The sequence below is a fragment of the Danio aesculapii genome, chromosome 17 (assembly GCF_903798145.1).
Source record: "Danio aesculapii chromosome 17, fDanAes4.1, whole genome shotgun sequence".
Lineage (NCBI taxonomy): Eukaryota > Metazoa > Chordata > Actinopteri > Cypriniformes > Danionidae > Danio > Danio aesculapii.
In genome coordinates, this window is record NC_079451.1 from 51,116,520 (window position 1) to 51,167,515 (window position 50,996).

Here is a 50,996-nt window from a genome sequence, read left to right on the forward strand (position 1 = left end):
ATATTAAAAATACATGCAAAGCTTTTAGTCAAAGCACACATCAGCTCATCTGTACTGTCAATTTATGACCACACACTGTGAACTGTGTGTGTGTGTGTGTGTGTGTGTTTCTGCGCAATCTTTCAGACCAACATAACCATGACTTACGAAATGCCATTAGGCTTTATTTTTTTTATTATTTAGTTTTCTCTGCCCTTTATATATTGTTTTTTATTCATTTTATTTTATCCATCATTACAAGAGTTCACATTTAGCTGACGATTGATTATAAAGCTTGTTTGGCATGCTGTCCCAGAAGAGAGTTTGCAGGGCGAGAGGGGAGTTTGAGCTCAGGTAGATCTCGATGAACTCCCCTGACTCATTTGTGCCTCATGATGAATTACTTGATGAGGGAGAAATACCATTGGCTGAGAACTTTACTATGGTGCCAATTTAGTTTAGTCAATTCCCCTATAGTGGATGTCTTTGGTCAGTCGGAGGAAACCATAGACTGTAGAAGATATGGACGTAGTATCTGGGATGTCACCCATAGGTTTCTGAATAATGCAAAAGAAGCTACAAGTAGGCGTGGCCAACCGCCACCATTTTGTTCGTGTGTCATTACACTGACTGGGGATACCAAACAAGGGCAAATAGGTGGAGCATGAGTGGAGCTACAGATGCCTGCTGGCATTTCGCTTAGACAGGCTTTTCTTTGGGAGAAACGCTTGATACTTCATTACCTGCAACTCGTTTGTGTTCTGACCACATGTGCTTGGTTGTTCACTATATAATTAGTGTTTAGTCTTTTATAAACACTGTTGTAACACACTGAGCCACTAAACATTGCTCTTATGATGCTTTTCTACAGGAGGAAAACGCTACTACCATTTCAGATATAGTGTGTGTTAGTAAATGCAAGGCTATTGATGAAACCCAGGCGTAACACTGTATGAGAACGCTTCAGATGACTGTTCTAGAGCCTACAGCTAATCAATCTGTCAGATTCTTGAGTGCTTTACAGCTCTAAAGACAAGTATAAATGATCCTAAATAAAACAAACACATTTATAGAGATGGTATATGAGTAAATAATTTCACTGACCTGGGAAATGGAGGCCACGTGAATGGTTTGTGAGCACAATAAAGTGCACACAGCATGCCATATCATCTGATAATTGTAAGAAATAAGTCCAAAAGGCAGCTGACTGTGTAAAGCCACATAAAACAACACAAAAATATGATGAATATGCCGAGATCAGTGGCTAATCAGCCGGATTCAGCTGAGGTGAAGTGACGGCGACCAGCGAGACCTAGCTGTCACTCAAGTGGCCACGCCCTTAAGTATGCAGGCCTCATATAACTTAATATAAACAAAATGGATGAGTTATAAAAAAAATTCAAATATTAATAGTGTTAATATTAACTAATATTAAAAATAATATTAATTAATATTAAAAAATATTAGCTATATACACCAATGTCATTCTTTGTACCAGACTGTAAACACCTTTTTTTCTGCTGTAAAGTCGGACATTTTAACAGTGGGCTCACTAGAAATCTGCTCTATAATGGAGCCAGGACTAGCGCAATTTCCATGAATTGCAGTTTTAGTTACTTCCGTATTTGCTTCACGAGGGAGATCGGGAGGTTGCCAACATGGGTAGAACATGTAAGCTCCGCACAGAAACGTCGACTGGCCTAGTAAGGATTAGAACTAGTGACATTCTTGCTGTGAGGCAACAGTGCTAACCACTGGGCCACCGTGCTGCCAATCTAGGAAGAAAGGGGAAGAGTAGGGGTGGAAGGGGGGGATTCTTCAAGACGAAGATGAGTGCTTGGAAGACTATGGTTATTTATAGTGAGTTAGGAATCATCTGATTGGAGAATCATGTGATCTTATTGTACTTATGATTTATTTCATTTCATTTGAATTAGTTTCATAAAAAATGTTTATTTGTAATCCTGTTTATTATTATAAAATGAACATAATGCATAATATATTGTAATTACCTAATATAGAATTATACACATACAATTATTAATCAAATTTTCTATTCGTTTTGTAATATTTTATTTTGATTGTTTTTTATGTTTACTTGTCGCGTTGATTATTTCATCTAAATTTCATTTTATTTCATTAGAATTGAAGTTTATTTTTCATTTTTAATGCATTGTTGTTCTATTTATTTGGATTTTATCTGTGTTCATTGTGCTTTATTTTGTTAAATGTGCTGTTCTCTGCTTTTTAATGCCTTTTATTCACACCTTCAGCAAAACAGCAGCAGAGTAAAACACTTCGTTAGTTAATGACTAAACCTGCTAAAGCAACATAAAAGTTAACCTTCAACATCCTCTTTACTTTTATGAGCGTTTCATGAGATTTAATCTGCTTTATATTTCACAGCTTCATGTGCTGGACTTTGTTTTATTGCCAGGTCACACCTCTGACCTACAAAAACTCTTAGGATTTTTTTTACTTATTTACATTTTACGTGTAATTTTCTTTTAAATTTTTTTATTTGCCAATTTTAAATATATTAAATATCTATTGTATTTTAATTGTGTATATTATATTTAAACTTCTTTAATATTCTGCAATATCAGCACTCATACAGCCTCTTCATCCTTGTGTATTTACTCCGCCCACATGAGTGGCAAACTGAGGTCTACAGTTTGACCAATATTGCAGTTGGACAACATAATGTATTTTTGAGGCTTTTTTTAAGGCGAGAATGTAGTTGTTTAGATTGTAACTATGCAGTTGATTTATAAGGATAGTGTCTATTTTAAATATTTGTAAGCTTGGAGATTTTAACAATTGAGACCATCAGCCTGCCATATTGAGCAGAGCAAAGATGCTTGACATTCCACCACAAGATGGCGACAGAGACTGCATAATAAGTCCTTATAGGAGAAATCTACAGCTGGATAAATCATTACAGAAAAGGTTAGTGACGTTCTGAGCTGATCTCTTTTATATATTGTACAATAAATATATTGTATTTATACCATAGTAATCTGCTAGTGTTTTGCTTTGCTTTTAGATCTCCCAATTGCAACAGAGAAATACTGGGAAATCTTTGATTGAAATCGCGTTGGATTTTCTTTTTTATATACACTATTATGCCGTCGAACTGTTGTATAAACACAATATCACACTCGGAGCAGTGCAGTATGGCTTTATATTGGCTCTTCTGGGACACCAAGGCACTCAGCCTGTGGCCTCGAGCCAATGCACTCCTCCCACCAGAGCTGATATACAGCCACATCACACTGCTACTCATGTGATGTTGCTCATATATAATGTGTATTATTTCATTTTTTAAATTTATTTAGCTTGTATTATCACAAGCATCTGTTCTAACGTTAATTATTATTTTTTATTTGTTTTATCATTTTTGCATTATTTATATAATGCAAGCAAAATAATAATAAACTCATTATCAGAGGATATTTTCCTGCTATAACATGTTTATTGTTGTATTCTGTTTATTAGAAAGTTATTTTTATATTTTTATTATTTTTAGAAATTAAATTTTATAGGTCAGTTTATTAAACAAACGCACAAGGATAAGTGTAATAATAGGTGTAATTTATTTTAATGTATTTTTTATTAAAATGTTTTTATTTGAACGTGTTTTTTTATGTTATGCTATTTAAATATTTTTTATTCTATTTATTATTAGAATATTATTTTTATTATTTTATTTATTATAAACCAGAAAATGTAAACAAATGCACGAGGATAGGAATATTTTTTTTACATGTAATGTTTTTTTATTTTATTTTATTATGAATTATTTAATTTGATCATTATATATGCTTGCATTACCACATTTTTAATGTGATTTTATTTGAATTATTTTGCTTTTTAAATATTTTTTATTCACTCTATTTATTGTTCAAACATATTTCTTATTTAAAAAAAATAAAATAAAATAAATAATGCATGAGGACAGGAATATTGTTAAAGATAATGTTTCTCCAATTTAATCGTTATTAAATATTTATTTGTTTTTTATATATTTTAAATTTAAATTTTTATTTATTTTTGCATTATTTAATTTGATCTTATTATATATGCAGTTCTGTGGGCTCAAATGCCTTGTTGATAACAGAGTTCCAGCTGATAGAAAGACAACAGTAACTCAAATAAGCACTCGTTACAACCGAGGTCTGCAGAAGAGCATCTCTGAACACACAACACGTCCAACCTTGAGGCGGATGGGCTACAGCAGCAGAAGACCACACCGGGTGCCGCTCCTGTCAGCTAAGAACAGGAAACTGAGGCTACAATTCACACAGGCTCACCAAAACTGGACAATAGAAGATTGGAGAAACGTTGCCTGGTCTGATGAGTCTCCATTTCTGCTGACACATTCAGATGCTCGGGTCAGAATTTGGCCTCAACTACATGAAAGCATGGATCCATCCTGCCTTGTATCAGCGGTTTAGGCTGGTTGCTGGTGGTGTAATGGTGTGGGGGACATTTTCTTTCATTGGACCCAATTGAGCATCGTGTCAACGCCACAGCCTACCTGAGTATTGTTGCTGACCATGTCCATCCTTTATGACCACAGTGTCTCCATCTTCTGATGGCTACTTCCAGCAGGATAACGCACCATGTCATAAACCCTGAATCATCTCAGACTGGTTTCTTGAACATGACAATGAGTTCACTGTACTCAAATGGCCTCCACAGTCACCAGAATTTAATCCAATAGAGCACCTTTGGGATGTGGTGGAACGGGAGATTGGCATCATGGATGTGCAGCCGACAAATCTGCAGTAACTGTGTGATGCTATCATGTCAATATGGAGCAAAATCTCAGAGGAATATTTCCAGTAGCTTGTTGAATCTATGCCATGGAGGATTAGGGCAGTTCTGAAGGCAAAAGAGGGTCCAACCCGGTACTAGTAAGGTGTACCTAATAAAGTAACCGGTGAGTGCATAATTTTGTGATTTTAATTTCAATTATTTAGTTTAACACTATTTCTTATTAGACATTATATTAATTGATTTTATGAAAGGTTTATTTAGGATGCAAATACATCTCATTAATATTAATGATTGTGCATTAAATATCTACAACCAGACAACATCCGAATGTAAGAAAGATCTCCTGAATTCGTCATTTATTATCTCCTGCTGAATCTCTGAAAGAAACTACCACATACAACACTTGTCAGAACAAAATATATATATATATATATATATATACGTGTGTGTGTGTGCGTGTGCGTGTGTGTGTGTGTGTGTGTGTGTGTGTATAAATACGGAACAAAATGTACATTTCACAAAAAAAGTCATAGTAGGCGATGGAGATTTTGTGCTGTGAGATTATTAGTGTGTGTTTAGGGAATGAAAGTCAATGCAGGACCAGTGGGTGTGGTCCGGGGCGGGGCTTAGAGTTGAGGGGTGGGAGTCATGGGCGGAGCCATATTGATATATCTCCAGATTTTGACCTATTTCTTCAGAGATCCAGACATCTTTCGCAGGCCCTTCATCCGATAAAGCAGCCCATTGATGAAATCCTGCGTAAACACAGAGATACATTTGTGCTTTAGTGTGATTATAGAGCTGAAAATGATTTTTTAAAAATAATATTATGAAAATATAACACCGTCATCATCAAATGTTGGTGTTTATTTACAGTCACATGTGTTTTCAGTGCAGATTTGACTCATCATTAATATAAGGTTGTAGAAAAGCTGTCAGTAAATGCAGTTTTGTGTGTAATAATGCAACTTGCGCTTTATTAATACACAGTAACTTTTATTTTAGCTTTTATTCTAATAAAATAACATTATTATTATTATCCATGTAATGATTAATGTTATTAATAATAATAATTTTATTATTGCATTTATTTTATTGGCATAATTATTTTACTACTTTTTATTTATGAGCTGAAAATGCTTTTCTTAATTCAATATTATAATATGACCGTGAATTATATTCTTTTCACCATGATATGTTGGTGTTTTCAGTGCAATTTTTCTGAAAAACTGGAGGTAAATGTATTTTTGTGAATATTAATAATAATATTTATTAATAAACAGGATTTACAACAGCTTTTTTCTAATAGAATTGTTAATATTGTTAGCTGTAATGTTATAATTAATGTTACTAATATTAATAATATGTTATATTTATTACATTTATTGTGCTGTAATTATTCTATTATTTTTAATACATTTTATTTATGAGTGATAAATTCTTTTTTTAATTTATTATGAAAATATGACAGTAAAATATATTATTTTCAAATGGTGTTTATTTCCATAATTGCATGAGTTTCATGCAGATTTTACTCCTAATTAACTCAATGATGTAGAAAACAAACTGTCTGTAAAGGTAAATAATTAAATACACTTTATTAATAAACAGTAGCTTTTATTCTAATAAAATTATTAATATTATATTATTAATATCTGATGTGTCTTTACCAGCCAACAGAGAACATCTACGCAACGTTTATAAAACATCCTTAAAATCTGACTGAATTTTTAGCATCATTTACCAAGGTCTCTTTACCGACCAACAGAGAACGTTCATGCATTATTAATATTATTATAAGCTGTATAGTTATAATTAATTAATTAATTATTAGGTTTTAGTAATGCTAATAATTGCTTTTATTTTATTATAAGTATAATTGTTATTATTAATAATTATTAATTATACTTGTATTATTTGTAATTTTATTTATAAGCTGAAAATGCTTTATGAATGCTTTTATTATGAAAACCTTGAGCAACAAATGTTGGTGTTTTCAGTGTATTTTTTTCTTCATAATCATTAATAATCATAATCATAATCATTAATAATCATAATCATAATGTTTTTTGTGTGTGTTGATATATTAATAAACAGAATTTTACAGTTGTGTTTTTTCTAACAATTATTTTATTACTACTATTAGCTATAATATTTTAATATTAATAAAAATAATTTTGATTACATTTATTTGATTATAATTATTTTATTATTGGAATACATTTTATTTATTAGCTAAAGATGTATTAATAAATAGGATTTTACAGTAGCTTTTTTATAAACATTATTACTATTAACACTATTATAAGCTGTAATGTTATAATTAATGTCATTAATATTAATAGTAATTTTATTTATTGCATTTATTTACATTTATTATAAATAGGGTTTTACAGTAGCATTTTCAAATCAAATTACATTATTATTATTATTATTATTATTATTATTATTATTATTATTATTATTATTATTATTATTATTGTTATTATGATATACAACCCCAAATCAGAAATAAAATTGGGCCAGTATGGAAAACTCAAATAAAGAAGGTAGTGATTTGCAAATTTGCTTTTACTTGTATTTGTTTGCAGACAATATAAACACAAGATATTTGATGTTTTGTCTGCTCAACTTCATTTCATTTGTAAATATAAATCTTTCCTGTCATTCAGACCTGCAACACATTTCAAAAAGAGTTGTGCCAGGAGCAGTTTAGTGCAGTGATCAGGTAAACTGGTGAAATAATGATGTGATGTGAAACAGGTGATGTCAACAGGTGATAGTGATTATGATTTGGTACAAAAGCAGCATCTAAGAAAGGTCTAGTCCTCTAGGAGCAAAGATGAGCCGAGGATCGCCAGTTTGACAACACATACATGAGGAAATGATTGAAATGTTGAAAAGCAATGTTCCTCAAAGAAAGAGAGGAGGACATTTGGATATTTCACCTTCAACAGTGCAGAACATCATTAAAAGAAGTTCCAGTGTGTAAAGGACAAGAGCGCAAGCCTAAGCTGAACAACCGTGATCTCCGATCCCTCAGGTGGCGCTGCATCAAGAATCCTCATTCATCTATGAGCCAGATCACCACATGGGCTCAGGACTACTGCAGCAAACCTTTATCAAGTACCACAATACGGAGTTACATCCACAAATGCCAGTGAAAACTGTACTGTGCCAAAAGAAAGCCCTATGTTAACAGTGTCCAGAAGTGCCATCCACTTCTCTGGGCTCGGAGGCATCTGGGATGAACCATCACACAGTGAACACAGTGCTCCGGAACAAACACAAAAAGGATCATCCAGACTGTTTTCAGCAGCAGTCCAAAAGCCAGGGTCTGTCATGGTATGGGGTTGTGTCAGTGCCCTTGGCAAAGATAACTTGCACCTCAGTGATGCACCATTCATGCTGAAAAGTACAGAGAGCACAGTATGCTGCCTTCTTTTCCAGGGACACCCATCCATATTTCAACAATACAATGCAAAACCACATTCTGCACACATACACCTGGCTATGGAGGAAGGGGATACAGGTACTGGACTGGCCTGCCTGCAGTCCCGAGCTGTCTCTGATAGAGAATGTGTGGTGCATTTTGAAGCACACAATGTGACAACAAAGACCCCGTACTATTGCACACCTTAAGACTTGTTTACAGGAAAAATGGCACAAAATCACACCTGGAACACTTCATCAGTTGCTGTCTTCAGTCCCTAAACGTGTCCCTAAAGTGTTGTGAAAAGGAACGGTAAATGCTTTACTGTTATACTGTTGTACTGTTTTTTTAAATGTGTTGCAAGAACCAAAATTGGAATACGAGTTTAATTAGAAAAAAACCCAATAATAATCATGAGGAGCACATTAAATAATGTTTGTTGTATTGTCTGCAGTGAAATACAAGTCAATTTAGAAATCACTTCTTTTTTTTATTTGCGTTTTCCATACTGTCCCAACTGTCTCTGATTTGGGGTCGTATATATGTGTGTGTGTGCGTGCATGGGTGTGTTTGTGGTACCTCCTTTGGCTTTCCGCATTCCTGTAAAAGCTCCTGTAAAACAGAAGAGCAGGTTGAGGATCAGTGAAGTGTTATATCAGCATTAGTGCTTCGTGTGGGATGTTGTCAGATGTTGATCATACGTGCAGTCTGGATCTCTGCTCTTCGTCTGTCAGCTCCAGAAGCTCATCAATGTCGATCTCCAGCTCTGGAATCTCCTCCTCCTGCACACAAACACTTGCTCACTACATAGTGCACTTACTGTAACACTATAAACGCTACCAGACACTCACTGTTACACACTCAACATCTGCTCACTACATAGTGAACTTACTTTTACACTATAAAACTAACAGACACTGTTACACACTCAACACTAGCTCACTAAGTAGATTTTAGTCATGTTTTATAAATGTTGTGTGAACGTTTTCTGTTTGCTGGTAAAGAAACATTAGATTTTAATAACGTTTTATAAACGTTGCATGATTGTTCTCTGTTAGCCAGTAAAGAAACATTAGATTTTAATAATGTTTTCTAAATGCTTTATAAATGTTGTGTGAACATTCTCTGTTGGTCGGTAAAGAGACCTTGGTAAATAATGCTGAAGTTCAGTCAGATTTTAAGGATGTTTTATAAACGTTGCGTAGATGTTCTCTGTTGGCTGGTAAAGACACATCAGATATTAATAATGTTTTACAAACATTGTGTGAACGTTCTCTGTTGGTCGGTAAAGAGACCTTGGTTAATGATGCTGAAATTCAGTCAGATTTTAAGGATGTTTTATAAACGTTGCATGAATGTTCTCTGTTGGCCAGCAAAGAAATATTAGATTTTAATAATGCTTTCTAAATGTTTAAAAACATTGTGTGAACGTTCTCTGTTGGTCAGTAAAGAGACCTTGGCATATGATGCTGAAATTCAATGAGATTTTAACGATGTTTTATAAACGTTGCGTAGATGTTCTCTGTTGGCCGTTGGACACATCAGATTTTATTGTTTTATGAATGTTGTGTGGACGTTCTCTGTTGGTCAGTTAAGATACCTTTGTAAATGATGCTGAAATTCAATGAGATTTTAAGGATGTTTTAAAAACGTTGCATGAATGTTCTCTGTTGGCCACAAAGAAACATTAGATTTTAATAATGTTTTCTAAATGTTTTATAAACATTGTGTGAACGTTCTCTCTTGGCCAGTAAAGACACATCAGATTTTAATAATGTTTTCTAAATGTTTAAAAACATTGAGTGAACGTTCTCTGTTGGTCAGTAAAGAGACCTTGGCATATGATGCTGAAATTCAGTCAGATTTTAACAATGTTTTATAAACGTTGCGTAGATGTTCTCTGTTGGCCGTTGGACACATCAGATTTTAATGTTTTATGAATGTTGTGTGGACGTTCTCTGTTGGTCGGTAAAGAGACCTTGGTAAACAATGCTGAAATTCAATGAGATTTTAAGGATGATTTAAAAACGTTGCATGAATGTTCTCTGTTGGCCACAAAGAAACATTAGATTTTAATAATGTTTTCTAAATGTTTTATAAACATTGTGTGAACGTTCTCTCTTGGCCAGTAAAGACACATCAGATTTTAATAATGTTTTATAAACGTTGTGTGAACGTTCTCTGTTGGTCGGTAAAGAGACCTTGGTAAATGATGCTGAAATTCAGTCAGATTTTAAGGATGTTTTATAAATGTTGCGTAGATGTTCTCTGTTGGCTGGTAAAGATACATCAGATATTAATAATGTTTTACAAACGTTGTGTGAACGTTCTCTGTTGGTCCGTAAAGAGACCTTGGTAAATAATGCTGAAATTCAGTCAGATTTTAAGGATGTTTTATAAATGTTGCGTAGATGTTCTCTGTTGGCTGGTAAAGATACATCAGATATTAATAATGTTTTACAAACGTTGTGTGAACGTTCTCTGTTGGTCCGTAAAGAGACCTTGGTAAATAATGCTGAAATTCAGTCAGATTTTAAGGATGTTTTATAAATGTTGCGTAGATGTTCTCTGTTGGCTGGTAAAGACACATCAGATATTAATAATGTTTTATAAACGTTGTGTGAACGTTCTCTGTTGGTTGGTAAAGAGACCTTGGTAAATAATGCTGAAATTCAGTCAGATTTTAAGGATGTTTTATAAATGTTGCGTAGATGTTCTCTGTTGGCCGGTAAAGAAACGTCAAATTTTAATATTGTTTAACCGTTGTGTGAACGTTCTGTTTAGGCTGGTAAAGAAATGTCATACTTTAATGTTTTATAAATGTTCTATAAATGTTGTGTGAACGTTCTCTTTAGGCTGGTAAAAAAACTGATAAATGAATTTGAATCCAATTTTAGTAATGTTTTATAAATGTTTTATAACATTATATGAACGTTCTCTGTTGGCTGGTAAATAAACCTTGATGAATGATGCTGAATTGTGGCCAGTGCTGTAACACTATTATAATCCATATGAAAATCTGATTATGATGAGGAGTTCAGGCTTCTGGATGCTCGTAAAGCATTTATGACTCTCATGGGCATCAGATATCATTAACACTTCTGTCTGAATGATGATGATGATGATGATGATGATGATGTGCTTATCAATATTTCACTGCGCTTCATAAAGCACAGTAATATGTGTTTGTGTGCGTGTCTCTGTCTCTGTGTATTTGTATGTGTATGTCTCTCTCTATGTGTGTGTGTGTGTGTGTGTGTGTGTGTGTATATGTGTGTGTGTTTGTCTTTGTGTGTGTGTATGGATGGGCGTGTGACTGTGTGCATGTCTGTGTCTGTGTGTGTGTGTGTGTGTGTGCGTGTGTGTGTGTGTGTGTGTGTGTGTATGTATATGTCTATGTGTGTGTATGTATATGTATCTCTATGTGCGTATATGAGTGTGTGTGTGTGTGTGTGTGTGTGTGTGTTTGTGTGTGTATGTGTGTGTCTGTGTGCATGTGTGTGTGTTTTGTCTGAATGAGGTGTGACAGGATGTGAGGCGCTGCTGTTTCTCTAATGTGGATTCGTTACTAATCGGATTTTCCTTCCAGGTTTCCCTGAGAGCTTCAAAACACAACCAGCGCTAAACACTCCGGTAATGTGGAAATCTCTGAGCACAAACACAACACACACTCACAAAGCAATTACAAAGAAACAGCCTTTAACAATAAATTAAATAACCCAATATTTTTTTAATTCAAAGTCGTGTTCGAATCTGATAAAATGTTTAAAAATATATAAAATATTTAAGTATATAAAATTAAATATAAGATATAGATAAATATGAGAGTCAAAACTGGTCATTTTGATAGTAATGCAAAACATATTTTACCCTCATCATATTTCATGTGATAACCATATTCTGTGCTAATGTTTATTCATTCATTCATTTTCTTTTCGACTTAGTCCCTTTATTAATCTGGGGTCGCCACAGCGGAATGACCTGCCAACTTATCCAGCATATGTTTTACACGGCGAATGCCCTTCCAGTCGCAACCCAGTACTGGGAAACATTCATACACACTCAATCACACACACTACTACAGTCAATATAGTTCATCAATTCCCCTATAGCGCATGTGTTTGGACTGTGGGGTAAACCAGAGCACCCGGAGGAAACCCACGCCAACACGGGGAGAACATGCAAACTCCACATAGAAACACCAACTAGCAAGCCAAGGCTTGAACCAGCAACCTTCTTGCTGTGAAGCCACAGTGCTAACCCCTGAGCCACCGTTTCCCCATCACATTTTTAAATTTAAGATAAATTCATTCATTTTCTTTTCGGCTTAGTCCCTTTATTTATCAGGGGTTGCCACAGTGGAATGAATCGCCAACTTATCCAGCATATGTTTTACACAGCGGATGGTCTTCCAGCCGCAACTCAGTACTGGGAAACATCCATACACAATCATTCACACTCATACACTATGGACAATTTAGTTCATCAATTTCCCTATAGGGCATGTATTTGGACTTGGAAACCGGAGCACCCGGAGGAAACCCACGCCAACACGAGGAGAACATGCAAACTCCACACAGAAATGCCTGGTCCAGCCAAGGCTCGAACCAGTGACCTTCTTGCTGTGAGGCCACAGTGCTAACCACTGAGCCAACGTCATCACATTTTTAAATTTAAGACAAATATTTATTAATAATTAAATGTATTTATATTTAATTTTAATATGATATTTAAAACAAGTTTAAACAAGTAGTATTTAGTAGTAATTAATTATAATATTAAAATATATATATATATATATATTAAAATTAATAAACAAAAGTGACAGTTATGTAGCCTAAATAAAATAAAATAATACATAACTAATGATAAAATAACAACCAAGAAGAAAAAATATGATAATGTTGCCATTGTTCAGTGTTCATAATGTTTTCATTCAGAAAATACTAACACACATACAAAAATAATTATAAACAAACAGAGAAATTATGAAATTTGAAAGTAGAAAGACTAGAAAAGACTTATTTCTTGTAATTTTTTATTTACATTTTTTTTTTGTAATTGTAATAATTCAGCTGTGACAAGGAGGCTCAGTGGTTAGCATTATTGCAACACAGCAAGAAAGTCGCTGGTTCGAGCCTCGGCTGGGTCAGTTGGCGTTTCTGTGTGGAGTTTGCATGTCCTCCCAGTATTCGCGTGGGTTTCCTCTGGGTGCTACAGTTACAAGTCCATGAGCTATAGGAGAATTGATTAACTAAAATGGCCATAGTGTATGAGTGTGTATGGGTGTTTCCCAGTACTGGGTTGCAGCTGGAAGGGCATCTGCTGTGTAAAACATATGCTGGAATAGTTGGCGGTTCATTCTGCTGTGGCGACCCCTGATGAATGAAGGAACTCATCCGAAGGAAAATGAATGAATAATGCAGTCATACATTTGGATCTCTCGGAGGTATTTTAGGTCTAAATATTGGTCATTGCTGTACCTGATATTTGATAAATATGACTTTCAGAAAACTCTGATTTTTACATCTTTCATTCATTTATTTTCTTTTCGGCTTAGTCCCTTTATTAATCAGGGGTCGCCACAGCGGAATGAACCGCCAACTTATCCAGCACATGTTTTACGCAGCGGATGCCCTTCTAGCTGCAACCTATCACTGGGAAACACTCTCATTCACACACACCACAGACAAATTAGCTTACCCAATTCCCCTATAGCGCATGTGTTTGGACTGTGGGGGAAACCAGAGCAAACCCATGCCAACACGGGGAGAACATGCAAACTCCACACAGAAATACCAACTGACCCAGCCAGGGCTCGAACCAGCGACTCAAAACTTTTTGCTGTGAGGTGATTGTGCTACCCACTGCATCACCTTTTTACACAATATAATTTATAAAAATCACATAAATTATTTACAAAAGTTTAAAATAGTCACGTGTAAGACATGTTTTATATTGTGAAAGGGAATAATTTCAGTGCATCGCAATAAATATGTGACTGGATTTAATTTTTGCTTGAATTATCCTTCTAAATTTGCATGTTGTTTTGCACACTTAAAAAAAAACCCCACAGCAACACTCCAGCAACTGCACAAACACACCAACACACACTCATCAATCAGTTCCTTTAACTTTTTGTCAGTTACTCAACAACTATAATGTAATGTTAATACAAGTCAACTGTGTGTGCGTGTGTGTGTGTTTGTGTGTGTGTGTGTGTGTGTGTGTATGTGTGTGTGTGTGTGGCCAGAAAGAATGCAGGATCCAGTGAGGTCACGCATAAATTACAGACGCTCATGAATAATGCAGAGTGGGCGGACTGTTTCAGGCTTCCACACGGAAGAGAACCTGAGTGAAACCCTTCCGTCAGGCCATGAAATATTCACAGCATCACCAAAACCAGGAGGAACACAGCGGCACTCCCAAACACACCACGGTAAACTACAGTAAAGCACAGAAAACCACAGTAAAGTACATTATTCAACCACATTTTATGTGTTTATTCCATTACAATGTCTTAAACCAATTTGTATTGGTTTATTCCTATCTCAATTCTGATGATTTAAAGGGCACCTATTATGCAGGAATCACTTTTATAAGGGGTTTAACCCCAGTTGTGTGTCAGCAGTGTGTGAATATCTCCAGACTCTAATGATCAACTTTAATGAATTGTATTTGTTTATAATCAGACTTGATAAAAACAGCCTGCAGAAACACTTTGATTGACATTTTCCCTTTGTATGTGTCATCAGAGGGGGAAAGCCCCGCCCACTAGTGACCATCTCCTCCTCATTAGCATAGGACATTTGTCTTGTTTTTGAATCTGCCACTAGGCTGACACACAGGCATTTACAGCTCCGCCCTCTTTTAAAAAGAGCACAATCTCATTTGAATTTAAAGCGACAGTCACCAAAACGCCACAGTTAGAATCAAAGTCTAAAGGGGTCAGTTTCAAAGAGTTAAAAAAACATTATCTGTGTGCTATTTTAAGCTGAAACTTCACTCCCACATGCTTAAGAGACATCAGAGATGTATTTTACATCTTGTTAAAATGGGCATAATAGCGCCCCTTTTAAATAAATTGGTTTATCCCTTTCTATACACTGTTAATGATTACCTGTAGAATCTACAGTAACTTACTGGCAGCAGTTCATCAGTAATTTACCGTAAATTAATTACAGCAAAAATACTGTATTTACATTTACAGCACAATTTCTTGCTGTATTTACAGTATTGTATTTTACCTTGCTGTAGAATATACAGTAATTCTCACAATGCAGCTATAAAATACAGTAACATCCTGCATAACTGATGTACAGTAAAATTCTGTTCATAATACAGTTAAATACTGTGCAATTTACAAACATCTAAATTCACTGGCTTATTCCAAGCAACATTATGATGACTTACACCAGGCATATCCAAGCTCGGTCCTGGAGGGCCGGTGTCCTGCAAAGTTTAGTTCCAACCCCAATCAGACACACCTGGGCTAGCTAATCAAGCACTTACTAGGCTTTCTAGAAATATCCCTGCAGGTGTGTTGAGGCAAGTTGGAGCTAAAATCTGCAGGACACCGGCCCTCCAAGACCGAGTTTGGACACCCCTGACTTACACCAACGATTATTGGTTTATTCCAATCTATAATCCAAGCACTTACACCAAACTCTACAGTTTTATTACTATGTATATTCAGCTCACTTATGACAAACATTGTTGATTTATCCTTGTCTTATATTTATCCCTATACTGATTTAGCCTTGCTTATCTCTGCGCAAAAGTAACTCTACACTCTACACAAAATTGAAGTCACAATGTGCTTTACAGCAAAAGAAAAGCAAAGATCAAAACAATCCAAGCAAAGACATTTAAATCATTAAATAATTTAAATCATCAACATTAAAATCCAATCCACGCAAATCTGGCCATCTGTAGGTTATGTCTGAAGACTCAACACTTAACTAATTTAACTAATTTACTACTAATAATAATAATAATAAAAAAAACAGTAAACCAACCTGAACTTTTCATGCTATTTATATATTGCTGCTCTCTGGTGACATTAACCCTGTTTCAGAAAGGAGGTTAAATGAAAACTCAGAGTTTGTTAGCCCTGAAGTGAGAGAAACTCTGGGTTTTCCATTTCAAAATGGCAGGTTTGTTAAACTGGAGAAAGCAGGGTAAGTCAAGCCTGTTTCTGAAAGAGAGGTAACTTTAACTCAGAGTCAGTTACTGTGGTCACTTACTCTGTGAACCTAACCTGGTCAGGTGCCGGTTTTATTCTCTTAACTCTGAGTTTCTGTCGGTCTCCTCCCCTTTTTAAAGATGAAGCTGTATTTCTCACCTTAGCCTTACATTTCCACCCACCTATTATAATGCTCAATTTGGATATGCGCATAAAAAATCGGTTGATGGAAACGCCAAGATGTGCAAAGCTTTTGAAAACACGTAATGACATTTGGTCATGCAAAAACACCTTAACCGTGTCAGTATTAGTGTTATTATATCATTAATTGATCCAGAGCATCTGGAGTGTGTTAAGAGCGTCTGTTCTCCGCGTCTTATGGCTTCAAACACCACCACACATTCATTGTGTGATTGACGCAGCTTCTTCTACCGCAGTAAATTCTGTTTTTACTGATGATATTTGGCTCCAGTTAATCAGGATGCGTCGATTTAGTTTTCTTTGACTTGTTGGATGGAAACGCTGCTTTATTCACACGTCTTTTATGCGATATTCCACATTTGCTCATAAATTTAATGCTCATTTTTGGATGGAAACATGACTATTGCCTACATTTCAGTTACACAAAGAATAAAGTCACGAGAATGGCTTGTCCTTTTTAATAAATAATTATCTTAAATTCACTGACCTTCAACAGGGATATCTACTGTAATCAATGGGATTATTACTCGTTCTAAAAACAATATTTTAGTTCTGCTTACATTCTAAATGTCATATCAACCTCTACCACTCGATCAATAATAAAGGCAGACACACACAAGCGCACTTTTACATCTATTAAAAACTCGATTTTAGACATTTTATCTTAAACTGATCAACATGTGTAAAAGTGGGAACCTTTAATTAAACATTTCCACTGAACATTGAGTGAAGGTTATCTGCATTCTTGTTTTGTCAAGTTTGTATGCTTTTTCAAGTGAAAAGTCAATAAACATCACACATTACATCACTTATTTTATCATACTTAAATACTTAAACACTTTAAATGTAAACTTACACATTGAATTGAGCAGCTGTTTTCCCATGCTAACTGTCTCTGTTTAATAATGCCTTTTTATAGTCGCTGTGTGCGAGCTAAACTCTGAGTTAGTCTACTCAAAGTTGAATGACCCAACTCAGATCCGCTGTTCTGAAACTGAAAACTCTTGAGTTTTTAATCTCTCTGTAAATCAACTCCGAGTTCAAGTTTAAACTCTGAGTTGGTTGAACCTCCTTACTGAAACAGGCCCCTAAAGTGCTTCTATTATCCTCATTTGCTCGTCATTTGGATAAAAGCATCTGCTAGATGATTATATATATAAATTGTGATGATGAATGCCAAACTGTACAGTTTTATTCCCGTCTATATTTCGATATTTCAGGATATATAAAAACACAAACATTCAAATTTAACAATCTCATAAAACAGAATCTTCTCTGAATGTTTTTAATGTTTGCAAAATAAAAACCAGATGTTATGAACATTCAAAGAAATTACATTCACATAACCTTCCTGGCAGGAATATTGTGTAGGTTGGGGATAATGAATAAAAACTGATGTGAAGTGCAGCACTGTTGTATAAGTCTAAAGGGTTTATTCTGTGAAAACAACCGTCCTGGAGGTATTTTATCCCACTTATTACATGATTACTTGCCATAAAACAAGTTCTGAGCCAGAATAGTTTATTAATGCTTAATGAACGCAAAGCTGACAGAAACTAAAACAGCTGATGGAGTATACACTAACCTGCGCATTATTCAGACACTAGATGGCGCCAAACAGTCAAAACGCAAAGCTGACAGAAACTAAAACAGCTGATGGAGTATACACTAACCTGCGCATTATTCAGACACAAGATGGAGACAAACAGTCAAAAACACAAAGCTGACAGAAACTAAAACAGCTGATGGAGTATACACTAACCTGTGCATTATTTAGACACAAGATAGAGACAAACAGTCAAAAACACAAAGCTGACAGAAACTAAAACAGCTGATGGAGTATACACTAACCTGCGCATTATTCAGACACTAGATGGCGCCAAACAGTCAAAAACACAAAGCTGACAGAAACTAAAACAGCTGATGGAGTATACACTAACCTGAGCATTATTCAGACACTAGATGGCGCCAAACAGTCAAAAACACAAAGCTGACAGAAACTAAAACAGCTGATGGAGTATACACTAACCTGCGCATTATTCAGACACTAGATGGAGACAAACAGTCAAAAACGCAAAGCTGACAGAAACTAAAACAGCTGATGGAGTATACACTAACCTGCACATTATTCAGACACTAGATGGAGACAAACAGTCAAAAACGCAAAGCTGACAGAAACTAAAACAGCTGATGGAGTATACACTAACCTGCACATTATTCAGACACTAGATGGAGACAAACAGTCAAAACCACAAAGCTGACAGAAGCTAAAACAGCTGATGGAGTATACACTAACCTGAGCATTATTCAGACACTAGATGGCGCCAAACAGTCAAGCACAAAGCTGACTGATATGAAAATAGCTGAAAAGCATTGTATCAGTAAGATGTAGCCCCAGTGAACATGAAAGCGTCCTCTTTAAGCTGCTTTAGCATGTATTTAGGACACAACAGACGCCTCAAATCTGCTGCACTTTAATCCTCTCATGTTGATAGAAAAGACCAGTGTGTGTGTGTGTGATAAAACACAGATAAAGCAGCATTTCTAAGCAAGTCCATGCAAATGTCAAGCTCGCCATAAAAAAAAAAAAAGATTTCAGCAAAATAGCAAAACTTAATCCCTTATTAATCAGGGGTCACCACAGCAGAATGAACCGCCAACTTATCCAGCATATGTTTTACGCAGTAGATGCCCTTCTGCCACTGTGCAGCCCCTACTGCAATTCTCACATCCATAAAACTGGAATTGCTCCAATGCATTTTTCACAGAAATCACACTCACACACACACTCGCACTCACACACACACACACACACACACACACACGCACATGCACACACACACACACACACACACACACACTAAACATCTGCTAGCTTATTCAGCACATTCTAACACACACATACACACACAGAGATGTTTGTTTTTGTCAATTGTGGGCACATTCCATAGGTTTCCATTGTTTTTATACTGTCCAAACTGCATTTTCTATGCCCCTAACCCCACCCTACCCCTAAAATCAACCCTCAAAGGAGACTGTGTGCACTTTTACTTTCTGAAAAAACTCATTCTGTGTGATTTACAAGCTTTTGGAGAAATAAAATCATCAGCAATGTCCTCATAATGCACCAACTTCTTGTAATACCCATGTCATACAGATTTGTGTCCTGATATGTCACAAAAACAAGTACAGACAGACACACACATGCTGGAAGATCTGAATATTCCTCATGTCCTTGAGTTTACTAGTAAGTGACCGTGTCAGACATTAACCAGCACCGCTCAGTGACCTGGATATTTATTACACAGAGCAAGAAATGATTACCTCTCTCACTGGAATCTGTTAACATTTGGTTTGTTTTCCCATCCCGTCTGGTGGTGAGTTAAGGGAGGTCCCCAATTATATAGGTGAGCTAATGTTAAACTCTATGCTGATAAAAACACAACTCAAAATATTAATGAAACACTAATAATTATCAAACCTATAAATATAATAAACTATATAAAAATATATAAAAATATAAATAAATCCATCAAAATATATTTATTATCTATTTTTTGGTAATACTTAATTATATTGTTTGTTAAAATTGTTAATATTATAAATACAGATATCACTTGTAATTTATTTGTCATATTTTTGGGAAAAAAAAGGTAATATTTAGTTTTTTAAGGCAACTTTCATTTCAAATAACACTTTTTTATGCATTTTTTTTACCCATACACATTCACTCTCACACACTTATACACTATGGACAATTTAGTTCATCAATTCCCCTATATCACATGTGTTTGGACTGTGGGGGAAACTGAAGCACCCGGATGAAACCCACGCCAACATGGGGAGAACTTGCAAACTCCACACAGAAATGCCTGGTCCTGCCAGGACTCAAACCAGCGGCCTTCTTGCTGTGAGGCACCACTGAGCCACCGTGTGGCCCAGTATTATTTGCTTTCACTATTGTGTTAGAGTGAACTCTGCTTTGACCTTTAGTCTAAATCTCCATCTAATCTAAACATTACAACACCGAGAGCAAAACAGAATGACGACAATAAAAATCTATAATAATCATTATGGATGACTAAAACTAGAGTCGAAACCAAAACTAAAACATGTTTTGTAACTTGAAATAGATCTATGTATGACCTAAATGACCTATTTTTAAAAAATAAGTACAAAAACACACATAATGTAATAAAAGTATTATTTGGAGTAGTTTGGTTCCTAATGGCCCATTTCCACTGAGTGGTACGGTAGGGTTCGGTTTGGTACGCTTTTATGGCCATTTCCACTGTCAAAAGGCGTACCGAACCGAACCGTACCGTACCACTTTTTCGGCACCCTTTCGAAAGGGTACCAAACACGAGAAAGGGTACCAAAAGGCACAGCTGAACGCTATTGGTTTACAGAGATACGTCATTGTTTAAAATACACAGCCGAGAGATTACAGCGGATTTATATATACATATAATGACGAGCCATGGTTGATCTGGGCTCAAACAAACCTTGTCGTCGTCTTGATGAACAGCACAAATCCAAGAAGAAGAGCAGATTTACCCTGTGCCGCGTAGTTTTTTACGAGGCAGTCTGAGGCGTGAGCGGTTTCGCTTTCTTGCTTGCGCTCGTCGCAAGTCTATATCTGAAATAACAAACTTGTTGAGCTGATGATAATAACCTGCGCTTGATTATTGACGTGCTTTTGAAACCCGATCCTGTCAGACACTGACAAACACGAGAGTGAAGCGTGAAGAAACAAAGGAGAAGCCGGAAAAAAGGAGCACATTATTATTCAGCAAACATGAACAAAATGCCATGATTAACTCACTTATTATCTTCACCTTTTGGACTAATATGAACTCAGAATGACGGAATTACTCTCTTACAGAGGCTACATGTGCTGCTGAAGATTACAGACACAGATGAGAGGTTTACACTGACTGTAGGCTATATTTTGTGTTGTTTTAAACCTAAATACTGACGAAATGTCTGCTGTGTGTAGTTCTTCTGTAAATGGTAACATATCGGAGACTGTAAGGGGCTGTATGTGTTTATATATGTTCATTTATTTAGTTATTTAATATAATTACAGACGTTACAGTAGGCTGTTTCACACTGTCATTGATCTGCAGTTATAATCAACTCATGTTCATTGAAAAGTTAGTAATAAACATTTATACACAAGTATTTATGTGTGTAAAGCATCTGTTTTGTGAGAAGAGCTTCTCATATGATATGTGAATGACCTGTTCAGCTTTACTGTAGACATTTCCTCCAGCGAGAATGACGTCAACTGAAACTTTCTGTCCAACACCACGCCCACCAAAAGGGTACCCTTGTTAGTGGAAACGCAAGCTTGATAAAGGTGACCCGTACCAAACCGAACCGTACCGTACCAGTTAGTGGAAACGAGCCATAAAATTTTCCATTAACTTGAAAAATACCAAACTCAACACTTGGGTTCATTTTTTTCCAACTAAACTACATTTTTTAAACCCAACTGTTGGGTTTGTCTGTATTTGACCCAACATTTGATTAATACAACCCAGTATTTTTTTTGAGTATATATATATATGTTATAATTGTTGACAAGAATCTCATGTTTATTGTCTACCATTTCTTTTCTCTGCCTTTTCTCAGTGTATAATAATGGAAAAAAAATTACAAGCAAAAACTGCACAGAGTGGCATTATATCAATATCTTATATCTTTATTTCATAAAACATAATCAAAAACAAGGACAGTGCCCATGGTCCAAAGTTAATGTCGATTGTTTTGGAATAACGCAAATGTGTAGTGTGTTTTATGCATATTTCACAAAGATGAATCGTTTACATCAGTGGTTCTCAACTGGTTTGCCCATGGGACCCACATTTTTACATGGTCATTAAGCTGCGACCCAAATTTTTAGGAACTATAACACAATTTTAGGAATTATAATTCATTTGTATTTATTTGTTAACATACACAAGTAGTGACTGATAAATGATAAGTAAATCACCAAGACTTACAAATGAACAATATTTTATTGCTGTCTTTAAGAAAATGTGTGCACTTTTGTGATGCCCTCAGCTATTGGAGTCGTCTTTGAATATAGTCCACAGGTTTGTCCTTGCTACGGGGATGTTTGGTTTCTAAATGTCATGTTAATTTAGAAGGTTTCATGCTCTCACTACATATGACACACTGAGGATTTAAGTCTTTTTTTGTCATAAATATATATAAATTTATACTTTACATATCCGAGGTCGTACTTGCGCTTTGACATATTTGTCGCTATAATTAAATGAAATTTCACATGTCAAACGGTACGGTTGTTGCGCGCGCATTTCAAAATAGAAGTCTGGTATAAGCAGTTAAAAATTAAACTTTTGTTGTTGTTTTTTACCACACACTCCACGACCCACTGAAAATGTTCCCGCGACCCACCAGTTGAGAAACACTGGTTTACATTATATTAATTAGTCAATGTCTTTTCCCCAGCACTCTTTAGAATATGTTGTTTTGTGTTCACCACAAGGAAATTGATAAAAGTTTACAACCACTTGAGTCTGAGTAAATGATGAGGTCATTTTTAATTTGGGGTGTACTGTCTTTTTAAACATTAGCTTCCGTTATCAGTTAGACCGCAGCAGTGTTGCTAGAAGGGATAGAGCTGTGGCGGGAGTTAACGATAATTATTATTTATTAAATTATCCATTAATTTTATTTTATTAACATCTACCTCAACCTCAAGCCTCACATTAATGTAAAGACCGTAATTATATAGAATATTATTCATATTATTCAATAAATTACTAATTAAATTGTGTTTTATTAACTTCTACCTCAACCATAAACCCAACCCTCACAGCAATGCAAAAACAATAATTATACGGCATATTATTCATATTATTTATTAAATTACCCATTAAATTGTATTTTATTAATGTCTTCCCTTACCCCAACCCTCACAGTGATGCAAAAACAGTAATTATACTGAATAATATTCTTATTATTTATTGAATTACCCATTTAATTGTGATTTATTAACGTCTACCCCAACCCTCACAGCAATGCAAAAACAATAATTATACAGCAAATGATTCATATTATTTATTAAATTACCAACTAAATTGTGTTTTATTTACGTCTACATCAACCCCAACCCTAAACCCAACCCTGCTGAAAAATCCAGCTTAAACCAGCCTAGGCTGGTTGGCTGGTTTTAGCTGGTCGATCAGCCTGGTTTTAGAGGGGTTTTGGCCATTTCCAGGCTGGTTTCCAGCTATTTCCAGCCTGGTCTTAGCTGGTCAGGCTGGAAAATGACCAGCTAAATCCAGCTTGACCAGCCTAGTCAGGCTGAAACCAGTCTAGGCCGGTTTAAGCCTTTTTTTTAGTAGGGAACCCTCACAGTAATGTAAAAACAGTAATTATACCAAATAATATTCTTATTATTTATTGAATTACCCATTTAATTGTGATTTATTAACGTCTATCTCGACCCCAACCCTCACAGTAATGCAAAAACAATAATTAGACGCCGAATTATTCATATTATTTATTAAATTATTAATTAAAATGTATTTTATTTACGGCTATCCTTAATTGAACCCTCACAGTAATGCAAAAACAATAATTAAACAGTGTATGATTAATATTATTTATTAAATTATTCATTAAATTGTATTTTATTTGTGGCTACCCTTACCCTAACCCTAACTGTAATGCAAAAACAATAATTATACAGTGTATTTTTCAAATTATTTACTAAATAACCTATGAAATTGTGTTTTATTAACATCTACCTAAACCCAACCCTCACAGTAGTGTAAACACAGTAATTATACAGAGTATTTTTCATATTATTTCTTAAATTACCTATTAAGTGTATGTAATGTAAAATGTAAAAGAATGTAAAAGAATATTAATTATATTTGTGTAGTGTCCCAAAAATTATGCTATATTGACGTGAGTATCCTCAGCTGTATCCCTTCTAGACTTGACCCAGTGAAGGCGCGTATAGTTTCAGTGCTCAGTGTTTGTTTACTGTTTGTATAGATAGTCTGTCTGTCAGTTTGCAGGATTATAATCAGCGTATAGAGAAAACCCTGCCTCTCGTGTGTCTGTGTGTGGTCTGTTCAAATATCATCTGCTTCTCTGCTCAAGTGTTGCAGGAAATGTCACGGCCTCATCACAAATGCTAATGTCCTCCTGTTGCCATGGTAACGTGGATACGGCGTGTGACGTAACGCGCCAGATGTCGTGTCCTCATATGTCCGTTTGTTGTTTGTTTGTTTTCATAATAACTCAATATTGACATCACATTCAATATAGCATTTAAACAATTACAAACTATTACAAATGCTAGGAGGAGATACAGATCTTTTCACAGAAATACTTTAAAGAATGTACAAACTTCGCTGACTCGAGTGGCTTTGTGTTACTTTAAAGAACAATATGGATTTAATATAATACTTTGTTACACTTTTATATGCTATATAACATTTTCCCCCTGTAAATTTACATATTTGATTGTGATATTTGGCCATTAATATAAAATAAAATTAAAAATGTGTGTTTTTTATTTTTAGAAATGTTCAACAAATCCTAAAAGAACATCTTTTCAATGTAAAGTAACACTTTCATCAATATTATTAACAAAACAATAATACTCAGATGTCCATCACATGAACTGTGACGTATAGGGAACAGCCCAGTTTTTACACACATAGTCATTTACACAACACATTATAGTATTATAACACAACAGTATTATAATATGTAGTTAATACTGTAGTGTTTTTCCAATCATATTATAGTAAAGTACTTGAATTCATCTGTTGTGGTGATTCTACAGTTGCTATGGCAACAAAACCACTATTGTAATTAATCTTTTGTGGTGATTCTATAGTTGCTATGGCAACAAAACCACTATAGTAATTAATCTTTTGTGGTGATTCTACAGTTGCTATGGTAACACAACAACTATAGTATTTAATCTGTTGTGGTGATTCGATAGTTGCTATTGGAACAACAACTATTGTAAATAATCTGTTGGGATGATTCTACAGTTGCTTTGGCAACAAAACCACTATTGTAATTAATCATTTGTGGTGATTCTACAGTTGCTATGGCAACAAAACCACTATAGTAATTAATCTTTTGTGGTGATTCTACAGTTGCTATGGTAACACAACAACTATAGTATTTAATCTGTTGTGGTTATTCGATAGTTGCTATGGCAACAAAACCACTATAGTAATTAATCTTTTGTGGTGATTCTACTGTTGCTATAGTAACACAACAACTATAGTATTTAATCTGTTGTGGTGATTCGATAGTTGCTATGGGAACAACAACTATAGTAAATAATCTGTTGTGATGATTCTATAGTTGCTATGGTAACACAACAACTATATTAATTGATCTGTTGTGGTGATTCTATAGTTGCTATGGCAACAAAACCACTATAGTAATTAATCTTTTGTGGTGATTCTACTGTTGCTATAGTAACACAACAACTATAGTATTTAATCTGTTGTGGTGATTCGATAGTTGCTATTGGAACAACAACTATAGTAAATAATCTGTTGTGATGATTCTACTGTTGCTATGGCAACAAAACCACTATTGTAATTAATCTTTTGTGGTGATTCTACAGTTGCTATGGTAACACAACAACTATAGTATTTAATCTGTTGTGGTGATTCGATAGTTGCTATGGGAACAACAACTATAGTAAATAATCTGTTGTGATGATTCTACAGTTGCTATGGTAACAACAACTGTAGTAATTGATCTGTTGTGGTGATTCTATAGTTGCTATGGTAACACAACAACTATAGTAATTAATCTGTTGTGGTGATTCTTCAGTTGCTATGGTAACACAACAACTACAGTGATATAAACAATTGAGCCGATACTGTAGTTTCCCACAACTATAGGATATATTATACTACAATTCACCACAGTTAATGTAGTAAAATTAAAGTATACTACAGTATTTATAACAGTCGCTATAGTTAATATACTGTATGCTAGAGCATTCAATAGCAAAGTGTTGTAATTACAGTATACAATACGTTTAATATAGTATGGCTCGCTATAATGTTTACCATTACTACAGTATTTTCTCATGTGGAACCCATCGGTCAGGTTGGTGAATAACCAGTAATGCACTGATAGTGGCAGCAGCTTTTGCTAATTCCTATGGAGGAACTTGTGATATCTGATATTTAAAGTGTATAAATTCTTCATAAATAAATTCTTGGATTATTGTCTGTAATGTATGGGAGAAATAATGTTTGTTATTATTTAAAGAAATATATATATTTATATAAAATTGTAGACAACATGCTTATTTTGAGCTGTATTTATGAAAATGTGAACGATCAGATGTTTTTGGGGAAACACAATTTTTTATCATTAGAAATGATAATTAGGTCATTAGAAATTTCTTATAAGTAGAAAATTAGGAAAAACTTTTATACTTACAAATGAGTTGAAAATATTTTAAATTAAATAAAATTAATTTTTATAGGAGGCAAATTTTTTATTTTCAGTTGTGTCTATACATTATGTAATATACATGGTTCCATGCCCATAGCCAGCCTGCTGAAAGGGGTGGTTGTTTTTTCTCAAAAAGTGGACCATTTTGCAGTTACACATCTCGTTTTCTAATTATGAGATTTAAAAACTGCATTTTAGTGACATTTTAAGCACTATTTTTAGCTGGATTAGCTTATCATCATAACTAAACCTTTTGATATACTAAAGATATTTCCTAAATATTGAGAATAAATAAACATGAAAAAACTTATTTTTAAAATCCAAATTTATTACATCATATATATTAGAAAAAAGTAGGACTCTGTTAAAAATTTACATTAAAACTGGAGCCTATTGTCATTAATTAGACCAGTGTTTCCCAACCCTGTTCCTGGAGGCACATCAACAGAACATATTTTGGATGTCTCCCCTATCTCACCCATTCACTTCAGGTTTTGGAGTCTTTTCTAATGTTCTGGTGAGTTGATTCAGGTGTGTTGGATTAGGGAGAGCTTGAAAATGTGTACTGTTGGTGTGCCTTCAGGAACAGGGTTGGGAAACACTGAATTAGGCAAATAACAAACCGGCCAGCACATTCAACTTCCTCAGAATTTGGCAATTTCAATAAAAAATAATGAAAACACAATAATAATAATAGTAATAAGGCGACACGGTGGCTCAGTAGGTAGTGCTGTTGTCTCACAGCAAGAAGGTCGCTGGTTCGAGCCTCGGCTGGGTCAGTTTGCTGGGTCAGCTGTGTGGAGTTTGCATGTTCTCCCCGCATTCATGTGGGTTTCCTCCGGGTGCTCCGGTTTCCCCTCAAGTCCAAAGACATGCGGTACAGGTGAATTGAGAAAGCAAAATTGTCCATAGTGTATGTGTGTGAATGAGTGTGTGTGGATGTTTCCCAGTGATGCGCTGCAGCTGGAAGGGCATCTGCTGCGTAGAATATGTGCTGGATAAGTTGGCGGTTCATTCCACTGTGGTGACCCCTGATGAATAAAGGGACTAAGCTGAAAATGAATGAATGAATGAATGAATACTACTACTAATAATAATAATGTAGAGCTTGACGATTTTCTAGCCTCTCTTGTGAAAAGTACATTTGAATATGCATGGATAGCAACAATAGCCAAAATGGTATTCAAATCTATTTGATAATTAATAAGAGCCACTTTTGGTGCTTCACGCCTTTTTATCTGTCTTTTTTTTTTTTGTTTATAGAAAAAAGATCCAAGATTTAGATGAAAAGTTACTTGTAGATGCTTTCTCTATTTTAAAACAATGCAGTAGTGAAAGATGACCTCACCTACGTCAGATTGTGTGTTTTCTTGCACAGCTGGATGTTTGACTCATCAAAAAGATTTGTTAGCATTGGCCAAAACAGCCAACAGAGGGTCCCGCTTGGTCTTATAGATTTTTCATGTGTTATTTATGCTATTTATGATGGCATACCAGTCAAAATAAGACAAATGAGCTCATGTATAGGACAAATTCTGGACCTTTGTCAGTAAGGGGTGTATTTTTCAAACCACCCGAACCCCCCCTGGCTACGGGTCTGGGTTCATCTATTTCATATTCTTCTCTTCTGGTGTTAAGTGCATTACAGTACTCTGAGGAAGGAGCTAAAATGATTTTCTGTGGTAATTGACATCATGCCACTGATTTAAGTGTTGGTGGTTTATATAAGTGCACTATATAGATCCAGTGAAGCAAGCATGTGCTTGAGATGATGCTCTTCTGTGAACCGCTTTGAATTAAAGCATCTAACGGATGAATAAATACCTTTAAAGCGCATTTCTAAAGCTTTAAAGCAGTTCTTTTTTTTCTTAATCTTATTGTGAACGGCTTGTAATAGAATTTATAAATGGAATAATTGATTTCTGATGGGGTTGAGCAATGTGTAAATGATTAAATATTTCAGCTACTATGATCATTAATCTTCAGCCACATATAGATCATAGTCAATTTATATGATTCAATGAGACATGATCTTATCTATGAGAAGTCTAAAAACATATTCACTATCTATATTTATAATTGAACATAATCAGTCTAAAAATTGCAGTGTTGTTTTGTTTAATTGTTTTCAATTAGATTCAGTTTCATATTTCAAAATCCAAAAATGTATATGCAGCGCCCTCTAGTGGATTTGTATTCTGAAACGTACAACAAAACAAAAACAGAGCAACTTGTTTTACAATTATCAAAAATGTAGACTGCACTCTGTAGTTTATTTGTCACCTGAAGTGTACAACAAAACATACCCAGACGTTTCTCAAAATGTAGCCTATTATGGGTGTGTCACCTGAAAGGTACAGCAAAATCTACCCTAAGTAACATATTTCAGACCTACAAAAATGTGAACAGTGCCCTCTACTGTATTTGTCATCTATAACATTAAAACAACACACCCTAAATAACATATTTCTTATCTGCAAGATATAAACAGCGCCCTCTAGTGGATTTGTCATCTGATAAATAAAGTGAAACATAACCTAGGTAACGTAGTTAAGATTTGCAAAAATGTAGATAGCGCCTTCTAGGTGATTGTCATCTAAAACGTACAACAAAACATACCCTAAGTAACGTATTTCAGACTCACAAAAATGTTAACAGGGCCCTCTTGTATATTTGTCATCTGAAACCTACAACAAAGCACATCCTGAGAAACATATTTCAGATTCGCCAAAAATATAAACAGTGCCCTCTAGTGGATTTTTCATCTAATACATACAACAAAACACACCCTATAGTAACATATTTCAGAATCATAAAAATGTAAACAGCACCCTATAGTGGATTTGTCATCGGAAACGTATAACAAAGCACATCCTAAGTAACATTTCAGATTTGCTGAAATTGCAAACAGTGCCCTCTAGTGCCTTTGTCATATAAAACGTACAACAAAACAGCCGTATTTTACGTTTTGTAGATATGTGAACTGGGGCAATTATTTTCAGTTATCCAGGTCTAAAAAGGAACTCAAAGATTGGTGCATTTGGTGCTGTCTTACCGCGCAAGGTATTTACTTGATGCATTTATTGTTGTCTGTCTCTAACCTCACAAGCTGTTTAATCTGTCCTAATTTTGATGCCTTTGGTGTTTAATTTGATGCATTTGCTGCTGTCTGTCTCATACCTTGCATGGTGTTTGTTTTGATGCATTTGGTGTTTATTTTAATGTATTTGGTGTTTATTATGATGCATTTGATTTTTATTTTGATGCATTTGGTGTTTATTTTGATGCATTTGATTTTTATTTTGATGCGTTTGATTTTTATTTTGATGCATTTGGTGTTTATTTTGATGCATTTGATGTTTATTTTGATGCATTTGGTGTTTATTTTGATGCATTTGGTGTTTGTTTTGATGCATTTGGTTTTTATTTTGATGCATTTGGTGTTTATTTTGATGCATTTGATGTTTATTATGATGCATTTTGGTGTTTATTTTGATGCATTTGATGTTTATTATGATGCATTTTGGTGTTTATTTTGATGCGTTTGGTGTTTATTTTGATGCATTCAGAGTTTATTTTGATGCATTTGGTGTTTATTTTGATGCATTTGATTTTTATTTAGATGCATTTGGTGTTTATTTTGATGCATTTGGTGTTTATTTTGATGCATTTGGTGTTTATTTTGATGCATTTGATGTTTATTTTGATGTATTTGTTGTTTATTTTGATGCATTTGATGTTTATTATGATGCATTTTGGTGTTTATTTTGATGCATTTGATGTTTATTATGATGCATTTTGGTGTTTATTTTGATGCATTTGATGTTTATTATGATGCATTTTGGTGTTTATTTTGATGCATTTGGTGTTTATTTTGATGCATTTGATTTTTATTTAGATGCATTTGGTGTTTATTTTGATGCATTTGGTGTTTATTTTGATGCATTTGGTGTTTATTTTGATGCATTTGATGTTTATTTTGATGTATTTGTTGTTTATTTTGATGCATTTGGTGTTTGTTTTGATGCATTTGGTTTTTATTTTGATGCATTTGGTGTTTATTTTGATGCATTCTGGTGTTTATTTTGATGCATTTGGTGTTTATTTTGATGCATTTGTTTGGTTTTTTTGATGCATTTGGTGTTTGTTTTGATGCATTTGGTGTTTATTTTGATGCATTTGGTGTTTATTTTGATGCATTTGATGTTTATTATGATGCATTTTGGTGTTTATTTTGATGCATTTGATGTTTATTATGATGCATTTTGGTGTTTATTTTGATGCGTTTGGTGTTTATTTTGATGCATTCAGAGTTTATTTTGATGCATTTGGTGTTTATTTTGATGCATTTGATTTTTATTTAGATGCATTTGGTGTTTATTTTGATGCATTTGGTGTTTATTTTGATGCATTCTGGTGTTTATTTTGATGCATTTGGTGTTTATTTTGATGCATTCAGAGTTTATTTTGATGCATTTGGTGTTTATTTTGACGCATTTGGTGTTTATTTTGACGCATTTGGTGTTTATTTTGATGCATTTGATTTTTATTTTGATGCATTTGGTGTTTATTTTGATGCATTTGGTGTTTATTTTGATGCATTTGGTGTTTATTTAGATGCATTTGGTGTTTATTTTGATGCATTTGGTGTTTATTTTGATGCATTTGGTGTTTATTTTGATGCATTTGGTGTTTATTTAGATGCATTTGGTGTTTATTTTGATGCATTTGGTGTTTATTTTGATGCATTTGGTGTTTATTTTGATGCATTTGGTGTTTATTTTGATGCATTTGGTGTTTATTTAGATGCATTTGATTTTTGATTTGATGCATTTCGTTTTTATTTAGATCCATTTGGTGTTTATTTTGATGCATTTAGTGATGTCTGTCTGTGTCTTACCTCGTAAGGTGATTGTTTTTATGCATTTTGGTGTTTATGTTGATGCATTTGATTGTTATTTTGAGCATTTGGTGTTTATTTGATGAATTTTGGTGTTTATTTTTATGCATTTGATGTTTATTTTTATGCATTTGGTGTTTATTTTTATGCATTTAGTGCTGTCTGTGTGTCTTACCTCGCAAGGTGACTATTTCTATGCATTTGCTGTTTATTTAGATCCATTTGGTATTTATTTTTGATGCATTTGGTGTTTATTTTGAGCATTTGGTGTTTATTTTTGATGCATTTGGTGTTTATTTTGAGCATTTGGTGTTTATTTTTGATGCATTTGGTGTTCATTATGATGCATTTGGTGTTTATTTTGATGCATTTGGTTTTTATTTTGATGCATTTGGTGATTATTTTGAGCATTTGGTGTTCATTTTGAGCATTTGGTGTTTATTTTGGAGCTGTCTGTCTCTTACCTTGCAAGGAGTTTATTTTGATACATGTGTTTGTCTCGTACCTCACAATGTGTTTATTTTAATGCATTTGTCTCTTACCTTACAGTGTTTATTTTGATGCACTGGTGTTTATTTTGATGTGTTTGGTATTTATTTTGATGCGATTGGTGTTTATTTTAGCATTTAGTGCTGTCTTTCTCTTGCCTCACAAGGTGTTTATTTAGGTGCATTTGGTTGTGTACTGCATGTGTTTGTCTCCTACCTGGCAGTCGTACAGCAGGTGCAGCTGATCGTCGATCCACTCCTCAATGTCCAGTCTCCTCTGCAGGTCCTTACGGTTGTATTTGACCGTGAGTTTGCCCAGTTTGCGTTGGGCAGGCTCCTCCTCTTTGGTCTGAAACATCACTCTGGACTGAGTGCCCGGCTCCAGCTCCGGCTCCGACGCCATGCCTGCCACAACGGACTGTCTTTCTCTCTCTGTCTGTCTCTCTGTCTGTCTGTCACACACACACACACAGGGTCCTTCAGATGAAGTCCTGCTGCAATTGCTCCTCTCTCTCTTTACTGCAGTGTGTTTTAAATCATGATCGTGTTGTTTGTGTCTAGCAGCCTCCTGTAGTGCCTGTCTTCTGTCTGCGCTCCAAATGAACATTGACTCTCTCCCTCCCTCCCGTCCTCGCTCGCTCTTGCTCTATCTCTCTCTCTCTTTCTCTCTTTCTCTTGCACTCTTTCTCTCTCTTTGTCTCACTCAAGTCTCTCAGTTTAGTTCTTTCTATTGGCATGACTTAGATGCATATTGTCAAAATGTTGTGTACAGCAGAATAAATAGCAATAATAAATATCAATAATTATAACAAAAAAATTATAACAATGATATATATTTTTTATGAAATAAACTAATAAATAATTAAAATTCTCTCTTAATTGTCTCAGATTAGTTCATTTTATTGGCATGATATAGATGCCAATGTTGTAAAAAATGTTGTAGCAGAATAAAAACTGCAATAATAATAATAACAACAACAAATAACAATGATAATATAAAAAATATTATAATAATGCTATTCACATTTTTTTCATAAATTAATGAAATAAAATAATGAATAAATAAATAAATATCTCTCTCAATTCTCTTAGTTTAATTCATTTTAATGGCATGACATAGATGCATTTTGTCAAAATGTTGTACATAACAGAATAAAAAATAGCAATAATAATAATAAAAATAAATAATTATAATAAAAAATTATAACAATTATGTATATATATATATATATATATATATATATATATATATATATATATATATATTTAAATAAAAATAATAAATATTAATCATTCATTAATTTTCTTTTCGGCTCATTCGCTTTATTAAGCCGGTGTCGCCACAGCGGAATGAGCCAACTTATCCAGCACATGTTTTACGCAGCGGATGCCCTTCCAGCTGCAACCCATCTCTGGAAAACCCAGCTATACACACTCGTTCACACACATACTCAATGTGTCAGACAATTTAGCCTACCCAATTCACCTGTACCACATGTCTTTGGACTGTGGGTGAAACCGGAGCACCCAGAGGAAACCCACGCGAACGTAGGGAGAACAAGTCCACACAGAAAAGCCAACCGACCCAGCCGAGGCTAGTGTATGAGTGTGAATGAGTGTGGATTGATGTTTCCCAGAGATGGGTTGCAGCTGGAAGGGCATCCACTGCGTAAAACATGTGCTGGATAAGTTGGCGGTTCATTCCGCTGTGGCAACCATGGATTAATAAAGGGACTAAGCCCAAAAGGAAATTAATGAATGAATAAATATCTCTCTCAATTCTCTAAATTTAATTCATTTTATTGGCATGACTTAGATGCATATTGTCAAAATGTTGTACACAACAGAATTAAAAATAGCATTAATAATAATAATAAATTACTATTATATTATAAAGTATAACAATTATATATTTATTAAAATTAATATATTATTATTAAGTAATAATAACAAATCCCACAATTCACTTCACAATTCAGATGCATATGCATAGATCAAAATAAATAATAATAACAATGATTTATATTTATTTATTTATATATTTATTTATATATATAAAAATAAAATAATAAAATAATCATTAAAAATCTTTGTCTCTGTGTATCTCTCTCCTTTTCAATTCAATTCAATTCAATTCAATTAAAATGAGTTTTATTTTTAAGGATTGCCACAGCATTGAACATTACATAGGCAATGAATAATATTGTGATAATGCATATATACATGCATTTACTTAATTTCTGATTGTTTTTATGATGGTAAATATGCATTATGTATGTATATATATGCAATTATGTAATATATATATATATATATATATATATATATATATATATATATATATATATATATATATATATATATATATATATATATATATATATATATATATATATATATATATATATAAATATATATAATAAAAGCAATCGGAAATTAAATAAATGAATGCATGATTTAGAAAATAACTAAAACTATGATTAAAAAATTAGTTAAATAAGTGAATAAATACAGAACTGTACATACATTTACTGTAGATGCTAGCTTACATTAACATACATGCATCTTCTTAGATAAGTTTCTCTCTCTTTCTCTCTCTCTCTCTCTCTCTCTTTGCTGTGTTTATAGGGCAGTAATGAAGACGTGTTGTAGGAGTGTGTGTGTTCTGTGTTTATGTGTGTGTTCAGGAGGAACATAGTTCAACTCAAGACTGATAACATGCGGTAAGATCAGTGTCAGAGGACAAAACACTATTGCTGTAATTCATATGCAATGGCAGACATTTTTAAATTAGGCACAGATATGTTTCAGCCTTTTATTTACATAAAAATGCTGTAATCATTACATCCCAAATTTGGGTCACATAAGGACAAACCCAACCTATACACACGTTCTGTTCACATAATATATGAACACGTAATATATGTACTGTGTATATTTTTGTATATTATACAAATATATGCATGACTAAATTGTATAAAATGCTTGTTTATATTTATAAATAAATAGTTACACTCAACGGCCACTTTATTAGGTACACCTGTCCAACTGCTCTTTAAAAAAATTCTAATCAGCCAATCACATGGCAGCAACTCAATGTATTTAGGCATGTAGTCATGGTCAAGACGATCTGCTGCAGTTTAAACCGAGCATCAGAACGGGGAAGAAAGGGGATTTAAGTGACTTTGAACATGGCATGGTTGTTGGTGCCAGACGGGCTGCTCTGAGTATTTCAGAAACTGCTGATCTACTGGGATTTTCACGCACAAGCATCTCTAGGGTTTACAGAGAATGGTCCGACAAAGAGGAAATATCCAGTGAGCGGCAGTTCTGTGGGCGCAAATGCCTTGTTGATGCCAGAGGTTAGAGGAGAATGGCCAGACTGGTTTCAGCTGATTGAAAGGCAACAGTAACTCAAATAAGCACTCGATACAACCGAGGTCTGCAGAAGAGCATCTCTGAACACACAACACGTCCAACCTTGAGGCAGATGGGCTACAGCAGCAGAAGACCACACCGGGTGCCATTCCTGTCAGCTAAGAACAGGAAACTGAGGCTACAATTCACACAGGCTCACCAAAACTGGACAATAGAAGATTGGAGAAACGTTGCCTGGTCTGATGAGTCTCCATTTCTGCTGCCACATTCGGATGGTCAGGTCAGAATTTGGCCTCAACAACATGAAAGCATGGATCCATCCTGCCTTGTTCAACGGTTCAGGCTGCTGGTGGTGGTGTATATTTAAATTTATCTTTTGTATATTTTAATATTGTATGTACATTATGTGTGTATATATATATATGGAAAGTAACTAAGACATTGTGGTTGCAAGATATGTTGCTATGTGGATCATTCAAGGTTATTGTTATGCTTGGGTTTTGTGCTGGTGGGGGTTGCTGTACAATACATAAGTACAATAACAAACTGTACAATATATGAGTACATACATTAAAATGCTTATATATTTACAATAAAACAGTTGTCAGTTTTGTACATAATTTTTTACGCCAATAATAGACGTCAATATGATGTCTTTTATGATGTCTAATGTCTTTGACATTAAAGTAGTTATTTGACATCAAATCGATTTGCTTTTTTATGTTTTTTGATGTGTTTTTGTGATGTTGTTTTGACCTCAAGGTAGTTTAAATGCATTTGTAGGAATACAAAATTGAATGTGAATTAGTAATTGATGCTTTCAAATGAATAAAACGTTTCTTGTCTTATCATATATGTATATATGTATATATGTATATATATATATATATATATATATATATATATATATATATATATATATATATATATATATATATATATATATATATATATATATATATATATATATATATATACACACTGACAAAAGTCTTGTCATGGACCCCAGTTGTAAGAGCAACAAATAATAACTTGACTGATCATTTGTAAAAGTGTCAGAAGGTGGATTTCTCTGATGAATCCTCTGTTGATCTGCATCCCAATCATCACAAATACTGCAGAAGACCAACTGGAACCAGCATGGACCAAGATTCTCACAGAAATCAGTCAAGTTTGGTGTTACATTCAGTATGTGGTGTGCGAGAGGTCTGCAGAGAGGACGGAAACATCAACAGCCTGAGGTATCAAGACATTTGTGCTGCCCATTACATTACAAACCACAGGAGAGGGCAAATTCTCCAGCAGGATAGCGCTCCTTCTCATACTTCAGCCTCCACATCAAAGCTTTCGAACATTATTGAGCATATCTGTGGTAAGATGGAGGAGTAGAAGATGAATCTAAAGACTCTTGATGAACTCTGGGAGTCCTGCAAGAAGGCTTTCTTTGCCATTCCAGATGACTTTATTAATCAGTGATTTGAGTCATTGCAGAGATGTATGGATGCAGTCCTCCAAGCTCATGATGGAGTCAGACACAATATTCATTCTGTTTCCACTGCAGCATGAGCACATATTCTATACTGGACATTATTGAAGGTTCAGTGACGAGACTTTAGTCCAAGCAGAGTCAGACCTTACTGTCCTAATGAAATCAGTCAACATCAAGACATGATCATATTTTATTGTGCTCAAATAAGCATAATATAGAGGTCTTTGCCTTTCATATAAGCCACTTCTGATACCAAATGATCAACTAGAAGTCAAGATATTATTTGGTGTTCCTAAAACTTCAACACTTTTGTCAGGTAGTGTATATATCTGTTATTTTGGTGGTAAAAAGTGCATCAATGTGTTGATGTCAAATGGACGTCAAGGTTTTGACGTTAAAAACGATTTGCATTTTTGATATGTTTTTGATGTCGTTTTGATATCAAGGTGTCCGCTGCATGGCTAGTGCACAGTGTATCAGCTCTTCTGCTCAGACACTTTGCCCCATTATCACATTATCAGAGGTAATGGTGCTTTCATTACCAGTGGTATACTGTGCCAGGAGGAAATGGAGAGTAATGGATGTGACTTTGCCCTGTTTCGATTCAACAGGGATCAGCAAAGAGCCATATATGTCAAAATCATCCTCTGACACGTCAGTTGTCACTTAGAGTTGCCGGACAGACCATAAAGTTTCCATTTACTGCTACCGAACGCATTTTCCCGTAAGGCCGAGAGAGAAAAACACTTGTTATGCAGGTTATAATCACACATTTCCAGGATATTAATATTACAATGATCCGTTGATCTCCCTAATCTCATATCAACAGATAAGCTGCAGATATCAGAGAATGGACAACAGGAATTTAGTAATGTTTTCCCACTTTAAGCCAAATGTTAAACTACTTGTCTTTCCCCTACAACGGTGTGTATTTTGATGCATTTGGTGTCTGTATTGATGCACTTGGGTGTTTGTTTTGATGCATCTGATACAGTCTGTCTCTTACCTAGCAAGGTGTTTATTTTAATGCATTTGGTTTTTATGTTGATGCACTTGATTTTTATTGTGATACATTTGGTGTTTATTTTAGTGCATTTGGTGTTTATTTTAGTGCATTTGGTGTTTATTTTATTACATTTGGTGTTTATTTTGATGCGTTTGGTGTTTATTTTGATGCATTTGGTGTTTATTTTGATGCTTTTGGTTTTTATTTGGATGCATTTGGTGTTTATTTTGATGCATTTGGTGTTTATTTTGATGCATTTGGTGTTTATTTTGATGAATTTGGTTTTTATTTTGATGCATTTTGTATTTATTTTGATGTATTCTGGTGCTTATTTTGATGAATTTGGTTTTTATTGTGATGCATTTGGTGTTTATTTTGATGAATTTGGCTTTTATTTTGATGCATTTGGTTTTTCTTTGGATACATTTAGTGTTTATTTTGATGCATTTGGTGTTTATTTTGATGCATTTGGTTTTTATTTGGATGCATTTGGTGTTTATTTTGATGCACTTGGTGTTTATTTTGGATCATTTGGTTTTTATTTTAATGTATTTGGTTTTTTATTTTGATGCATTTGGTGTTTATTTGGATGCATTTGGTGTTTATTATGATGCATTTTGTATTTATTTTGATGTATTCTGGTGCTTATTTTGATGAATTTGGTTTTTATTTTGATGCATTTGGTATTTATTTTGATGCATTTGGTTTTTATTTTGATGCATTTGGTGTTTATTTTGATGAATTTGGTTTTTATTTTGATGTTTTGGTGTTTATTTTATTACATTTGGTGTTTATTTTAATGCGTTTGGTGTTTATTTTGATGCATTTGGTGTTTATTTTGATGCTTTTGGTTTTTATTTGGATGCATTTGGTGTTTATTTTGATGCATTTGGTGTTTATTTTGATGCATTTGGTGTTTATTTTGATGAATTTGGTTTTTATTTTGATGCATTTTGTATTTATTTTGATGTATTCTGGTGCTTATTTTGATAAATTTGGTTTTATTGTGATGCATTTGGTGTTTATTTTGATGAATTTGGCTTTTATTTTGATGCATTTGGTTTTTATTTGGATACATTTAGTGTTTATTTTGATACATTTGGTGTTTATTTTGATGCATTTGGTTTTTATTTGGATGCATTTGGTGTTTATTTGGATGCATTTGGTGTTTATTTGGATGCATTTGGTGTTTATTTTGATGCATTTGGTGTTTATTTTGATGAATTTGGTTTTTATTTTGATGCATTTTGTATTTATTTTGATGTATTCTGGTGCTTATTTTGATAAATTTGGTTTTATTGTGATGCATTTGGTTTTTATTTGGATACATTTAGTGTTTATTTTGATACATTTGGTGTTTATTTTGGATCATTTGGTTTTTATTTTAATGTATTTGGTTTTTTATTTTGATGCATTTGGTGTTTATTTGGATGCATTTGGTGTTTATTATGATGCATTTTGTATTTATTTTGATGTATTCTGGTGCTTATTTTGATGAATTTGGTTTTTATTTTGATGCATTTGGTATTTATTTTGATGCATTTGGTTTTTATTTTGATGCATTTGGTGTTTATTTTGATGAATTTGGTTTTTATTTTGATGTTTTGGTGTTTATTTTATTACATTTGGTTTTTATTTTAATGCGTTTGGTGTTTATTTTGATGCATTTGGTGTTTATTTTGATGCTTTTGGTTTTTATTTGGATGCATTTGGTGTTTATTTTGATGCATTTGGTGTTTATTTTGATGCATTTGGTGTTTATTTTGATGAATTTGGTTTTTATTTTGATGCATTTTATATTTATTTTGATGTATTCTGATGCTTATTTTGATAAATTTGGTTTTATTGTGATGCATTTGGTGTTTATTTTGATGAATTTGGCTTTTATTTTGATGCATTTGGTTTTTATTTGGATACATTTAGTGTTTATTTTGATACATTTGGTTTTTATTTTAATGTATTTGGTTTTTTATTTTGATGCATTTGGTGTTTATTATGATGCATTTTATATTTATTTTGATGTATTCTGGTGCTTATTTTGATGAATTTGGTTTTTATTTTGATGCATTTGGTATTTATTTTGATGCATTTGGTTTTTATTTTGATGCATTTGGTGTTTATTTTGATGAATTTGGTTTTTATTTTGATGTTTTAGTGTTTATTTTGATGCATTTGGTTTTTAGTTTTGATGCATTTGCTGTTTATTTTGATGCATTTGCTGTTTATTTTGATGCATTTGGTGTTTTTTATGCATTATGGGGTTTGTTTTGATGCATTTGGTGTTTATTTAGATGCATTCTGGTGTTTGTTTTGATGCATTCTGGTGTTTGTTTTGATGCATTGGGTGTTTATTTTGATGTATTCTGGTGTTTGTTTTGATGCATTTGGTGTTTGTTTTGATGCATTCTGGTGTTTATTTTGATGCATTTGGTGCTTATTGATACATTTGGTGTTCATTATGATTCATTTGGTGTTTATTTTGATGCATTTGGTTCTTACTTTGATGCATTTGGTTCTTACTTTGATGCATTTGGTGTTTATTTTGATGCATTTGTTTGTTTGTTTGTTTTTGATGCATTTGGTTTTTATTTTGACGCATTTTATGTTTATTTTGATGCATTTTGGTGTTTATTTTGATGCATTTGATGTTTATTTTGATGCATTTGGTGTTCATTATGATTCATTTGGTGTTTATTTTGATGCATTTGGTTCTTACTTTGATGCATTTGGTGTTTATTTTGATGCATTTGTTTGTTTGTTTGTTTTTGATGCAATTGGTTTTTATTTTGATGCATTTTATGTTTATTTTGATGCATTTTGGTGTTTATTTTGATGCATTTGATGTTTATTTTGATGGAATTTAATGTTTATTTTGATGCATTGTGTTTAATTTTATGCATTTGGTGTTTATTTTCATGCATTTGGTGTTCATTATGATGTATTTGGTGTTTATTTTGATGCATTCTGGTGTTTATTTTGATGCATTTGGTGTTTATTTTGATGCATTTGGTGTTCATTATGATGTATTTGGTGTTTATTTTGATGCATTCTGGTGTTTGTTTTACTGCATTTAATGTTTATTATGATGCATTTGGTGTTTATTATGATGCATTCTGGTGTTTATTTTAATGCATTTGGTTCTTACTTTGATGCATTTGGTGTTTATTTTGATGCATTTGGTTTTCATTTTTATCTATTTGGTGTTTATTATGATGCGTTTGTTTGTTTGTTTTTTTGATGCATTTGGTTTTTATTTTGATACATTTTATGTTTATTTTGGTGTATTTTGGTGTTTATTTTGATGCATTTGATGTTTATTTTGATGGAATTTAATGTTTATTTTGATGCATTTGGTGTTTATTTTGATGCACTTGATTTTTATTGTGATACATTTGGTGTTTATTTTAGTGCATTTGGTGTTTATTTTAGTGCATTTGGTGTTTATTTTAGTGCATTTGGTGTCTATTTTGATACATTTGGTGTTTATTTTGATGCGTTTGGTGTTTATTTTTATGCATTTGGTGTTTATTTTGATGCGTTTGGTTTTTATTTGGATGCATTTGGTGTTTATTTTCATGCATTTGGTTTTTATTTTGATGCATTTGATTTTTACTGTGATACATTTGGTGTTTATTTTGATGCATTTGGTATTTATTTTAGTGCATTTGGTTTTTATTTGGATGCATTTGGTGTTTATTTTAATGCATTTGGCGGTAATTTAGATGCATTCTGGTGTTTGTTTTGATGCATTTGGTGTTTATTTTGATGCATTCTGGTGTTTGTTTTGATGCATTTGGTGTTTATTTTGATGCATTTGGTGTTTATTTTGATGCATTTGGTGTTTATTTTGATGCATTTGGTGTTTATTTTGATGCATTCTGGTGTTTATTTTGATGCATTTGGTGTTTATTTTAATGCATTCTGGTGTTTGTTTTGATGCATATTGGTGTTTATTTTGATGCATTTGGTGTTTATTTTAATGCATTCTGGTGTTTGTTTTGATGCATTTGGTGTTTAATTTGATGAATTTGGCTTTTATTTTGATGCATTTGGTTTTTATTTGGATACATTTAGTGTTTATTTTGATGCATTTGGTGTTTATTTTGATGCATTTGGTTTTTATTTGGATGCATTTGGTGTTTATTTTGATGCATTTGGTGTTTATTTTGATGCATTTGGTATTTATTTTGATGCATTTGCTGTTTATTTTGATGCATTTGCTGTTTATTATGATGCATTTGGTGTTTTTTATGCATTCTGGGGTTTGTTTTGATGCATTTGGTGTTTATTTAGATGCAGTCTGGTGTTTGTTTTGATGCATTTGGTGTTTATTTTGATGCATTTGGCTTTTATTTTGATGCATTTGGTTTTTATTTGGATACATTTAGTGTTTATTTTGATGCATTTGGTGTTTATTTTGATGCATTTGGTTTTTATTTGGATGCATTTGGTGTTTATTTTGATGCACTTGGTGTTTATTTTGGATCATTTGGTTTTTATTTTAATGTATTTGGTTTTTTATTTTGATGCATTTGGTGTTTATTTTGATGCATTTGGTGTTTATTATGATGCATTTTGTATTTATTTTGATGTATTCTGGTGCTTATTTTGATGAATTTGGTTTTTATTTTGATGCATTTGGTATTTATTTTGATGCATTTGGTTTTTATTTTGATGCATTTGGTGTTTATTTTGATGCATTTGGTATTTATTTTGATGCATTTGGTGTTTTTTATGCATTCTGGGGTTTGTTTTGATGCATTTGGTGTTTATTTAGATGCAGTCTGGTGTTTGTTTTGATGCATTTGGTGTTTATTTTGATGCATTTGGTGTTTATTTTGATACATTTTGTGTTTATTTTGATGCATTTGGTGTTTATTTTGATGCATTTGGTGTTTATTTTGATGCATTCTGGTGTTTGTTTTGATGCATTGGGTGTTTATTTAGATGCATTCTGTTTTTTGTTTTGATGCATTTGTTTGTTTGTTTTTGATGCATTTGGTTCTTACTTTGATGCATTTGGTGTTTATTTTGATGCATTTGTTTGTTTGTTTGTTTTTGATGCATTTGGTTTTTATTTTGATGCATTTTATGTTTATTTTGATGCATTTTGGTGTTTATTTTGATGGAATTTAATGTTTATTTTGATGCATTGTGTTTAATTTTATGCATTTGGTGTTTATTTTCATGCACTTGATTTTTACTGTGATACATTTGGTGTTTGTTTTAGTGCATTTGGTGTTTATTTTAGTGCATTTGGTGTTTATTTTGATACATTTGGTGTTTATTTTGATGCGTTTGGTGTTTATTGTGATGCATTTGGTGTTTATTTTGATGCATTTGTTGTTTATTTAGATGCATTCTGATGTTTGTTTTGATGCATTTGGTGTTTATTTTGATACATTTGGTGTTTATTTTGATGCATTTGGTGTTTATTTTGATGCATTTGGTGTTCATTATGATGTATTTGGTGTTTATTTTGATGCATTCTGGTGTTTGTTTTACTGCATTTAATGTTTATTATGATGCATTTGGTGTTTATTATGATGCATTCTGGTGTTTATTTTAATGGATTTGGTTCTTACTTTGATGCAGTTGGTGTTTATTTTAATGCATTTGGTATTCATTTTTATCTATTTGGTGTTTATTATGATGCATTTGTTTGTTTGTTTGTTTTTTTGATTCATTTGGTTTTTATTTTGATACATTTTATGTTTATTTTGGTGTATTTGATGTTTATTTTGATGGAATTTAATGTTTATTTTGATGCATTTGGTATTTAATTTTATGCATTTGGTGTTTATTTTGATGCACTTGATTTTTATTGTGATACATTTGGTGTTTATTTTAGTGCATTTGGTGTTTATTTTAGTGCATTTGGTGTCTATTTTGATACATTTGGTGTTTATTTTGATGCGTTTGGTGTTTATTTGGATGCATTTGGTGTTTATTTTGATACATTTGGTGTTTATTTTGATGCGTTTGGTGTTTATTTGGATGCATTTGGTGTTTATTTTGATGCGTTTGGTTTTTATTTGGATGCATTTGGTGTTTATTTTGATGCATTTGATTTTTACTGTGATACATTTGGTGTTTATTTTGATGCATTTGGTGTTTATTTTGATGCATTTGGTGTTTATTTTAGTGCATTTTGTGTTTATTTTGATACATTTGGTGTTTATTTTGATGCATTTGGTTTTTATTTGGATGCATTTGGTGTTTATTTTGATGCATTCTGGTGTTTGTTTTGATGCATTTGGTGTTTATTTTGATGCATTCTGGTGTTTGTTTTGATGCATTTGGTGTTTATTTTGATGCATTCTGGTGTTTATTTTGATGCATTTTGTGTTTATTTTGATGCATTTTGTGTTTATTTTGATACATTTGGTGTTTATTTTGATGTATTTGGTGTTTATTTTGATGCATTTGGTGTTTATTTTGATGCATTCTGGTGTTTATTTTGATGCATTCTGGTGTTTGTTTTGATGCATGCTGGTGTTTATTTTGATGCATTTGGTGTTTATTTTGATGCATTTGGTGTTTATTTTAATGCATTCTGGTGTTTGTTTTGATGCATTTGGTGTTTATTTTCATGCATTTTGGTGTTTATTTTGATGCATTTGATGTTGATTTTGATGGAATTTAATGTTTATTTTGATGCATTTGGTGTTTAATTTTATGCATTTGGTGTTTATTTTGATGCATTTGGTGTTCATTATGATGCATTTGGTGTTTATTTTGGTGCATTCTGTTGTTTGTTTTACTGCATTTAATGTTTATTATGATGCATTTGGTGTTTATTTTGATGCATTTGGTGTTTATTATGATGCATTTGGTGTTTATTATGATGCATTCTGGTGTTTATTTTGATGCATTTGGTTCTTACTTTGATGCATTTGGTGTTTATTTTGATGCCTTTGGTTTTCATTTTTATCTATTTGGTGTTTATTATGATGCATTTGTTTTTTTTTTTGTTTTTTTTATGCATTTGGTTTTTATTTTGATGCATTTTATGTTTATTTTGTTGCATATTGGTGTTTATTTTGATGCACTTGATTTTTATTGTGATACATTTGGTGTTTATTTTAGTGCATTTGGTGTTTATTTTAGTGCATTTGGTGTTTATTTTGATACATTTGGTGTTTATTTTGATGCATTTGGTGTTTATTTTGATGCGTTTGGTTTTTATGTGGATGCATTTGGTGTTTATTTGGATGCATTTGGTGTTTATTTTGATGCATTCTGGTGTTTATTTTGATGCATTTGGTGTTTATTTTGATGCATTTGGTGTTTATTTTGATGCATTTGGTTTTCATTTTTATCTATTAGGTGTTTACTATGATGCTTTTTTTTATGCATTTGGTGTTTAATTTTATGCATTTGTTGTTTATTTTGATGCATTTGGTGTTTATTTTGATTCATTTGTTGTTTATTTTGATGCATTTGGTGTTTATTTTGATGCATTTGGTGTTTATTTTGATGCATTCTGGTGTTTATTTTGATGCATTTGGTGTTTATTTTGATGCATTTGGTTTTCATTTTTATCTATTTGGTGTTTATTATGATGCATTTGTTTTTTTTTGTTGTTTTTTTTATGCATTTGGTGTTTAATTTTATGCATTTGTTGTTTATTTTGATGCATTTGGTGTTTATTTTGATGCATTTGTTGTTTATTTTGATGCATTTGGTGTTTATTTTGATGCATTTGGTGTTTATTTTGATGCATTTGGTGTTTATTTTGATGCATTTGGTGTTTAATTTTATGCATTTGTTGTTTATTTTGATGCATTTGGTGTTTATTTTGATGCATTTGTTGTTTATTTTGATGCATTTGGTGTTTATTTTGATGCATTTGGTGTTTATTATGATGCATTTGGTGTTTATTTTGATGCATTTGGTGTTTATTTTGATGCATATGGTATATAATATAAGCAGTTTTTAATCTTTTAAACACCATTTTATGGTCAATATTATTAGCCCCTTTAAGCTATGTATTTTTTTTGATAGTCTACAGAACAAACCATCGTTATACAATAACTTGCCTAATTACCCTAACCTGCCTAGTTAACCTAATTAACCTAGTTAAGCCTTTAAATGTCACTTTAAGCTGTATAGAAGTGTCTTGAAGAATATCTAGTCTAATATTATTTACTGTCATCATGGCAAAGAGAAAATAAATCAGTTATTAGAGATGAGTTAATAAAACTATTATGATTAGAAATGTGCTGAAGAAATCTTCTCTTCGTAAAAACGAAATTGGGGAAAAATTAAACAGGGGGCTAATAATTCTGACAACTGTATGTACTTTTCTTTACTAAAAAACAGTACATACTTTTAGGACGTAGTATAAATGAATTGGGACGCAGCAACTCTTTCTGAGCTTGTTATATATTAAAAAAATGTTTTTTCTAAAATCACTTTGGATTAAATTATTGCATAAGGTGTCCAAAATGGGGGACTATATCATTGTTGTTTGGTCCTAATAAACATATTTCCATTTGTGACATGTCTATTTACATAAAAAGTAACCTGATTTTAATTAAGAAGTTGCCAAAAATTTATAATTAGACATTTCATTAAGTTAAATAATCTCAAAGGGGGCGATGCAGTGGCGCAGAATGTAGTGCTGTCGCCTCACAGCAAGAAGGTCGCTGGTTCGAGCCTCGGCTGGATCGGTTGGCGTTTCTGTGTGGAGTTTGCATGTTCTCCCTACGTTCGCGTGGGTTTCCTTTGGGTGCTCCGGTTTCCCCCACAGCCCAAAGACGTGTGGTACAGGTGAATTGGGAAGACTAAATTGGCCGTAGTGTATGAGTGTGATTGAGTGTGTATGGATGTTTCCCAGAGATGGGTTGCGGCTGGAAGGGCATCCACTGCGTAAAACATATGCTGGATAAGTTGGCACATGTGCTGGATAAGTTGGCGGTTCATTCCGCTGTGGCGACCCTGGATTAATAAAGGGACTAAGCCGAAAAGAAAATGAATGACTCTCAAAGGGGTGGCACGGTGGCTCAGTGGTTAGCACTGTGGCCTCACAGCAAGAAGGTTGCTGGCTCGAGTCAGGCTGGGTCAGTTGGCATTTCCCTGGAGTTTGCATGTTCTTTCTGTGTTGGCGTGGGTTTCCTCCGGGTGCTCCGGTTTCCCCGACAGTCCAAACACATGTGCTATAGGTGAATTGATGAACTAAACTGGCCATAGTGTATGAGTGTGAATGAGTGTGTGTGGGTGTTTCCTAGTACTGGGTTGCAACTGGAAGGACGTCAGCTGTGTAAAACGTGCTAAGCCAAAGGAAAATGAATAAATAAATGAATCCCAAAGCTTGCATACTCTTGTTACACACTCAAAGTTATGTCCTTCACAAAAAAATATATACTTTTAGGACGCAGTGTGAGGATGTGAATTGGGACCCAGCATTTGTTTTTATTTTCCTAAGTGAAATCATGTAAGGCCTTGTTTTTATCTTGTGTCTGGATCGAGTATGACAGAAGCTCAGTCACCTGTGTCTAGCGGAGCAGATTGAATATATGTTCACCTGTCAGAAACATGCATTAGAAATCAACCGTGTCATTTAGAGCTGCCATTATCAGCCGTGTGACTGATAAGGCCTGAAACTAAATGGGCGCAGCTTAATAAATGATGAATGACGAGACGCAGCAATGCAGCCGTCTGTAATGGTTTGGATTGGCTTATGATCACTTTTTTTAATAAAAACATATAGCAATTAGTTACTATAAGTCTGCATGAACCAGAAGCAGCAAATTATTATTTTTTCTTCATATTGTGACGCAGTTCCTTAAAAAACGAAGTATTAAATGAGAAAACAGTGGGCGTGGCTTGTTTTTTTCTACTGCAAGCTGATTGGAATTACGCTTGTCATTTGTTCAAGCTATGTATATAAAATGAGCTGAAACAACACAATTCTTGAGTTTTTTTAGGACAACTTAGTTGTTTCATGTTCAAAAACTCATAAGTTAACTTAATTTTTTCATGTTAAGTCGACACAAATCACTTGTGTGGAACACAGCATTTGTCTTATAATGACAGCTGAATTGTAGAATTTTTTACGAATATTTCTCAAATGATGTTGAACAGATTCAGGAATTTTCCACAGTATTTCCTATTATATTTTTTCTTCTCGAAAAAGTCGTGTTTGTTTATTTCGGCTAAAAAAAAGTAGTTTTTAATTTTTTTAAAGCCATTTAAAGGGCACATGGGTTACCTCTTTTTTCATATTTAATATAAGTCTTTTGTGTCCACAGAATGTGTCTGTAAAGTTTCAGCTCAAAACACCCATCAGATTATTTATTAGAGCTGTCTGAAGTGTCTATATTATAGCTGAAAAAAAGGTTTTGTTGTTTTTTTTGTACTGGCCCTTTAAGGCTAGTCCTCCCCGCCCACCGTTCCCACGTGCCTGTCAGCAATCGCCGCCCTCGGCTGCCTCAGGAAGCAGATCTCACGTAACGTGTGTGAGAAATACTACAGTAAGAACTTTAACAATCAGTATTTGATGCATTTTTTGTGGAGTTGCAACAATGAGTCACACACAATGTACGCGCACACACAGCGAGGACACACACACATAGCGCAGACACACACACACATAGCGTAGACACACACACACATAGCGCAGACATACACACACATAGTGCAGACACCCACACACATAGCGCAGACACACACAGAGAGAGAGAGACAGCGCGTTTAGCTTTGCACTCTTTTTTCACGCATATGTGACATGATACTGGTAATCTCCACTGCTGTATGGATATCTGTTATGTTAATGTACAAAATAAACCTGATTTAACGTCCACAAACCGCGATTGAAGCGTCTTCCTTTATAATTGTTCTGACACGCGGCTGTGCTGATGAAGTGAATCGCTGTAATTCATCACACACATGCTCTGTTTTAAAACATGTTAAACATGTAAAACTCACTCTTGATCACGTTTGATGATGATTGATGATCCTAGTGAACTGAACACACCTTTTATTCCCGGCTGCTTTGCGCTCATCCTGTCTTGTTGATATGATTATACACGTGACTACCGGGACATGTTAATGCACACATCTGTCAATCAATATTGGTGGGCGGGGGGACCGCACTCCTATGTAATATTGTGGTCGATCTGAAAACCGCTCCAATTGGTCCACCATTTTTATGTTGCTAAATTAAAAAAAAAAAAAGGACTGGGTGTGTTTATATCACCTAAATATGACAGTTTATACACTATACCTACACATATGTCTGTCCAAACAGCTTGAAAAGTAGGTTTTTCACCATAGGTGCCCTTTAAATGAGAAAACAGTGGGCGTGGTTTATTTTTTTCTACTGCAAGCTGATTAGAATTACGCTTGTCGTTTGTTCAAGCTACGTATTTAAAATGAGCTGAAACAACACAATTCTTGAGTTTTTTTAGGACAACTTAGTTGTTTCATGTTCAATCCACTTAAATTTGTAAAAACTCATAAGTTAACTTAATTTTTTCATGTTAAGTCGACACAAATCACTTGTGTGGAACCCATCATTTGTCTTACAATGACAGCTGAATTGTAGAATTTTTTTCGAACATTTCTCAAATGATGTTGAACAGATTCAGGAATTTTCCACAGTATTTCCTATTATATTTTTTCTTCTGGAGAAAGTCTGATTTGTTTATTTTGGCTGGAATAAAATCAGTTTTTAATTTTTTAAAACCCATTTTAAGGTCAATATTAATAGTCCCCTTAACCAATATTAGTTTTGGATTGTCTCCAGAACAAACCACTGTTATACAATGACTTGTCTAATTACCCTAACTTTACCCTAATTAACCTAGTTAAGCCTTTAAATGTCACTTTAAGCTGTATAGAAGTGTCTTGAAGAATATCTAGTCTAATATTATTTACTGTCATCATGACAAAGAGAAAATAAATCAGTTATTAGAAATGAGTTATTAATCTATTATGTTTAGAAATGTGTTGAAGAAATTCATGTGAACAGAAATTGGGGCTAATAATTCAGGAGGGCTGATAATTCTGACTTCAACTGTATATTGAATTATTGAATATCAGCATATGTCTAGGTTTAGACCACACAAAAACATGATATGCCAGAAACACATTTCTGGTCCCCGCAGCGCATCAAACATTGCGTCAGGCTGTCCAAACAGAATTCTGGGGTGTATTCCCATGTCAAAGTATACAAAGGGAGAGCATCGGCTATTCCAAAGATCAGATTTCGATAAAAACAATGGCCGCCTCTTTCCTCTTTTGTTTTGTCAGGCCATATCAGTCAAGTGCAGCTTCGCCGCTTCTCCGTCTGTTACAAACTCTGAATTATTAAGCATCACGGCAGCTCGTCTTTCACAGCCAACAAATTCATTCATCTAAGCCAAGAGTCGAAAAACAGGGCCGGCCAATGAAAGAGGGCACATGTTTGCTTAAAGAAACGACAAGGAATCGCATAAACTGGACATCAGCAGCTCCTCCTCCTTATTTCTGATGGGTTTTTGATTTTATGCACGCTCTTAGGATGGAAAAGATTTGGTTTGCAATAGAATAAACACCAAAAGAGTATGGATGTGTATGGATGTTTTCCAGTACTGGGTTGTGGCTGGAAGGGCATCCACTGCGTAAAACATATGCTGGAATAGTTGGTGGTTCATTCCACTGTGGCTACCCCAGATTGATT

At 33.7% G+C, this 50,996-nt stretch overlaps 1 protein-coding gene across 1 annotated transcript; it reads right to left on the reverse strand.

Annotated features, from left to right (window-relative positions):
* Window positions 1-5,086: 5,086 nt before the first annotated feature.
* On the reverse strand, window positions 5,087-33,046 carry ppp1r14d (protein phosphatase 1 regulatory inhibitor subunit 14D). The gene is made up of 4 exons (XM_056477109.1): window positions 32,674-33,046; window positions 8,896-8,976; window positions 8,774-8,806; window positions 5,087-5,516 (listed from the first exon to the last, which is right to left on the reverse strand). Exons 1-4 carry the CDS (start codon window positions 32,857-32,859, stop codon window positions 5,448-5,450), a joined length of 369 nt encoding a protein of 122 aa, XP_056333084.1. The 5' UTR covers window positions 32,860-33,046; the 3' UTR covers window positions 5,087-5,447.
* Window positions 33,047-50,996: the final 17,950 nt, after the last annotated feature.

Coding starts and splice junctions, on each gene's coding strand:
- ppp1r14d (XM_056477109.1), bottom strand. CDS start 32,859: ATGGCGTCGGAGCCGGAGCTGGAGCCGGGCACTCAGTCCAGAGTGATG. Junction 8,977..32,673: donor ACCTGCTGTACGACTGCCAG/GTAGGAGACAAA, acceptor GTTTGTGTGCAG/GAGGAGGAGATTCCAGAGCT. Junction 5,517..8,773: donor AATGCGGAAAGCCAAAGGAG/GTACCACAAACA, acceptor GTGTTTACGCAG/GATTTCATCAATGGGCTGCT.